This window comes from Rhinatrema bivittatum, chromosome 1, assembly GCF_901001135.1.
Source record: "Rhinatrema bivittatum chromosome 1, aRhiBiv1.1, whole genome shotgun sequence".
Taxonomy (NCBI): Eukaryota; Metazoa; Chordata; class Amphibia; order Gymnophiona; family Rhinatrematidae; genus Rhinatrema; species Rhinatrema bivittatum.
Window position 1 is genome coordinate 104,948,668 of NC_042615.1, and position 72,089 is coordinate 105,020,756.

Here is a 72,089-nt window from a genome sequence, read left to right on the forward strand (position 1 = left end):
GTGTGCCTGGCCCTAAGTACAGAAAATTATGTACAGAAGGAATCATACGTATAGAGTCAAGGGCAAGTGTTGCAGGTGTAGATAATTGGACTGAGGTGGAGGTTGATGCAACTTGAAGGGAGGAGCCCTGCAGGTCCCCACCATTGGCTGGCAGAGCTGACTGTGCAGAGGTCCATAAGAATATAAGAACATAAGATATGCCATACTGGGTCAGACTAAGGGTCCATCAAGTCCAGTATCCTGTTTCCAACAATGGCCAATCCAAGTGACAAGTATCTGGCAAAAACCCAAACAATAAATACATCTCAAACTACTATTGCTTATTAATTAATAGCAGTTTATGAATTTTTACCTCTAGGGACTTATCCAAACCTTTTATAAACCCAGTTATACTAACTGCCATAGCCACATCCTCTGGCAATGAATTCCAGAGCTTAACTCTGAGCTAAATGAAAAATAATTTTCTTTGATTTGTTTTAAATGAGCTACTTGCTAACTTTATCCTTCTATTATCTGAGAGGGTAAATAACCAATTTACATTAACCTTCTCAAGTTGTTTCATGATTTTGTAGACATCTCTCATATCCCCCCTCAGTGATCTCTTCTCCAAACTGAATGGTCCTAACTTCCTTAGCCTTTCTTCAAAGAACAGCTGTTCCATGCCCCTTAACATTTGGTTACCCTTCTCTGTACTTTCTCCAGTGCAACTATAACTTTTTTGAGATGTGGCAACCAGAATTGCACACAGTATTCAAGATGCAGTCTCACTATGGTGCAATACAAAGGCATTATGACATCCATTGTTTTATTTGCCATTCCCTTCCTAATAAGTCCTAACATTCTGTTTGCTTTGTTTAATCGCCATAGCACACTGAGCTGATGATTTCAATGTATTATCCACTATGATATCTAGATCGTTTTCCTGGGTGGTAGCTCCTAATATGGAACCTAACATCGTGTAACTACAGCAAGGGTTATTTTTCCCTATATGCATCACTTTGCACTTGTCCACGTTAAATTTCATCTGCCATTTGGAAGCCCAATCCTCTAGTTTCTCAAGATTCTCCTGCAGTTTATCACAGTCTACTCTGCATAATTTTGTGTCATCTGCAAATTTGATCACGTCACTCATCATACCCCATTCCAGATCATTTATAAATATATTAAAAAGCAACAGACCAAGTGTTGCGGTTTCCACCGCTACCCCTCTATCCGCTTTGCCCTGCGCTTACCTCCAGTTGTGGAAACGCCGCTCCTGCGGCTCTGCCGGTCTCTTGGGGCGTCCGCCATTGCCGGCCCATCTTCCTGCCGCCACACATGCGCGTGAGGACGTGCACTATGGGCGCACAGCCGCTGGAAGTCTGGCCCCGCCTGGACTAACGATGCCACGTCCCAAGCCTGATTTAACCGGCGTTCGGATACCGTCTCATTGCCTTGCAACGAGGTTCACTACTGGTTAGTAGTTCTGAGTTGCGCTACGATTGTTCCAAGTTCCTGACTTGACTTCTGCTTGTTCCTGATTCTGCTTCTGCCTGCCGCCTGCCTTTGACTTCAGCCTGTCCCTGACTCCGCTTCTGCTCGCCGCCAGCCTCCGACTTCAGCCTGTACCTGACCCCGCTTCTGCCTGCCGCCAGCCTTTGACCTGGATCCGTCCACGTTCCTGCTCACCGCCTGTTCCAGTTCTCAGCACGCTACAGACTCCGTTCCTGCTCACAGTCTGTTCCAGTTCTCAGCACGCTACAGACTCCGTTCCTGCTCACCGCCTGTTCCAGTTCTCAGCACGCTACAGACTCCTTACCTGCTCACAGTCTGTTCCAGTTCTCAGCACGCTACAGACTCCGTTCCTGCGCCCGGTCTGTTCCAGTTCACAGCACGCTACAGACTCCGTTCCTGCTCACAGCCTGCTCCAGTTCACAGCACGCTGCAGACTCCGTTCCTGCTCACAGGCTGTTCCAGTTTACAGCACGCTACAGACTCCATTCCTGCTCACAGCTTGCTCTAGGTCACAGCAGCTACAGACTCCGTTCCTGCTTACAGCTTGCTCCAGTTCACGGCTTGCTACTGACTTTGTTCCTGCTCACAGCCTGCTCCAGTACACGTCCGACCCAGCCAGTCTTAGACTATAGTGTTCCTATTGGACTATCTTATCATACTCTCTACCCAGGCCTTCTCCACCTATAGAGACTCAGACTGTCCTCCTAAGTCCCAAGGTTCCAGGACTCTACGGGCTCCTCCTGGGGGGTTCCTGGTTCCCGGGTGAATACCTCAGCCTGTGGCTCTGCCTCCCGACCTACCCTATCCTTGGGGTAGATCGGCCCAAGGGTTCACCTCTAGACTGCAGCTTCCCAGACTGCAACACCAAGTACAGATCCTGAGGCACTCCATTGTTTACCTTTTTCCACTGTGGAAACTACCCATTTAATCCTATTCTCCTGTCTTTTAGCCAGCTTGCAATCCACAAAAATATATCACCTCCTATCCCATGACTTTTTTGTTTTCTTAAAAGCCTCTCATGAGGGTCTTTGTGAAATGCCTTCTGAAAATCCAAACATACTATATCCTCTGGTGCACCTTTGTCACATGTTTATTTACCCCTTCAAAAAAATGTAGAATATTTGTAAAGGAAGCCAGCCTCACAAATCCTTGGGTAAATCCATGCTGGCTGAGTCCCATTAAACCATGGAATATGCAGGAATATGCCCCATACATCTAAATCATTCTTCATTGCCCCAAGTCACATTAATAAAGTCATATTATCTCAATGTATCTGCCATAGTTAATTCTAGATGTCTCATGGGTACTCTACCCTTACAGATGACTTGACACATAAAGCTAAGCAGACCTATCAGTGACTTACATTGCCATAAAGTAGCTTTTATGGCCTGCCTCATGCACTACAATTATTCTTTTAGAGGTAACAGCTTATCACGTGGTAGCTTTGATACCCTGGCAAGCACATCTAATTCTGTTCTTAGGAAAACAAGGGAAAAGGAAGCACCTTGAGTCTTGTATTGTACTAGTAGTTTGCTAAATTGCTCTGAAATGCCTTGAAAGACATACAGCAATGTTTTGCATTTGATATGGCTACTACCGATAAAAAGAAAACCATAAAGATAGTATATAATATTATGAGAACCCAAAGACTGCTCTATTACCCAATGCAAAAAAAAATCTGAACTTTTCAAAATAAGCACAAGATATGGAGCAACCCATGGGAATACATATCAAAGTAATAGAGAACCATCAAATGCAAAACCTAATAAGTGAAAGGAACTGGGATAGACGGGGAGGAGATGAAAGACAAATTCAATATCTGCCTTTGCCAACCATGTCTGCCTTTCAAAACTCCTGATAATGTTTATTGCCTGATTCAATGAGGCGTACTGCACTGCACATAACTGCGGATCAATGTAGTCATTCACCGATTCGACTTTGGATAGGACCAAGTTATGGACAGGCCTGAATTTTCCCATTTCTGTTTTTGGAACTATACCTACAGGGAATAAAATAATGTTTGGTAAGGGGATGTCCTGAAAAGTGCCTGTCAATCACCCATAGTATTTAAATCAGAAATAATATTACTAAATTGCATTAAAGGTATATTATTGAAAAAGAAATACATTGCAAGTATGGTATTTTTGAGTAATGTTAGAGTGATTGTATGTGCTGAGTAGCTCTTGGGAGTATGCAGGAAACCTATTGATAGAATCAAGATACAGTTTTATGTTTTAATAATGATTTAGGAAACTTGACTCTCTAAGCATTATTTTTCCAAACTATTTGACTGTAGGCAGTTTCTTATTGCCAGCTCTGATTTCTGTCTCAGGTCAATTAAATTAAATGTTAATGCTTTGTGTAATTGCATCCAAATGAAAAATGGAGTCTGTGTTAGTGTGTTAAAACTATAATTATTCTGTAATAAAAGTGGGTAATGCTGAATTTTTACAGTTCTGTAGATAAAATTTATGGTGTTTACTTTAAGAATTAATTGTTAATGCAATGCCAACTAATAATTCCAATTCACATTTATAAACTGCAAAACAGTTTAAATTCAAACTGAAGTGTGTACACTGGTTCAATAGTGCAAGAGTGTGTAGAGTAGATTTTAATTAGGGTGATCAGATAACTCTATGTCAAAACTGAAAATACTTTATGAATCTGTATTCCAGTTTTGTAAGAAATTGACACAATAGGACTAAAACCAGAACTGGTATACCTGTACTTTTTTAGATGTGGAGCTGTATGATAACCATTCTTTTGGAAAAGACACTTATTATCATTTAGTACCCTGAGCGAGCCTGAGAGAGCCTGAAACGGTGCTGATGGCCTTCAATACAGAATTAGCATTAACAGTTAATACTCTGTTTCATTATTGTTACTATAGAGGACATCATTTTTTTGACTTGCAACATATGATTTATTAATTATATTTATGTAACCATTGATGCAAAAATGTAAAATATTGCACAATATTTCCATTTTAAATTGTCAGTCAAGGAGGACTGTAAATGTATTTATATCACAAATAAAATACCTTCATTATCTGTTTGGCACATGTTGAATTTTTATCATTGACAATATTACAGCATTTTCACTATCTACAGTCATTACATCCCTCACAGTAGTTTCACTTTGCTTATGTTATTAACAGCTGAACTGTTATAATCGTAAGGCCAATATCCCAAAGGTATAAGTGCCTTTTCTTTAGGATGATTTGATAGACTATGTCACAGGATGTCACAGAAAATGAAAAGCATATCACATTAGACTGTTGGTTACCAATATAATATTATGTGCTCCCCATATTTAAAGATTTCTAACATATTTATATTGATAGGCCAAATGATGTGCGTTTAGTGAGAAGATGTTTTTCTTAAACTCTAGCACTTAACACACAATTCACAAACTAATGGTATGAATCCATAATTATGTTATGCCAGTGTATCTTCCTTTAAATTTCATTCTTGTACATTTCTAATTCTAAACTCATATATAAAGTTTTTCATATTTTTTTTAGAGTTAGGTTTATTTTTTCTTTAGTTTTTACGCCAAACTCTTCAGTCACATCCGCAATCATTTATGCTAATGAACAACTGGGTTTAGCATCATTTTTATTTGCTCTTTTTTTATTTTATTTTATTTTTAATGCATTTAAACAAACATAGACAGCAATACCCGCATGCCACAGATTAGGTACAAATAATATATACTCGTAGTAATACCCAGGCTGCACTATAATTCAAGCCATTAAAGAAAGGAAAATTTTTCATGCAATATGTTACTGAAAGTACAGCCTAACAAAAAAGCAAACCCCCGTTATAAAGTATTGGGAGATCCAACATGATATACAATGAGCAAATTGAAGCATATATAAAACTTAGGCATTAAGTAGGTTATGTAGCGCTTACAATCATAGGGCCTCATTTTCCAATATCGCATTGGTAACGCATTAGGGGGCGTTTCCAATGCAAATGAGGCTTCTTTCGTGCAGCGGGGAAACATCGCGTGCAGTGATGTTTTCGCCATTTGCGAAAACATTAGCGCCATTCGCGATGTTTTCCCGGTGCGCGAGAAAACACCAGAAGAATCATCGCAGCGCATGATAATTGTCAGTATCCGAGAGAGAGTTATTGCAGTTCAGGGGGGGGGGGAGAGGGGGAGAGAGAGAGAGAGAGCCTTACTATAGTGCCTATGCCCTAGACAGGTATTTGTAACCCTATGGGAGGGCCACCTACTAACTCGAGGTGGGGATTAGGTATGAGCGTCGGGGGTTGGGGGCCACTTTCGCATTCCACATGAGATGTACGGAAAGAACAGTGGTCCCTAGTGAAGATTTGCTGGCCGTCGGACTGAGGACGCTCACTCCAAGAAGAGGTTTGGGCAACGTTTCACCCACTGTTCTTTCCGTACGTCTCATGTGGAATGCGAAAGTGGCCCCCAACCCCCGACGCTCATACCTAATCCCCACCCCGAGTTAGTAGGTGGCCCTCCCATAGGGTTACAAATGACAAATTTGCATTCGCAAATCACGTGCGGTAACTGCTTGGAAAATGAGGCCCATAATCCCTAATCAGGTCTCAGTGATCTACAGGTAATTTTGCATCAAGAAATTTGCGCAACTCAAGCGGCTCTAAAAACACAAACCTATCGTTCTGGAATTTTACTACACATTTACTGGGGTAATAAATCATAATCTGTGCTCCGAGGTAGAAATTTTTTTCTACGTGTTTATGTAGTTTTTGTTATATCAGGGTATGTCCATATTTTTTGTCCCAAAAACAACTTGTCTCTGTTTCTAAGAGACAGTTTTAATATTTTATCTCTATCTACTGCGCGAGCAAATTTCACACATAAGGGTAGATTTTAAAAAAGAGCGCGATCGTGTACTTTTGTTCGCGCAGCAGGCGCAAACAAAAGTACGCTGGATTTTATAAGATACGAGCATAGCCTCAGCGTCATTCGGCCTCGCCCCTGACACGCCCCCTTAAAAACCCTGGGACTTACGTATAGCCGCGCGTATCTTATAAAATCCTGGATCGGCGCACGCAAGGCTGCCGATTTTGGTCAGCCTGCGCGCGCCGAGCCGCGCAGCCTGCCTCCGTTCCATCCGAGGCCGCTCCGAAATCGGAGTTGCCTCGGAGGGAACTTTCTTTCACCCTCCCCTCACCTTCCCCTCCCTTCCCCTGCCTAACCCACCCCCCCGGCCCTATCTAAACCCCCCCCTTACCTTTGTCCCTCGATTTACGCCTGCTAGAAGCAGACATAAATCTACGTGCGCCAGCGGACTGCTGGCGCGCCATCATCCAACCCGGGGGCTGGTCCGGAGGCCTCGACCATGCCCCCGGGCCAGCACCACGCCCCCGGTCCCGCCCCTGAAACGCCGCATCCCGCCCCCGAAACGCAGCGTCATTCGGCCTCGCCCCCGACACGCCCCCTTAAAAACCCTGGGACTTACGCGCATCCCGGGGCTCTGCGCGCGCTGGTGGCCTATGCAAAATAGGCGCGCTGGCGCGCGAGGGCCCTGCTCACGTAAATCCGGGCGGATTTACACGAGCAGGGCATTTAAAATCCACCCGATAAAGTTCCTCGATGTTTAATTTGTTCGGACATGCTTTGTTCAAGGAAAGCTGTAATATTATCCATCTCTTGTTGTTGAAAACCTCTTTTTTCTTGATTTTCATTCTCTGTTTTCCCTTGTACCACAAAAAAGATTTTTTCCATTATTTGTATCTCCTCTGATGTTAACATCAAAACTTCCATTAAATATTTCTTATACATCTCATAGGAAGATATTAATCCTACACTTGGGAAGTTGAGTATTCTAAGATTATTATATCTAGTTTGATTTTCTATAGTCTCAATTTTCCGAGTGTTTGCCGTTTCACCATATATCAGCCCTACCTGGGCTTTTTCCACTTGCACCACCCAATTTTCAAGATTCTGGAATTTTTCTTTGTGCACAGTCAATATCGGATCTATCTGAGAAACACAATTCTGCGTTTCTAACAGATTTTTATTTAGAGTTTCGATAGATGCTTTTAATTCCATAAGGACTCCCCATACACTTTCCAGAGTTATTATAGGCATTTGTGAATCGCTTGAGACAGCTTTATAACTCACTGTTCCCTCTGAATGAAGTCCTTGCCTCTCAATCGGGGCCTCCACTCGGTCCTTGTCCTCCTCTGGTGTTGAGGACAGGGGTTTTCCCTTCTCCTCTGGCTTTTTGGCTCGCCTCATCTCCCCTCGAATTTCCCTTGATGGGATCTGAAACGTCCGGCATCTCTGGTCGAGCTTTTGTTCCCAAATCCGGGGTTAGAGCAAGACAGGGAAGTAAAGGCTTAAAGGGAGCCCCGGGGCTCAACGAGGTGTTTAGGCCCTGCTGCGTCAATGTTTGCTCCTCATCGACGCCAGCGCCGGCCACTTCTCCCAGGGTATTTGCACTACTAGGCGAGAAGAAGTTTCTGATTAAAGGCTGCAAAGAGGTAGGAGCCAGGGCTGTCGGGGTCTCTACCCTGACTCTCCCTTTTCTCTTAGTATGCGGCATTTTTTCGAAGCAATTCCGTGCAGCTTGGGAACTCACTCTCACACAGCCTACTTCTGAGACGCCATATTGGATCTCCCCTTTATTTGCTCTTTTAAGCACATACTAACATAGTCATTTAGTAAAAAGAAAAAAAAAATCCTATTTTACATTCTAAAACTATTATGAAATGTTATGTTTTGACCATGCTCAGGACAAATAAATAAGATATATTATCTGTGCATGTGTATATACATAGATACACAAACACAAACACACACATAGAGGTAGATCTTCAAAAGATATGCGCGTGCATAGCCGCGCGTATCTTATAAAATCCGGGGTTGGCGCGCGCAAGGCTGCGCAAAATCGGCAGCCTGCGTGCGCCGAGCTGCGCCTGCTTGAAGCAGGCGTAACTTGCGCGTGCCGCCCCGGCATCCCCTGGCACAGGTCGCAGTGCCGGGAGACTCCGGACCACCCTCCCGGCCCGCCCCCGAACCATCACCACGCCCCCGGACCTGCCCTGGACCGCTCCCTGCCCCCGGACATGCCCCCAGACACGCCCACTTCCACCCCTTTTACGAAGCCCCGGGACTTACGCGCTTCCCGGGGCTTTGTGCGCGCCGGCAGCCTATGCAAAATAGGCACGCCGGTGCGCGAGTGCCCTGCGCGCGTAAATCCGGGAGGATTTACGCACACAGGGGTTTTAAAATCTACCCCATAGTTAATATGGATGAAAGAAGGACTACTGATTTCACCCTTCACAGTCTTTCCAAGCATCAACAAAGCTAACCTGGCGTAAAGGCTGATGGAAACAATAAACCAGAGCTTTCTTAATTATAAGACAGACCTAAGTAGGGATTCTGATTTTAGGTTTTATCCTATAAACTCTGTTAAAACACTTAAAAGAAAAATACTAAAATAAAATAGGTGTTTATCGGATAAACCCCAGAAACACATCACCTTCCCTAGTATACTGTAACCCCTCCTTTTTCCTATCTTGTATCCTTCTCTTTGTTTTTGTACCCTTTGCATGATAACAACTCCTCAGCAGCACGAACTTGCTTCTACTGGAAATGTACCCATCAGTAGTACCTGTGCTGCAAAAACACTAATAAAAACCAATTTTTGGGAACCTCAAGAACCCTTTATTAGATGGAAAATAAATATCATCTAAGAGGGTCATTCATCAAATCACATTGGTGCCTAATGTCCGCGATAACGCATGCATTATTTATCGCAGCACATGCAGTATGGGGTAGATTTTATAAATTTGCGCGAGCGCATACTTTTGTTCACGCACCAGGCTCGAACAAAAGTACGCTGGATTTTATAAGATACGCACGTAGCCGCGTGTATCTTATAAAATCCGGGGTCGTCGCTGAAAGCAGGTGTAAATCTGTGCGTGCCAGCGGTCTGCTGGCGTGCCATCATCCGACCCGGGGGCTGGTCCGGAGGCCTCAACCATGCCCCAGGGCCAGCACTACGCCCCCGGTCCCACCCCGAACCGCCCCTGACCCTGGACATGCCCCCAGACATGCCCCCTCCCCGCCCCTTTTACGAAGCCCTGCACGCGTAAATCCGGCTGGATTTACGCGTGCAGGGCTTTTAAAATCCTGCTTTATATGTAAATTTATTCAGATGGGAGGAGTAAATGAGATGTGATAATGTTGCATGCGATAGCACAACACATGCTATCACTACACCTTTTTTCTTTGCATTATGACTTGCAATAGCTGTGCATTATGCCCAAAATGGAATTTTTTATAAATTTCATGAGAGAGAGAAAAAGAGAAAGAGAAAGAATCTCTAGGGTGGCACACATAGCAGTCAACTAACTTGAGCTGAGGTTTTGGTGGTAGTCTAGGGTATGGGGGCCAGTTTTACATGCACAGGCAGATGTACGAACAGCACAGTACACAGCAGTGAAGATTTGATGAGATTTGGAATGAGGAAAGTTACACAAATATGAGATTTCTACGATGTTCTCTTGCCCTAGATTGATTGCACCCAGGTAGAGAATGCATCAAGATATGTGAAAGAACATTGTAGAACTCATATCTTTGTGCACCTTTCCTCATTCCAAATCACATCAAACCTTCACTGATGTGTACTGTACTATTCGTTAGGGATGTGAATCGTTTTAGGACGATTAAAATTATCGTCCGATAATTTTAATATCGTCTTAAACCGTTATGGAACACAATACAATACAGATTCTAACGATTTATCGTTATAAATCGTTAGAATCGTGAGCCGGCACACTAAAACCCCCTAAAACCCACCCCCGACCCTTTAAATTAAATCCCCCACCCTCCCGAACCCCCCCAAATAACTTAAATAACCTGCGGGTCCAGCGGCGGTCCGGAACGGCAGCGGTCCGAAACGGGCTCCTGCTCCTGCATCTTGTCGTCTTCGGCCGGCGCCATTTTCCAAAATGGCGCCGAAAAATGGCGGCGGCCATAGACGAAAAAGATTGGACGGCAGGAGGTCCTTCCGGACCCCCGCTGGACTTTTGGCAAGTCTCGTGGGGGTCAGGAGGCCCCCCACAAGCTGGCCAAAAGTTCCTGGAGGTCCAGCGGGGGTCAGGGAGCGATTTCCCGCAGCGAATCGTTTTCGTACGGAAAATGGCGCCGGCCATACGCGTATGGCCGGCGCCATTTTCCGTACGGAAAATGGCGCCGGCAGGAGATCGACTGCAGGAGGTCGTTCAGCGAGGGTTCCGGCGCCTCGCTGAACGACCTCCTGCAGTCGATCTCCTGCCGGCGCCATTTTCCGTACGAAAACGATTCGCGGCGGGAAATCGCTCCCTGACCCCCGCTGGACCTCCAGGAACTTTTGGCCAGCTTGTGGGGGGCCTCCTGACCCCCACGAGACTTGCCAAAAGTCCAGCGGGGGTCCGGAAGGACCTCCTGCCGTCCAATCTTTTTCGTCTATGGCCGCCGCCATTTTTCGGCGCCATTTTGGAAAATGGCGCCGGCCGAAGACGACAAGATGCAGGAGCAGGAGCCCGTTCCGGACCGCTGCCGTTCCGGACCGCCGCTGGACCCGCAGGTTATTTAAGTTATTTGGGGGTGGGGGATTTAATTTAAAGGGTCGGGGGTGGGTTTTAGGGGGTTTTAATGTGCCGGTTTTTCGATTTTTCGATTTTTTGATTTTTTAACGATTTTTCACGATTTTTCACGATATTTTACCCCCCCAAACGGCAACAATACGATTCCCTCCCCCTCCCAGCCGAAATCGATCGTTAAGACGATCGAGGACACGATTCACATCCCTACTATTCTTACTTCTGCCTGTGCATGTAAAACTGGCCCAAAACTTCGCCTTGAGTTTCTAGCTGGCCCTCCTATAGTGATATAAATAGTTGACTTAAATGCAAACCTTATGAAAAGTATTTTTTTCTCTCCTTCTCTCTCTCAAAAGTTATTCAATATGCATATGATATTAATAGCATTTTGATGAATCTAGTGGTAAACGGCTTTTGAATATCTACCTTGCTATGTATTATTAACATAACACACAATTAACTGGTGTTAAAAGCATCACATTTGCAATCTTTGACACTGGTTTTGTGGCATCCAAGTTTTTCACTAGTTCTTGCTCTGTTCTAAGTAAGCATCATATTCTCTAAATTATATATAGTATTGTCTGTTTTGACATTTTGAAAGGGGCATGTATTTTGAAATAGCTGATGAATTTTAAATGCCATTTTTGCTATTCTACAAATAATTTTATTTATGCATACTCATTTGAAGCATGGTTAGTATGAAGAGCATGGCATAATGCATTAATTCTCAGAGAAATAATATCCCTGATTATAGATATTAGAACAGTGGTTTGAAAAACAGGTAGCATTGTAAAAATTATGCATTGTGGACAAGTGTTTCAGTTGCAAGTGATAAAGGAAGCTGTGAATACTTTATTAAAAAAAAAAAAGTCCTATTGATGGATCTTGGATTACTTTTTAGTCTTATTCCTAAAATGGCAAGGAGAATTTTATTTATTTGCAATAAGGTTAGTGAAAAGACACAAATTTGTTGAAAGACAAGTGAATTTACAAATCTTATTTCCCCAAGACAGTCAGCATAGTGTCAGAGGTAGAATGATCCCCATGGTCAGAAATGGAAAAAAAAACAAACGTAGCCTAGCCAGATGCTACTGATGTTAAATATGTTACATAGCACACTGTCTGGGACCCACAGCTGTCAAGTATGCCCTGCAGTCACTGCTGTCAACTTTCCAATAGTTAAGAAGATGAAAGGGCAAACTTAAGCATGCCTGCAGCAGAAAGTATCTAGCTAATGCTGAAATTACATAGACCCAGTTCATATTGAATAGTGTTGTGATACCAAATGTTCTTTCTTCTGTTTGAGTGAGAAGATAGTGCTTCAAAGAATTTTCGGTAAACAATCAGATTACACAGCTAAATATTATGGCAAATAATGCAGCATTTGTCTCCTGGTTGTTTAAACCCAAAGTGAGGAGGAAGAGTATTTATATTTTAGGATTTACTACTACTACTACTACTACTATTACTACTACTTAACACCATAAAGGCTAGAGGATGGGAATGAAGAGAAGAGCCATGAGGGTGGATTCAGGAGTGGAGGCTAGTACCTGGTGATTACTACCCTTACTCAATAAGCCTTCACACGGTTAATACAACTCCGACATTGTTCTGTGCTTCAATGGCAAGGGGAAATTTGGAAAAGAGGATTTGCATTCAATAACTACCAACAAGGACCGAACTTCACAATCTGGTTAAACAAATAAGCATAGGGGTAGCTTGCTTATTACGGCGGTTACTACCCTAAACCAATTAAGCCTGATACATCACTTTGAATGCATAAATAGCATTGCTCTTTACTTCAGTGGCAGGGGGAAATGTGTAAAACAGGATTTACATTCAGACTACATCCAACAAGGCACTGATTTGTGCAGTCGGGATAAATAAGCATCATGGTAACTTGCTTGATGTGGCGGTTACCACCCTTAACCATTAAGCCTTATGCTCACCTTTGATGCAAGTCCAACAATACTCTCTGCATCAATGACAGGGGAGGGCACCATTAAGCCTTATGCTCACCTTTGATGCAACTCCAACATTACTCTCTGCATCAATGACAGGGGAGGGTAACCCTGAAGACCCGCTCCTGCGCGTGCCGAGCCTATTTTGCATAGGCCCAATGACGCGCGCAAGCCCCGGGATGCATGTATGTCCCGGGGCTTGAAAAAAGGGGCGAGGAGTGGGTGGGGTGGGCGGTCCAGGGGCAGGGCGGGGCTGAGGCCTCTGGCACAGTGGCTGTGCCTGGGGATCATGCACTGGCACTCGGATGGCGCGTGCAATCTACGCCTGCCCGGAGGCAGGCGCAACTTATTCAACAAAGGTCGGGGTGGTTTAGATAGGACTGGAGGGGCAGGTTAGGTAGAGGAAGGGAGGGGGAGGTGGGGGGGTGGAGGGAACAGGGAAAGTCATCGGGGCTCCGCTAGGGCTCGGCGCGCGCAAGGTGCACACTCCTTGCGTGCGCCAACCCCGGATTTTCTAACATGCGCACGGCTGCATGCGCATGTTATAAAATTGGGCATAGATTTGAGCACGCCGGGTTGTGCGCACAAATCTACGCCCATACGTAGCTACTAACATCTGGCCCAGGGAGTTTTCTGAGGCAAAGTTTGTAAGTATATCTGCCATATATTAAGGAATGATTTGAGCTTAATCGTACAACTCCATATCACATAGATGGAGTAAGGCTATTTTTAATTGAGTAAGGGTAGACATTTCTGGCAAAAGCCAGTTATGTAGAATGACTTTTTTGGCTAAAAGCAATGTTTTGCGAGTCCAGAGTCTAATGTTTGGGTTGTGAAATATAATCCCATGCAGATTATCAAATAACAAGACCCGCACTTCTAATGGGAGAGAGACCCCTGTAATTTCCTGAATGTGTTGTTGAACAAGGCTCCAAAATTTTCATATACTTGGACAGTTCCAAAATAAATATCACAGTGGTTTTGCATGTACGACATTGGTCTGATTATGACATTTTCATTTTTGCAGCTCGCTCTGGGGAAATATAGGTGCACATAAAAAATGTATATTGGATCTCCCGAAGGCCGACATATTAGTGGTGATCAAGTGAGTTCTGGATATAAATTTAATATAAAGGTCATTGGAAAAGACAATTCCCAGTTCCTGAGACCAACCAGACAGTATGTTATCTAAATATGTGAGCGGTGATTTCTGCAATATTTTCCGGTAGAAATAGGAAACAGTGTGCTTACTAGGATCCTCCCATTCAAAAATCTCAGAAACCTCAGAACGAAACACTCGAATGTTATGGGTTTTAAAATAGCAAATACTCATGTATATGCTATTTTACAAGTGCAAGTGCTAATTTTTATGCTCACAACTTTTGAAAATTCACCTTTATATTTCAGGCAAAGTTTTCCCATTTTGTGCTTATGGGAAAAATGCTTAGTAAAAGGGCCTTAAAAGCACTGTCATATTCATATAAGTAGAAATGAAAAATACACATTGAATCTTGATTTTCAGAGTCACCAGTGGCAGATTATTTTCAAAGATTTCCCTCAGTGTTATATGGTATACCATAAGAGGTTATATTTTATTTTAAAACTGAAAATATATTTCTCTTTATGATTCAGAATGAATACTCAAGTGTCATGTTGGCTTGGTTTTTAGCTTCCTTTGGCCAGAAAAAAAAAAAACTATATCAACTTACTTGCAAGGAATTAGAACACTATACTATGGTCTAAAAATACAAAACATTTATGATCAAAACATTTGGTGGGATTTACTGGGGAACGACCATAAATAAACTATTTAAAACTGATGATGATGAGCCTATCAGCTACCAACAAGTATGGCTAAATCAATTTAAACAATTGTGACTGCTCAGGATAATTCAATTTCAATTCAAATGTAAGGGTCAGAATGGGATCTAAAAAATGGAAAATCTATTTTTATCTGGAAGCTAGGTGTATATAAAAACCTAATTTGTATTTTTATACTTGTTAATTATTTTATTCTTAATTTGTATTGGCTTTTTAAATTGTAAATTGTCTTGATTTTCTGTTAAGAAAAACAATCAAGTAAATTCAATAAACTAAACTGAGGAGTCATTGAATAGTGCCAGGCAAAGGTAACCTTTACAAAGTGGCTAAGCCACAACACCAATGAGCATGGAGGAGCTGGAAGTCAAAGCAACTGTCGCCTAAGGTTTTGGTAGTTTGACTTTTGCAAAGTAGAAACAGTATCATTCCAAAGTTATCATTTTAAATGGCTTTGAGATGGGTGATATCCTTTATTGATGAAGAATTTTTATGCTTTGTTTGGTTATGCAAATGAATAAATCTGTGGTCAGAGTATATATGTGTAAATGTATGATTATTTTGTCATTGTGGCAGAGGAAATAATATGGGAGAATAAAAAGGCGATGGAATCAAAGCTGTAAAGGGGCAGAGTGGGTATGATTTGCCCATGTTAGACTATTTACTTAACAGGCATGTTTTGCTGATCACAATTGAAACTTACAGTATAATACCTGGAAAATGTATGCAAAATAATAAAGTCCTCCAAGCATCAATGCTAACTGAACATTTATTTTACTTTATTTATTTAAAAGCTCTTCTATACCGTCGTTAAGTTAATTCACCATCACAACGGTTTACAGAAAGGCACAATAAGGAAAAACTATAATTGGTATAGATTACAAATTATACATGTGCCAACAAAGAATGGTAACATATTTTAATAAGAAAAGACTATGTGTTAATTAAGGCTTATATGTCAGTTGAAAAACTGTCAAGCGGTTCAAATCTAGCGTTAATATGCAATTGGAGATATTAGAGGAAAAAAAACGGATTATTTGGTGCGTCCTTATCTTTCAACTGGAGAATTTCAGGTCAGATATGTGGCAGAATTTTTGAGTCCAAGATTGCTTCAGTCTATATTAATTTTTCAGATGGGGTTATAGACCCTAGGGATTTGCAATCATTTTTCCCGAATTAGGAAATTGCACAGGGAAGGCAAGAGTCCTCATAGGCCCTGACATCTCTCTGCATCTGGGGCCATCAGAAATATTGCTGGAGCAGTGAGAGACTCCAAGCCTGCCCAGGGTGACCTGCGACACAGGAGTCATGTGACCATTTCAAAATGCTCTCGGAGCTGGCATGGAATGACCTTCTTCCTTGGAGGTACTGTCACAGAGGAGGCCAAGAGGTTCTGGGCCAAATCAATAATGTACCCGAGGAGGTCAGGCGTGTCTTCTGCCTCAAAAGATCAGGAGAGGGCATCCACCCAGGCTTCTTGGATGCAGGTTGGCACCTCACTTCAAAGTCAAAATGTGTGAAGAACAGGGAACATCGGGCTTGGGGTGCATTCAGATATTGAGCATGATAAAGATGTTCCAAGTTCTTGTGGTCAGTGTATATCATAATCTGGTGTTGCGAACCCTCCAACCATTGCTGCCACTCCTCAAGTGCCATTTTGATGGCCAGCAGCTACCTGTCTCTGTTTCCATAGTTCCACTCTGTGGAGGAAATCTTTCACATGAGGAAGGAGCAGGGGCAAAGATCTCTCATACAGTGCTGGCTCAACACAGCCCCCACACTTAAGGAGAAGGCATCAACTTCCAAGATAAACGGACATGTGAGGCATGGCTTCCAGAGGAAAGCCTTTTTCAACTCTCGGAAAGCAATGACCACTTCAGGAGGCCAAACCTTGGTATTGGCTCCTTTCTGGGAGAGTGCCATGAGTGGAGCTGTAATCCGGCAATAATTTGGGATAAAGTGCAGGTAGTAGCTTGCAAAGCCCAAAAACCTTTCCAGAGCATGGAGGCTGGAAGATTCAACCAGTCCTTGATACACTTGACCTTCTCTGGATCCATATGGAAGCCCCTACTTGAAACAATGTACCCAAGGAAGGGTAGGCTCTCCCTCTCGAAGAGGCACTTTTCCAGCTTCGAACATAATTTATTTGCCCATAGCCTCTGGAGGACTTGGCAAATGTCCTGATGGTGGAACGTGAGGTCCTTTGAGAGGATAAGGATATCATCAAGGTACACCATGATGCAGATGTACAGGAGGTCTCTAAAGATTTTATTCATCATTTTTTTGGAATACCACGTGAGTGTTACACAGGCCAAAGGGCATCACCAGTTATTCATAGTAGCCGTCCCATGTATTGAATGCCATCTTTCACTCATCACATTATTTTCTTCGAATTAGACTTTAGGCCCCACTGAGGTCCAACTTTGTAAACACTCTAGCCCCTCGGAGGTAGTCAAAGAGCTTGGAAATGAGCATTCAGCTCCCAGTAATCTCTACAAGGGTGTAAAGAACCATCTTTTTTGGACACAAAGAAGAACTCTGTCCCAGCATAGGATGTGAAGGGCCTAATGAAACCGGGGACCGACAAGGGATATACCTTTCCTCATGGTGGGTCAGTACTGGTAGCAAATTAAGGGCACAGTCAAATGTATGGTGAGAAGGCAGCATCTCTGCCTTTCTCTTGGAAAACACATCAGCATATTCAGCATATTGAGAAGGCAGTCCTAACAAGATCATAGCAGGGGCACAGTGAGTGGAAGCTCAATTTGTTGAAGTCAATAATTGTGGCAGTGGGCCCCCCACCTCATCAGCTGAAGCAAATCTCAGTCTGAGGAGAGTGGTCCTGCAGCCAGGCTATCCTCAACATAATGGGTATACTGCCTTGTCAATGAGGTGAAAGATGATACTCTCCACATGTAGGATGCAGTGCAGAGGCATGGGGAGGGGGGGGGGGTCCATGGAGGTGGTAATCTGGCTTGGAAGTGGCTCTCCATGTATGGAGAAGATAACTAGTGATGTCTTTTGAGGGACTATCAGATGCTTTAAATGGTCCATGAGGGCCTTTATTATAAAGTTCCTCCCGGTGCCTATGTCAACCAGCACTAAAGTGGGGAAGTCATGACTGCCCACTGAAATAGACACTGCAAGGGTGAGTTGGGGAGCAGGAGTGGTTAAGCCTAGGATCATCTCCCCACTATATTCTAGGCTTGCCAATTTCCCAGCTTTTGGGGGCAGTGTGCCAGCCGATGCCCAGAGCTGGCACAGCAGTAATAGAGCCACGGGTTGCTGCAGTGGAGTCTCTCTTCCAGAGAGAGGTATCATTGCCAAACGTAATGGGTTCCACAGTCAGTGCAGAGGTAAGGGCCATTGCTGGCACTGTAGAGAGGGGGTATGAAAATGATGGAGCCATCACCACTTGCCTTTGAGGAGGATGCAGCTCCCGGGACCACTGCTGGAGGTGGCAGTCTATTCTCCTGGCTAAGTCGATGAATGTCTCTAAAGACTCGGGAAGTTCCCAGGTGGCTAGCTTTTCCTTCACCCATAACAACACCCTTCCAAAACATTACTTGGAAGGCTGTCCTCCCTCCAGTTCAGCTTAATGGCCATGGTCTGGAATTTGATGGTATAGTTCATCAAGGGCCGATTGCCCTACCAGAGATGTAGAAAGTCTGAACCTACTGCAGCCAGCTGGCTGGGTTCATCAATCACAAGCTTGAAGATCTTAATGAATTGTTTCAAATCCTGTAGTAATGCATCCCCATGCTTCCACAAGGGATAGCCCAGGCCAAAACCTTCCCATCCAGGAAGGAGAGTATGAAAGTTCTCTTGACAGAGTTGCTTGGAAATTGCACTGGTTGAAATGAGAAATGCAAAAAGCACTGATTCAAGAATCTGTGGCACTGTTTTGGGTCTCCCACCTATGAGGGAGGAAGTAGGAGACATACCATGAGTGCAGCCACTGGAACAGAAGGTACTTCAGGAGGTGCAGCCACTGGAACAGAAGGTACTTCAGGAGGTGGAGAGACTTTGGATGCTGCAGTTGCATCAAAGTGGGTGCTAAGCCACTTCATGGAACCTCCCAAGAGCTTGAGGTAGTGTATCTGCTGCTGGATTTTTTTCACCAGGCCGGGAATGTCCTGGAGGCCCGAGAGATCCACCTGGTCCATGGCCTAAGCAATCTGTTGTGGAAGTGTACCCTTGGGCTGAGGTGTGGTTGGCACTACCCACAGGTAGAACTGGTTGGAACAGAGGCCCAACAGGAATTTTACCAATACCAGCCCTCATTCCCCTTAAATTGAGCCCTTGGGTGCCGTGGCCATCAGGACAGTCATGGGCCTCTGTGAAGAATATAATCTGTGGCAGAGCAGGTTGTTGGCCATCAGAAAGAAAACAAAGTCAGTCCAATCAGAGGTCAGGACAGGCATTAGACAACAGAGATGACAGCTGGCCGAGGTCAGGGACAGGTAGAGTTTAGCAATACAAGAAGCAAGCAGTGGTCACAAGGCAGGCAGAATTAAAATGTCAAGAAGCAGTCCAAGGTCAAGCCAGGAATCCAAACGAAAATGAGCCGAGGATCCGAACCGAGGTCAAGCTAAGAAGTCAATTCAGGGGGGGTGGGGGGGAGGCAAAGTGGAACAGCAGGAAGACACTGAAGATGGATGAGGGACCACAAGACAGGAATGCAGGAATTCCAAAGACACAGGAAGGAACCAGGAACACAAAGACAAGGCACTGGAACAGATTCAGGAACAGGAACCAGGAACAATGAGGCAAACAGCTACTCTGAGGAATTCAACCTATTGCTGAGTAGGGATGTGCAAAGGGACGCCATATATTGCATTCGGGATTCGGATTCGTCGGGGGGCAGATACATTGTATTTGGCCATATGGCGCCCCGATATGTTGATACGTCGATTCCTATTCATTTCCCCCTAAAATTAAATTAATTACAACCCCCCACCCTCCTGACCCCCCCAAGACTTACCAAAACTCCCTGGTGGTCCAGCGGGGGGTCCGGGAACTATCCCCTGCACTCACACCCTTAGCTGCCAGTTTCAAAATGGCGCCAATAGCCTTTGACCTACTATATCACAGGGTCTACCGGTGCCATTAGTCAGCCCCTGTCACATGGCTATTGGCGCCATCTTGTGCTCCTACCATGTGACAGGGGCTGACCAATGGCACCGGTAGCCCCTGTGACATAGTAAGGGCAAAGGCTATCAGCGCCATTTTGATTAATGGCAGCCGACAGCCCGAGTGCAAGAGATCTCTCCCAGACCACCACTGGACCGCCGGGGACTTTTGGCAAGTCTTGGGGGACCCTCCTGACTCCCACAAGATTTGCCAAAAGTCCAAATGGGGTCCAGAAGTGACCTCCTGCACTCCATAGCCTTTGCTAGTATTCAAAATGGCTATCGGTAGCCTTTGCCAGTATTCAAAATGGCGCCGATAGTCTTTGCCCTCACTATGTCACAGGGGCGACAGTCGGCAAAGGCTATGGAGTGCAGGAGGTAATTTCTGGACCCCCGCTGGACTTTTGGCAAGTCTTGTGGGGGTCAGGAGGGTCCTCCAAGACTTGCCAAAAGTCCCTGGTGCAATCTCCTGCACTCAGGCCGTCAGCTGCCAGTAATCAAAATGGCGCCAATAGCTTTTGCCCTTACTATGTCACAGGGGCTACCGGTGCCATTGGTCAGCCCCTGTCACATGATAGGAGCACAAGATGGCACTGATGGCCATGTGACGGGGCTGACCAATGGCACCGGTAGACCCTGTGACATAGTAGGTCAAAGGCTATCGGCACATTTTGAAACTGGCAGCCGAGGGTGTGAGTGCAGGGGATGGCTCCCAGACCCCTCGCTAGACCACCAGGGAGTTTTGGTAAGTCTTGGGGGGGGTCAGGAGGGTGGGGGGGGTTTGTTTAAATTGGGTCCTTTAGGCGGCCAAATTATTTGTTGATATTCGTTGTATTCATGGGGAATTGCGATATATTTCACTTCCCCATGAATACAACGAATAAGGCCCTATACGTTGTGGATTCCCAATTCATAGGGAACGAATGCACACCCCTATTTCTGAGTCATCCTATGAAAGACAGAGAAGGCCTTATATAGGAGAAAGCCTCTTATCTCATCTACAGGTGTCACAATTGATTTCCCACCATGAGCCTTTTAAATGTGCCTGAGCCATGTATGTGCACGCCTAGGGATGCCGCACTTAGCTGAGCGGCATTCCTAGTGCAGCAAGTTAGGCCTGTGTGGCAGCCAACTGTGCCTTCTCCTGGAGCCCAGCCATGGTATCGGTGGCTCCCCCTCGACCTGAATCACTAGCCACTAAACGTAACAGAAGGTAAAGACAGAATTTGAAAAGAAGCCTATTGTGGAAGCTAGAACTCATAATAAAAACTTTTTCAGGTACATTTGAGCCATAAAGTCTGTGAGTGAGTCAGTTGGACAATTAGATGATCAAGGGGTAAAAGGGACACTAATACAAGACTACCCTCTATCTAGGTTTACCTGACTCCTCAATCTATTCCCTATAACTAGTTCAAAACAACGCAGCTCACATTTTATCTGGTATCTCTCTTCGAAATCACATCACACCTACTCTCCAATCCCTTCATTGGTTACCCATAAAATTCAGGATAAAATATAAAGTACTCACCATCATCTATGGTCTAATATACAACTCTTCTTCTACCTGGCTCTGTTCTATGCTTCATATCTTTAAACCCACTTGGCATTTAAGATCACTAACACAAAATCTATTAGATTTCATCTCCAGAAGGAGAGCATTCTCTGTAGCAGGACCCTCCCTCTGGAATTCTTTACCAAATCCACTCCATTTATTAACAAATCCACTTCACTTTAAAAAATCCCTGAAAACATATCTGTTCCAATTAGCATTTAATACTTCACCAAATACTTAACATCAACTACACAACTCACCCTTTTCCCCTCCTCCCTATAGTACTTCCCTCCGTGACCCATTTCAACAAAACAAATTTATTCATCCCTTTCCCCCCTCTAGAATACCCCCCTCCAGATACCTTCTACCCCCTCCCACTTTTTTCTCCTCTTATTTGTATAAGGCAAACTATGGCACAGCTCTTTTCTATTAAGACTTTCTTTTTAAAATTAGTTACTTTATTGTTTATATACCAATTTGTGTATTTTTATTCTTTTTAATTTATTTTCTAATCTCGTTTATTTTATATTTTTTGTAAACCGTTTTGATAAAACTTACATTTTAAAAAATGGTACATAAATACTTTTAAATAAATAAATAAATGATGAGGCCATTGCAGGGAAAATAGATGAATTCTTTGCTTCAGTTTGCTTTAAGGGAGATAGGCTAGAAGTGATATTTAAAGGTGATGACTCAGAGGAGCTGAAAGAAATCTCGGTGAATCTGGAAGGTGTAGTAGAGCAAGTTGACAAACTAAAGAGTAGCAAATCACATGGACCAGATGGTATACATCCCATAGAGCCAAAAGAATGAATAATGAAATTGTAGACCTAATGTTAGTAATCTATAAACTATCATTAAAATCAACTATAATACATGAAGACTGGAGGGTGGGCAATGTAACACCAGGATTTTAAAAGAGTTCCAGGTCTGATCTGAAAAACTACAGACCAGTGAGCCTGAGATCAGTGCTGGGAAAAATGGTTAAAACTATTCTAAAGAATAAAATTACTGAACATACAGCTAGGCATAGTTTAACCCATTATGTCCCACATTTTTTAAGAACCTTCGCTCTAAATAGTACACTGGGACTTAATGGATTAATGGGACAAAGTCAGTATGGATTTAGTCAAGGAAAGTCATGTCTTATCAATTTGCTACAATTTTTGAAGGCATTAATAAAAGATAATGATGAGCCAACTAATATAGTATATCTGAATTTTCAAAAAGCATTTTTACAAAGTACCTCATGAAAAACACTTCAGGAAATTAAAAAAGTCATGCAATAGAAGGAAATTTTCTATTGTGGACTGGGACTTGGTTAAAAGATAGAAAACAGAGAATTGGGCTAAATGGTCAATTTTCTCAGTAGAGAAATGTAAATACTGGAGTGCCCCTGGGATCTGTACTAGGACCACTGCTTTTTAACATATTTATAAATGACCAAGAGATGGGAACGAGTGAGATGATCAAATTTGCTTATGATGCAAAATTATTCAAAGTACTTAAATCACAAGAAGACTTTTAGAAATTGCAAGAAGACTTTGCAAGATTATGAGCCTGTGCATCCAAATGGCAGATGACATTTAATTTGGACAAGTGCAAAGTACACAAAGCAAGGTTCCATATCGGGGGTCACCACCCAGGAAAAGGATCTCGGTGTTATTGTGGATGATATGTTGAAATGCTCTACACAGCATGTGGTGGCATCCAAGAAATCAAAGAATGTTAGAAATTATTAGAAAAAGAATGGAGAATAAAATAGAGAATATCAACATGCCTCTGTTTTGCTCCATGGTGCAACTACACCTTGAGTACTGTGGCAGTTCTGGTCCCCACATCTCAAAAAAGATAGAGTATAGTGGATTTAGAAACGGTACAGAGAAGGGTGACCAAAACAATAACCTTTTCCCTATGAAGAAAGGTAAAAGTGGTTAGAGCTCATCAGACTGGAGACAAAACGGCTGAGGGTAGATATGATAGAGGTCTATAAAATAATGAATGGAGTGCAACGGTTAAATGCAAATCGGTTGTTTAAACTTTTAACAAGAACAAAGACTAGGGGATATTTAAAGAAGTTATTAAGTGATATATTTAAGACAAATAGGAGAAAATATGTTTTTTTACTTAACGCATAATTAATTTCTGGAATTCATTGCCGGAAGATATATTGAAATCTATTCGTGTAGCTGGGTTTTTAAAAGGTTTGGACAAGTTCCTGGAAGAAAAGGCCATAAACCATTATTAAGGTGGGCTTGGAGAAATTCACTACTTAACCCTGGGATAAGCAACATGAAGTCTATTGACCTTATGGGATCCCGACCGTCACTTGTGACCTGGATTGGCCATGTTTATATATGTATATAGACCTTGTAAGCAACCCTTTTAAGCCTGTATATTCAGTCCTGTAAATAGCCTGTATATTCAGTCCTGTAAATAGCCTGTTCCAGTTTTAATGCTTCTATTTCATTGCCTTCTGCTCTATGTATACTCCTCCCTGTTTCCCCTCCCTGTTAATTGTAATTTCAGCCTTTCAGTTACAATGTGAACCGGTATGATGTATGCTTACTAATGCCGGTATATAAAAAGTTTTAAATAAATAAATAAATACATGTTGGAAACAGGATATTGGGATTGAAGGACCTTTAGTTTGACCCAGTATGGCAAATCATATGTTATGTTATGTTTTGTTAGGTTGGCTTAGCAGTGGTTTGAATTTATTTTTTTGTTTAATTGGATTCAGATAGAAGGGAAAAAAACTTGCTAGTCTCCCTGATCTCTGACCTTCAGTATACCACAGGTGTCCGTGTTTTCCCCTGTCCTTTTTAGCATCTATTTGTGGCCTCTAGTTGATGTCATTAAAAGTTTTAAAGTTGAAAGGCTTTTATTTTTTTGTGTGTGGATGATATCCAGCTGTTTATTAGAGTAGAAGAGGATCAATCTCTGGCAGTTTCTAATCTGAATGTCCTTCTTATTTATTTTATTTTATTTATTATTTTTATTATACCGAGTTTCATGATCGGAATCACATCAACCCGGTTTACAATTAACAATGTGAGTAAAGACAGAGAGTAACAAAGTAAAGAACATTTCCCAATACAACAACAAATATAGTATGAAACTTAACAAATATTATAACAATATTTTGGATGTGAGAAAGTTACAAAAAACATGGAAAAATAACTTGGATATGAAAGGGAAGGAATTGTAGAACGACTATTAGCATTTTAACCAGCTGTATCAATTAATAAATATGTGTAATATTATAAAATATAAAATATAGGTGTGTAGAAAAATGATCAGATATGATATTGTTGTGAAGTATAATAAAAATTTGGTGTGACTGCGTGTGAAGTTAGTGGGATTTATTTTTTTACAGTTCCTAACTTTTGTGTTTATGCTGATGATGAGTGGGGAATTTAATCCAGATCTGGGAAAGCTTTTTTAAAAAGCCAAGTTTTTAGTCTTTTCCTAAAAGTTGGAGCGCATGGTTCTTGTCTTAAGTCCGGTGGGATGGAGTTCCAAAGGATTGGACCTGCTGATGAGAGAGCTCTTGAGCTGTAGGATTTATGATGGTAGGTTTTGGCATGTGGAACCTGTAGTGATTCTTTGTAGTGTTCCCTGATGGGTCTGTCTGATGTGTGTTTTTTAAAAGGGATTTGTAGGTCGAGTTGAGTGTGTTGATGGATGTTCTTGTAGATAATCATGATGGTTTTATACATAATTCTGAAGTGGATCGGTAACCAATGAAGGTCTTTGAGGATGGGAGAGATGTGGTCGATTTTTCTAGAGTTTGTGAGGATTCTGGCTGCTGTGTTCTGTACCATTTGTAGAGGCTTGGTGTAGGAAGCTGGGAGGCCTAGTAGAAGAGAATTGCAATAATCTAGTTTGGAGAAGATTATTGCTTGCAGGATTGATCTAAAGTCATGCGCGTGGAAAAGTGGCTTTATTCTTTTCAGGATATGTAATTTGTGGAAGCAGTCTTTGGTAGTTCTGTTAATGAATGGTTTGAGGCTAAGACGATTATCTAAGAAGGCTCCTAGATCTCTTACATGGGTGGTTTGTAGGAGTGTTGGAGGCTTTGAAAGTGTATTGTTGTTTTCAGGTGCTATAAGGAGATATTCCGTTTTCGACGCATTGAGGACTAAATTTAGGCTGTTGAGGAGGTGTTTGATTTCTAGTAGGCAATTGTCCCAGTATTCCATTGTTATCGAGATTGATTCTTTTAAAGGGATCACAATCTGTACGTCGTCAGCGAAGAGGAAGTGTTTCAGGTTTAATTTTGTGAGTAATTGACAAAGTGGTAGAAGGTATATATTAAATAGGGTGGGTGACAGGGAAGAACCTTGTGGCACCCCTCTGGTGGAGGGGTGATATTGGGATTCTGTATTATGTATTTTAACCCTGTAACCTCTGTTTTCCAGGAAGGTTTTGAACCATGTTAGTGAAGTAGCTGTCACTCCAATATTTGCCAGTTGTTTTAGCAGGAGGTAATGGTTGACGGTATCAAAGGCCGCCGAGAAGTCAAGGAGGATTAGTAAAAATGCTTTGCCTTTATCGATTCCGGAGAGGAGGAAGTCTGAGAGTGAAAGAAGTAGTGTTTCTGTGCTTGCAGCTTTTCGAAAGCCATATTGGTTTGGAGACAGAATTCCGTGGTCTTCCAAGTAGTTGGAAAGTTGAGTGTTCACCAATTTCTCCATTATTTTGGCTATGAATGGAAGGTTGGAAATAGGGCGAAAGTTGTTGGGATCATTTGGATTTAGATTCGATTTTTTTAGGAGGGGTTTGATTGAAGCTGTTTTTAGCTCATCTGGGTAGATACCCTGGGACAGGGAACAGTTTATAATTTCAGCAAGTGATTTTGATATAATATCAGGAATGAGAAGTAGCATTTTGGAGGGAATTTGATCAAACGGGTGTGATGAAGGTTTCATTTTCTTCAGCACCGATTGTATCTCTGTGGCAGTGATGGGTTCGAATGCGTTAAGTTGGATATCTTTGTTAGGGAGAATGTATGTGTTGTCTTGAGAGCTAGTGGTTGATGGCAATTGATTAAGGAGTTCAGAGATTTTTTTGCTGAAATGAAGAGCCAGTTCGTCTGCTTTGGTCTGAGAAAGATCAGGTGGTATATCAGGAGTAATGGGTTTAGTGAGATTGGAAACGAAGGCGAATAGCGCTTTCGAATCATAGATGATGTGATGAACCTGACGGGCATAGTAGTCTCTTTTTGTTTTCTGTGTACTGATTTTGTATTGGTGGAGTGTGCGTTTGTAGTCTGAAAGTGAGGCCGGAGAGGGGGCTTTACGCCATTTTCTTTCTTTCTGCCGAAGTAGTTTTTTGAGATTTCGCAGTTCATCATTGAACCAGGGTTGTCTTTTGGATGCCTTTGAAGACTGTTTTTTGGTGGTCAGTGGGCAAAGTGTGTTTGCTACTTCTTTTGTTATTTTGGACCATGATTGGATAGCGGAATTAGGTGTAGAAAGATCAATGGATGGTAGTTCTGGGGCTATAGCTTTGCTGAGGAGTTCAGAGTTACATGTTTTTCTGTAGAGGAAAGCGGGTCTTGAGTCAGGCTTAAAATCTGGTTGTGGTAGGGAAAAACTGGTGGTGATTAAGGAGTGGTCTGACCATGGGACTTGTTGACAGTCAGGTTGATTTGTTTGGGATATGCCGGCATTTGTAAAGAAGAGGTCGAGTGTGTGTCCTCCTTTGTGGGTGGGTTTGTTGATTTGTTGTTTGAAACCCATTGCGGACATTGCGGTGAGGAAGGCTTCGCAGTTCGTTGAAAGGGGAACTTTGTCAACATGTAAATTGAAGTCGCCCAAGATTATAGCTGGGGAGTCAAGGTTAAGGTGTAAAGTTATAGTTTCTAGAATGGGAGAGGTGTCTGACTCTAGCAGGCCTGGAGGGGCGTAAACTAGAAGGATTTGGAGATCTTCTGATTTGAACAATCCTAATTCTAATTTGGTATTTGTGTTGATAGGATAGGGTGTGAACCTCAAGGATTTTTTGGCAGCTAGAAAAATACCCCCTCCTCTTTTTTTTTTTTTGTCTTGGGATAGAGAAGAAGTCGTAGATCTGTGTTGGAAGTTGGTTAATGAGTGCCATGTCGGTGGGTTTGAGCCATGTTTCTGTTATGGCACAAAAATCCGGAGTTGAGTCCAGCAGTAGGTCGTTTAGTATTAAAGTTTTGTTGGTCAGTGATTGTGCGTTAAATAGGAAGATGGTAAATAAGGTGAGACCTAAAAACTGTGTGGTAGGGGAAATCATGATTGGTATAAGGGATTTGTAGGTGCGTGGGCGGTAGGGCATTTTCAGTTGAATGAAGGCTTGTTATAGGTACCAGAGGAATGGCAATATGAGTGCTGCTGTGGGTTGGATGGGTGCTGAATGAATGCTGTTGAAGGTCGGATAAGCGTTGGATGAATGCTGTAGTGGGCTGGTTTGGTGCAGGTTGTATGCTGCTGTAGTTTGACTGCGTGCTGGTTGAATGCTGCTGTGGTTTGGCTGCGTGCTGGTTGAGTGCTGCTGTATTTTAGCTGCGTGCTGGTTGAATGCTGCTGTATTTTAGCTGCGTGCTGTTTGAATGCTGCTGTATTTTAGCTGCGTGCTGTTTGAATGCTGCTGTATTTTAGCTGCGTGCTGGTTGAATGCTGCTGTATTTTAGCTGCGTGCTGGTTGAATGCTGCTGTGGTTTGGCTGCGTGCTGTTTGAATGCTGCTGTATTTTAGCTGCGTGCTGGTTGAATGCTGCTGTGGTTTGGCTGCGTGCTGTTTGAATGCTGCTGTATTTTAGCTGCGTGCTGGTTGAGTGCTGCTGTATTTTAGCTGCGTGCTGGTTGAATGCTGCTGTATTTTAGCTGCGTGCTGGTTGAATGCTGCTGTGGTTTGGCTGCGTGCTGTTTGAATGCTGCTGTATTTTAGCTGCGTGCTGGTTGAGTGCTGCTGTATTTTAGCTGCGTGCTGGTTGAATGCTGCTGTATTTTAGCTGCGTGCTGGTTGAGTGCTGCTGTATTTTAGCTGCGTGCTGGTTGAATGCTGCTGTATTTTAGCTGCGTGCTGGTTGAGTGCTGCTGTATTTTAGCTGCGTGCTGGTTGAATGCTGCTGTGGTTTGGCTGCGTGCTGTTTGAATGCTGCTGTATTTTAGCTGCGTGCTGGTTGAATGCTGCTGTGGTTTGGCTGCGTGCTGTTTGAATGCTGCTGTATTTTAGCTGCGTGCTGTTTGAGTGCTGCTGTATTTTAGCTGCGTGCTGGTTGAATGCTGCTGTATTTTAGCTGCGTGCTGGTTGAATGCTGCTGTGGTTTGGCTGCGTGCTGTTTGAATGCTGCTGTATTTTAGCTGCGTGCTGGTTGAGTGCTGCTGTATTTTAGCTGCGTGCTGGTTGAATGCTGCTGTATTTTAGCTGCGTGCTGGTTGAGTGCTGCTGTATTTTAGCTGCGTGCTGGTTGAATGCTGCTGTATTTTAGCTGCGTGCTGGTTGAATGCTGCTGTATTTTAGCTGCGTGCTGGTGAAATGCTGCTGTATTTTAGCTGCGTGCTGGTTGAATGATGCTGTGGTTTGGCTGCGTGCTGGATGAATGCTGCTGTAGTTTGGCTGCATGCTGGATGAATGCTGCTGTAGTTTGGCTGCGTGCTGGTTGAGTGCTGCTGTAAATTGATTGCGAGTTGATGAAAGCTTCTGTGAACTGCCCAAGTAGTGGCAAGTAAACTACTAGAGGGGCCTTGGATCTGGTTCCAGTGTCTCTCCAAGGGGCTCGCTAAGGGGCAGGCCCCTTAGGTCGCGCCCCTTCGGGAGCGCGACGCCCGGCGGGAGTCGCCGCGATTTAAAGGGCTTATTGGCGCCTTCTGATTGGCCTAATGCCTTTCGAGGGGCGCGGCTGACTCACCGGGTGAGCTCTGAGCAGGAGCTTCCTTCGCCTTTTTTTTTCTGTTTTCTGTTCGGCTTTTGGTTTCGGTTTCGTTTATTCGGTGGCCTCCTCTGCACGGCTCGCGGAGGGAACGAGCGGGCTCTTACCCCGATTGGGCCTCGAGAGCCCCGACAGAGGAGGAGGAGGTAAGCGGGTGCAGGAGTCCGACAAAGAGAGAAGGGCTGCTGGCGGGAGTCGCCGCGATTTAAAGGGCTTATTGGTGCCTTCTGATTGGCCTAATGCCTTTCGAGGGGCGCGGCTGACTCACCGGGTGAGCTCTGAGCAGGAGCTTCCTTCGCCTTTTTTTTTCTGTTTTCTGTTCGGCTTTTGGTTTCGGTTTCGTTTTATTCGGTGGCCTCCTCTGCACGGCTCGCGGAGGGAACGAGCGGGCTCTTACCCCGATTGGGCCTCGAGAGCCCCGACAGAGGAGGAGGAGGTAAGCGGGTGCAGGAGTCCGACAAAGAGAGAAGGGCTGCCGGCGGGAGTCGCCGCGATTTAAAGGGCTTATTGGTGCCTTCTGATTGGCCTAATGCCTTTCGAGGGGCGCGGCTGACTCACCGGGTGAGCTCTGAGCAGGAGCTTCCTTCGCCTTTTTTTTTCTGTTTTCTGTTCGGCTTTTGGTTTCGGTTTCGTTTTATTCGGTGGCCTTGCTGCAGTGTGTTCCTAATTAGATGTCCATAAGTTCAAATGGAATCCAAAATAAATCAGAAACTGTGCACTTCTGTGCACTTTCCTGGTGCCGGCATTTTTTTTTTTTTTTTGTGTGTGACTACTGACTCTAAACCTAATAATTTTGAGAGCAAGTTTGGAACTGAGTGAGACAGTTTTCAGATTGGGGTCCTTATAGATTGCTCCTTGCCTATGGAACTTCAGATGGCTTTGTTAGTACGCAACTCATATATGACATTGTGTCTTATTTGTAGTCTACACTTCTTGATAATTAAGAATGATCTTGCCTCAATCATTCATTCCCTTGTGACAAGTTGGATTGATTATTGCAACTCTCTCTATCAGGGTCTTCCCCAGAGGACAACAAAAAAATTGCAACTCATGCAAAACACAGCAGCTAGGTTGCTGAAATGGAAGAAGTAAATTGATCCCATCACCCCTATTTTGAGAGAGCTGCACTGGCTTCCAGTAAAATTCAGAGTTAAGTTTAAAGTTCTTGCATTGATTTTTAAATGCTTGCATTTGGCAGGTCCAAAATATTTGAATGACTTATTGGCCTAGTATGAGCCATTAAGCCCCCTTAAATCATCTCAACCAATTTTGCTGACTATCCTAGGTACAGCAGCTGCTAGATTTGTGATTGAATGAAGACTATTCAGGTTTTTTGCATTATATTTATGGAATGCTAATCCTTTGGAAATTAAGTTGGAGCACTGCTATCTTCCTTTTATAAAGATGCTTCAAAACATGAAACCAGTGTTTCCAATGTGTGCAGCATTTATCTCTCTGTGTGCCCAATAGTTGGGCAAAGATTTTATTTTGAGTAATTGATTATTTTAATTGTTATTTTTTTAATTATTTGTATATCTATTTATTTTTAAGGCTTAAACTTGTAAGAATTGGATATTTAAAAAAAATAAATATATTTTATTAAGGGCTTTGTCATATTACTCCAAATTTTCAATGATATTTTGTTTTCCTTCTTTCAGTTTCTGGATTGCAATTAGAAAAACTCCAGATATGGGCAAATACCTGGATTTTGGTCTGCATTTTGATCATGATTCATAATTAAATTTTTCTTCCCTGTCTCTATTGGACAGTAAATATTACATGATGAAAGAGACTTCAATGATCAACAACAATTATTTATTTATATACTTATTCAGAATAGTAATGTTCACACAGTGCTAACTTACATCTCTTCAAGACTTTACCCATGTCTTTTAACAGATGTCTTTCACATAACTGCTAGAAGAATTTTGGATCTGCTTTTTCATTCCTATACAGAATCAAATTTGCACTATCGTAAGTGTAGTTAAGTAGAAAATCCATTAAAGTACTCTTGTTATAAAGTGGAATTTAGGTAATCATTAAATCATCTGTTACTGAAGGGCCTGAATATTAAGACTGCCTATTCCATGCAACACATGAGTTCTTGAGTTTTAAATGGTTGTAAATCCACTCAAAAACATCTACAAATTAAGGATTAAGATTTGCTTAGATATTTGCAATTCTAAATTATTCATCAAGATTCTACAAGCTGTTTCTATAAAGTTGCAATTATAATTGAATATTAACTTTAAAATGGTATGAATATTACTTTAGCATAGGGGGTCAGCAAACTCCAGCAAGCATAACGCATAATGTTTCATGAAGATCTCCCTTCTGACACGATTATTCCTCTGTAATGCCAATGCATAAATCAGTTTCAAAATTTGATACTAGCTCTGCTAGTTTTGTGATGTGTGAGATTATCATATTTCTCCTGTGAGTTTTAAAAATGTGATATTGTCATTACTCAGGTAGCATTTTGCAGGGCAGTTGGTATGTCGGGTGGCCAGAGCATACAGCATTTCATTTCTAGTCTCTCTCCTCCAAAAACACAGGAACTGTAAGATTTCAACACCCCCCTCCCTTGAAAATAGAAGACTTTGTCAAGGGAAACTGTCCCTGAATCCAGAGATTGACAAATAGACATCATCTTGGGGGAGAGTGCTATTTTTGGGTGATTGTGCCCCAAAAATTGCTGGCTCTTGCTTTAGCAAAACCAAGATCTGGAGTTCACATCCTGTTGCTATCTAAACAAGTAAGATTAATATTGAAATGTACACTAGGTAAAACCTGTTGAAATTCCCTGGAGACCCCTATTCACTCTCTTCTTCCCCAGTCGGATCACTGCACTCTCTTCCATGCTCTTCAGCACTACCTTCCCTTCTCAGCCTCTCCGTAGTCTATCCCCAGCATACTCCTGATTCCTTTATCCAGCACACTCTGACATCTCTCCCTAACCTGACCTCAGCATACTCTGCACTCGACTCTGCACCCCACACCCCAGCCTGACCCCAGCCTCCCCAGCTCGACCACAGCACATTGTGATCCCCCTTCATTCTTAACTCAACCTTAGCACACTCTGACATTCCCCTTGCCCAGTCCAACCCCAGCAGTTCCTTTCTCCCTTCCCAGCCCAGCCCAGCACACTAACAACCCTCCCCGAGTTAAATCCAACACACCCTAACCTGCTGTCCCTGCTCAGTCTGTGCCCAATCCCAGCACTCCCTTCTCCCACACCCTGCGTCTAAGTGTGTGGCTGTTTGTGTGTGTATGTGTGTGTCTAACAGTGGTAGTGGATCTTTTACATTGTTCTTCCAGCCCCTCATTTATAACCTCTTTTGCGTGTACCTGTTTGTGCTGCAAGTGCAGGTGGTGATCAGCACAGCATTCTAAGAGGCAGCATTCAACAGCTCCCAATTATTGCACATGTTGGGCATATGCAGGGCCCTGGAGTGCACCCATTCACAGATAGACTATGTCCCCCGGGCCTCTGAGGTAGAGGAGGAGTGTCCTAGTCTTCAGATTGTCTCATAGCCTGCTCTGCCATGGATTAGTCAGGTGCACACCATCAGTCACCCACTTCCCTCATCTGGTATGCACATTCCGCCATAGTTGGGGCTGGGGTGATATGCATTCATAATAACGTGCATATGCACTCCTCCATCCCCAGCAGCAGACAGACAACTTCCGGCACACCAAGAACATTATATATATATATAGACACAAACCACATCCATATCCATTATTTTATGATTTTCTAGGAGTACAACCAGCTTTGTAAGTCTCTTGGTTTGCAGTTTTCTTCGCTGTGGCTGTTTTATCCAAACTGAAGCATCTCCACCTGCTCCCTGCTTTTTGTTAGAAGCTTTTGGATGCAAAATTTATAAGCATATAGTGACTGACAGGTTGCAATAGCAAGCTCTGATATACTGGGGCAATCTCAATCTTTTGATTTGCTTCATCTGTCCTTTAACCCTGTACAGTACCAAACATCATTGCATAGTTTCCTGTATTGTAATTGCTCAGGATATTTGATATTGACTAGGCTGTTAGCTTGTATAACATGGACACTTTATACCTTTGGCCCACATTCTATGGCTCACCCCCAACCCTACCCCATTAGCCTTTTCCATTTAACCCTTATCATAAAATAATAACATAAGATGACCTTAAGAAAAAGTAATGACCAAACTCTTTCTTCAGAACATAACTGTATTCATGATATATTTTGATTTTTAACCCTACCCACACAAACAAGGAGGACCTCGAAGTTTTTGTTAACTTTAATTTTAGTGAGACAATGCCCAGCATAAAGCTCTTAAAGGCAAAGAGCAGCATCTGACCCATGTAGGTTGCTGCTTTGTCTCTCTTTTCCATGGAGTTTCCCAGGCATTTTTTTTTTTTTACCATGGTCTGAGTGAACATAGTGTTTCCATTCCCTAGACTGTTAAGCTAATCATAAACAAACAACTCAGGTGCTTCCTGTCTAATGAAATGTGAGGGATCTTATTTGGATTGTATCTATTTTTTTCATGCCAGTGAGATACCACAGCTATAGAACAGAACTGCTGCCCTCCCCCAGGTTATTCTCTCTTCTTCCTTAGTCCTTGCATAATGGGTGTGTGCCCAGATCCAGGACCAGACTGACCCCTGCCATGGCTGTTTCCCATCCTTTATGCCTAGTTTATGCCTCCCCTCATTATTCTCTACCACATCTATGAGAGAACTCAACCTGCAGCCTCCCCTCCCCACTAAGTCCCTATCTTACAACCCATACAAACCCTTACAACCCATCAAACTCTTCCAACACCTCATAGCACATACCAACCCACTCTGAATTCTAGACTAGAGTCATTCGAGCCCACATCCGCCATGGAGATTGAAAATTTACTTAAAAAAATTAAACCATCTGCACATCCCTCGGACCCACTCCCTACTAATCTGCTCATCGCCATACCTAGCACCGTTGCAAAACCTATTGCAGAAATCATCAATACCTCTTTAGCCATGGGCACAGTTCCTAATCAACTAAAACTTGCAATCATCAAACCCCTACTGAAAAAACCAACTGCATCACTAACGGACCCAGCTAACTTCAGACCCATTGCAAACCTGCCCCTGATCTCCAAACTGATGGAAAAAGCCGTAAATAAACAACTTTCCGAATATCTCGAGGAGCACAACATTCTCTCCCCTGCACAATATGGTTTTCGAAAATCACTAAGCACAGAGTCACTTTTGCTTTCTCTCACTGATAATTTACTTTTGAACCTGGAGAAAAAACAGTCATTCTTACTGGTCCTACTAGACCTATCCTCAGCGTTCGACACGGTAAATCACTCACAACTCCTAGAACAACTATCAAACATAGGAATAAAAGGCACAGCTCTCAGTTGGTTCAAATCATTCCTATCAAACAGGTTTTACAAGGTCAGAATTAATAACAAGGTATCTGACCCCATCCTATCAGACCAAGGCGTACCTCAAGGTTCTTCCCTCTCTCCCACCCTGTTCAACGTCTACCTCCTCCCCCTCTGCCATCTGCTATCACAACTCAAACTTACTCATTACCTCTATGCAGACGACATCCAGATCCTCATCCCCATCACAGAATCTATTCAAAAAACCTTCGCCTACTGGGAGAACTGTCTTCAACCAATTAAACAACTACTCTCCAGCCTGAACCTGATTCTAAACTCCAGCAAAACAGAGTTGCTACTGATTTCACACAACCCGAACACCCACACACCTAGCCTGACACAAACCACATCTTTAAACATGGAGCTCTCTGCTGACATCAGGAATCTAGGAGCATGGCTTGACAACCAACTTAACCTAAAAAAATTCATAAACACAACCACCAGGGATTGCTTCTTTAAACTACAGGTCCTAAAGAAACTAAAGCCACTCCTTCACTTCAATGACTTTCGCTTCGTTCTTCAATCCATTATTTTTTCGAAACTTGATTACTGCAACTCAATCTTACTTGGCCTCCCCTCCAACAGCATCAAACCCCTACAGATAGTAAAAAATGCCGCAGCCAGAATACTAATTAACACTAAGAGAAGAGACCATATTACCCCCATCTTGAGCAACCTCCACTGGCTACCCATCAAACAGAGAATCCTATATAAAACATTAACCATCATTCATAAAGCAATTTATAACGTCGCACCTATATCTCTACAAACCCAACTTTGTCCACACTTATCTTCCAGACCCATCAGAAGCGCCTACAAAGGCACATTAGCCGCAGCTCCTGCCAAATCAACACTAAGAAAAAGAGCACTCTCCACTGCGGGACCACACCAATGGAATGCGCTCCCACCAGACCTACGACTCAAACCCAATCTACCAGAGTTCAAAAAAAGGTTAAAAACCTGGCTCTTCAGGCAAGCGTTCCAATTCCCAGAGTGTAACTAGGCACCTCCTCCTGACTTTCAGATCCAACCATTGCAGGGTGTCACTAACACCTTGACACTTAATTTCATACCGTACTTGCTTATTCGCATGTCTATTTAACAGTCATTATTCACCTTTATATAACAGTTTACTGCAGACCATATTCGCTACTAAAGTTCCTTGTAAAAAAGTGAACACACACATACTATTCAATACATGAATAAGGTTATTTGTTATTTGTTAAATTTGTTAAATTTGTTAAATATTATTGTTACTTTCAATGTTCCTTGTAATAATGTTCAATGGTTGATTGTTATTGTTCAATGTTCTATGTAAAAAAAACCCAGGTCTAACCTCCCAGACCAGGGCAACCTTGTCGTTACTTGTAAACCGGATTGATTTGTATTGCATACAGGAATTCCGGTATATAAAAATTAAAAATAAATAAATAAATAAATAAAATAAATCTTACTTACATTTCAAATCCCAGCCGTTGCTGGGGTGCTATTTTAATTTCTTTCCCCAGCTTTGCTCGGTATAATGACCATGTAATATAACCTCAGCCTCTTAAACTAAGCTGTTTTTGATTTAGCATTCAAAGATAATATATAATTTATTGTTTTCCTCCATGGGCTAACCTTATTTACTTGCAGATATGTGTTTTGCACAGTATTTGAAGAATATTTAGTCAGCCTAAAACTTCTGGCAATGTGGGAGTCAATAGTAATTTTAATAGACATATTCCTATTTAGTTTTAGAGTTCACAAGTTGAGCATCAAAATCTAAAACCTTTTAAACAGTCTAGTTCCTGCATATGTCTTATTATGCTATAGAAATAGGCACTAGTAATAGCAGGGGCAATATTCAGCCACTAAGCGACTCAGCTACTTAGCCGGATAAGTGGGGTGGTAATTCTGCTGAATATACTCAACTATCTTAAAGTTTGGTATGGGTCATTCCATATCATGTGAGCAGGGGTCCATGGTCAACCTTCTCCAAATCAAACAAAATTTTGCACAGATGTTCTCTAGGGTCTCAAACAAAACCTTACTAATTTTTTCACCTGGAACTTCATTGGTTGGAGGGCTAGAGGGAGTTGAATGGAGGTCATCTCTGAGTTCAATGCTCCGTGCAACCTAAAATGGACATTTTGTTCAGGTGCTGCATCCCAACAACACCTAGGGGCCTGAAATTTTGAGGATTAGTACAACCCTTGGTGGTAAGTCCCAGTGTAAAGTTTGGAATATAACATGAACTTGCTTCCCTTATTATGGGCCAGCAAAGAATGTGAAACATTTTACAAAAGAAATATAAGGCTTACTTTGATTTGTTATTGCTCCTGATCCATACTTTGATTCAAGCCCTTACGGGACCAGTAGTCATGGCCCATGGCATATTCGTATAAGATTTGTACTAAGAGGCTTTACAGGAACTGGAAGCAAAGTAATAATTACATAAGGACACAATGACACTTTTTTATGCAATTTCTTGCCAAATTTTCAGGTACAAATATCTCTACTGTGCAGTTTTTAAATATTTTCTTTTTTATGTCATTTGAAAGAGCATCTTTTTTTTCTACATATGTCACCCTGTTTTACTTGCCTTGGTCAGAATTAAGACCCCATGCTATGTTAAAAAGAGGTATCTTTGGCGCCCTGCTGTGTAACAAGCAAATGAGCTAGAGATGTGAAATTTTACAGTGCAGCAAGTTTGTTGTACTTATCATGCTTGTAGCTTATGACACATCATTCTTCAACATACTTTTATAAATGACCCTCAAACTGGACATTTTATTGTGCTGTGTTATTTACTGCCTGCAAGCCTGAACATGCAAAGTATCACCTTCACAAGGAATTATGGTAAAGTCATGTTAGCAGTGTGTTGTGGCAGAAATTTTGGGAAAATGTCCTGCTTTGTGACACCATTGTGCTCTTTGTGGTATAATGACAGCCTTGACAGACAAGTCCTGACCCAGCCTGATGTTTTATGTATCTTAATGAAACTATTAAAAGCTATTCTTTTATTATTCAGGATGCAGTGCAAGGATTTCATTGGCAAATAGGCAACACTCCTCTCTTTTCTGTTGTTTACTATTGCAACCCTGATGTCCAGTGTCTCTGCATGTCCAATGTCTCTGTATGTCTCTGTATACATGATCAGTGACTGCTTGCACTATGATACAATAGCTGTGCACAAGTTTTTGAGAACACTCATTGAGCATTTGAAGGGCGTTTTACCTGTTTTGGAGCATATTCACTACTTTAGCTATAGCTACATCAGGAGCAATGAGGAGTCAAAATAGGCCTTACATTTCTTTTGTAAAATTGTTCACGAACTTTTCTGGCCCATAAAAAGGGTGGCAAGCTCATGCTAGGTTCCAAACTTTGCACAGGAACTCAGCACTAGAGGTTGTAATAATCCACAAAATTTCAGGACCCTAACAGGGGTTGTTTGGCTGCAGTACCTGGACAAATTGGCCATTTTCTGTTGCATGGAGCACAGTACTCTGTGTGACCTTTATACAGCTGCCTCTAGCTCTTGAACCAATAGAGATCCAGCTTAAAAATTTTGCATGGTTTTGTTTGAGGCCCTAGCTCAATACAAAAACTTTAAAAATTACATTAATCTTTGCAATCATAGTAATGACTTTCATATTACAGCTGAATGGAACTTTTTTTGGCACCAGCCATGAAAAATCACCCTGTGATGGGATTGGAGGAACCACAAAATGTTTAGCTGTCCGTGTTAGTCTACAACGCCCCCTCAATAATCAAATTTTGACACCAAAGGATCTATTTGACTTTTGTGATAAAAGTGTCCCTGGTATCAATTTTTTTTTGTCCCAAAGGAGGAAATTGAAGGAATCGGACTTGTTCAGGATGAAAGGTTTATCAAAGGTCATGCAGTTGCTGACATAAGGGAAAAATCATCAATTCAAGCTCATTGATGCAACTAAAATTTGCATTAGCAAAATTTCAAATGACGTCACCTCATTCACTACAAGTATTCTAGAATATGAATGTGAATATTTTCCTGCCCTTTGAGTATCCAGCTTCCAACCTGGTCAGTATTTAATTTGCATTTATGATAATTGCTGGTGGATTCATCATATATGCAAAGTCTCAATTGAGGAACGTGATGTCTTGGTCAATTTTTTTCACCCCCGAGGTCCTGCCAAGTCATTTCACTGGCTGCCCTTAGAGACACCTGTTGGGTTCTAGAAGAGAACATTATTGCTTCCCTTGATGCACCCATAACAATTTCATCAAGCAGGCAATACTTTTATTCAGAAGCCACTTTGTCACTCATTGATGGGACATTCAAAATCATGTGTAAGACAGGAAAAAAGTGAATTTTTGTGAAATCTGCAGTTTAAGCAATTCTCGTATGTAGTGTCTTACCTTTTCTTGTTTTGTGCTTAAATAAAAGCTTGGAAACGTGTGGCTGGTATCTTGTCTGACTGTCTGTAGTGGCCCCTAGGCAATGGGGTTGTCAATTTTGCTGCATTGGCAGTGGCTCAGCCACCACTGACCAATGCAAGGTAACTAATCAGCATACAAAGTTTTGCACTGAATTTGATGTCTAAACAAATATGGGTCAAAAGCTAAAAGAGTGTTAAGTGCAGTAAGCATTGTAAAATTTCACATCTCTACCTCATTTGCATGTTTCACAGTTTGGTGCCAAAAATGAGTCTTTTTAACATAGTTCATTAACACATGCAAATAATGCTTGTCTTTTTGGACTGTAATTCTGACCAAAGCAAGGCTGGGTCCAAGATGAAACAGAGTGACTTTGAGGAAAAAATGTGCTCTTGCAAATGACATTAGAAACAAAAAAATTAAAAACTACACAGTAGAGATATTTGCAGCCCAAAATGGCCAAAATTTGCATAAAAAGGTGATATCATGTCCTTATGTAGCTATATCTTTGCTTCCAGTTGGTTGCAAAACCTCCTAGTGAAAATCCTAGATGTACATCATGGGCCATGACTTCTGATCCAGTTAAGGCCTGAATCAAAGTATACATCAGGAGTGATGAGGAGTCAAAATAGGCCTTAAATTTATTTTGTAAAATTCTTCATGAACTTTGCTGGCCCATAAAAAGGGTGGCAAGCTAATGTTAGGTTCCAGTCTTTGCACAGGAACTTAGCACCAGAGGTTGTAATAATCCACAAAATTTCAGGACCCTAACAGGGGTTGTTTGGCTGCAGTACCATGAAAAATTGGCCATTTTCTGTTGCATGGAGCACAGTGCTCTAAGTGTGACCTTTATTCAGTTGCCTCAAGCTCTTGAACAAATAGGGATCCACACAATTTTTTTTTTCAATTTGAAGGAGGTAGAGCGTGGATGATTTTCTAAATTGGTCTATTTGACATGGAATGTCCCATATATATATTTATCTGGCCAGCTTCAGGACAGGTCAGTGGCATGACTAGAGTTAGCTAAATAAGTTAAATGGCTAACTTGGAGTTGGCTAGTTAAGTTATCTGGTTAACTCTGCTCCTCACCAAAATGCCTCCTGCCAGTCCCCAGAATGCTCTTGACTTATCCAGCTAAATTCTAGGTGGATACCTAGTTATCTGGCTAGAATGTAGCCAGATAAGTCTCTAAATATGCCATTTATGCCATTTGGATGGATAGTTTTTCAGTTATTCAAAATTTTTTGAATATAGACCTTAGTAATAGTAATTTTATGTACCTTTCATGTAGCATACCAGCAAATACTTACAGGAGTTTATTAAAAAGAAATCACTGAATATCTGAACTAACCAGTTAAATTTTTGGCTTATTTCCAGGGAAATCTAGATGTCTAGGTATGTAACTGAAAATTAGTTTATGTCAACTTAAACTTGTGCTTATAAGTTTACATACCTCTGGCAGAATTTGTAAGATGTGTAGCATTATAAGAAAACATGAGTGATCAGATAACACATATCAGTTATTTTTAATGAGTTTTAAATTAAACTATTGTGCATCACCGTATAGCACAATCAATAGAAAAACCATGGCAATAAAAGAAATAATAAAATGCTCCTGTTCAAATGTTTGCATACCCTTGAATGTTTGTGCTGATAATATACACTCAAGTTGACACATACAGTTTGAGGTGACAATGAAGGGTAGATAACCACACTTGTTCCTTGTTTGATTGTAATGAGTGTCTGTGTATAAATAGTCAATGAGTTTCTTAGCTCTTGAGAAACCCTTGTGCATTTTATCCAGGGTTGCACTGACTTTGGTGGTTATGGAAACATGGGGAAAGCAAAAGGACTGTCAAAGGATCTGTAAGCAAAAGTAGTTCAACTTTATAAATCAGGAAAAGAATATAAAAAAAAAAATCCAATGATTTGATAATGTCAATCAGTTCTGTTCAAACTTTGCTCAAGAAAAAGAAAATTATAGGTTCTGTTAATACCAAGCCATGGTCAGGTAGACCAAGAAAAACTTCAGACACAACTGCCAGGAAAATTTATTGGGATGCAAAGAAAAACCCATAAGTAATTTCTACTGAAATACAGACTTCTCTGAAACAAAGTGGTGTGGGTGCTTCAGCATGTACAATAAGGAGATACTTGAACAAAAATGAGCTGCATGGTAAAGTTACCTGAAAAAAGCCATTGCTACACAAATGCCACAAAACAGTCTGCTTGCAATACACCAAACAGCAGCTAGAGAAGCCTCAACACTTCTGGAACAAAATAATTATGAGTGATGAGACCAAAATTGAACTTTAATGTCACAACCGTAAGCACTATGTTTGGAGAGGGGTCAACAAGGCCAATGAAGAGAAGCACACCATCCCTAGTGTGAAGCATGGAGCTGGATCTCTGCAGTTTGAGTGGGGAGGGGGGGGGGCTCTGAGCTATTGCGGCACAGGGAATTTAGTCAAAATTGATGGCAGGATGAAAGCAGAATCTTATCAGAAAATACTAGTGGAAAATTTGCATTCATCAGCAGGGAGCTGCACATGGGGTGCATCTGGACTTTCTAAAATGACTATGATCTGAAACATAAGGCCAAGTTGACTCTTCAGTGGCTGCATCAGATGAAAGTGAAGGTTCTGGAGTAGCCATCACAGTGTCCTGACCTCACCATCAGTGAGCCACTTTGAGGAGAACTCAAACATGTAGCTCATGCTAAACAACCAAATAATTTACAGGATCTGGAGGCTTTTTGCCAAGAGGAATGAACAGCTTTACCACACAAGAAAATAAAGGGCCTCATTCACAACCATCACAAAAGATTGCAAATCATAATTGATACAAAAGGGGGCAATACATAATACTAAGAACTAAGGGCCGGATTTTAAATGCCCTGCGCGCGTAAATCCGGCCGGATAAATGCGTGCAGGGCCCTCGCGCACACTGGGGCACCTATTTTGCATAGGCCGCCGGCGCGCACAGAGCCCCGGGATGCGCGTAAGTCCCGGGGCTTTGTAAAAGGGGCGTGCCGGGGGCATGTCGGGGGGTGTGTCCTAAATGGCGCCATGTTGCTGGGGCGTGACATGGCATTGCGGGGGCGGGCCCGGGGGCATGGCACCGGCCTGGGGGCGTGGTCAGGCCTCCGGACCAGCCCCTGGGTCGGGTGATGGCGCGCCAGCAGCCCGCTGGCACGCACAGATTTACGTCTTCTTTTAGCAGGCGTAAATCGTGCAACAAAGGTAAGGGGGGGTTACATAGGGCTGGGGGGGTGGGTTAGGTAGGGGAAGGGAGGGGGAAGGAAAGTTCCCTCCGAGGCCGCTCCAAAATTGGAGCGGCCTCGGAGGGAACAGGCAGCGCGAGCTGGGCTCGGCGCGCGCAAGTTGCACAAATGTGCACCCCCTTGCGCGCGCCGACCCCGGATTTTATAAGATACGCGTGGCTACGCGCGTATCTTATAAAATCCAGCGTACTTTTGTTCACGCCTGGTGCGCGAACAAAAGTACGCGCTCGTGCAAAATTATAAAATCTACCCCTAAGGGTATGCAAACTTTTGAACAGGAACATAATATTATTTCTTTCATTGCTATGGTTTGTTTAAGGGTTGTCCTGTTCTGTGATGCATAATAGTTTAATTTGAAACACATTAAACATAACAGGCATGTGTTTTGTCTGATCACTCATGCTTTCTTAAAATGCTACACATCTTACAAATTCTGTCAGGGGTATGTAAACTTAGGAGCACAATTTTGATTTTTGCTGGCCACCTGAATAGGTGAGTTGAAAATTGATTTGAAATTTGAAAGAACACCTTCCAACTCAGAGCTCTAACCCCATTATGAAAAGTTCAATAGACCTTTCCCACCCCCCACCCCCATGTCCAAATGTCCCTCCATCCTACCCAGGGAAAAGAGAAGTTTAAGTCTTCACCCTGTATCAGGCACTCCATCCCCTCTCATCCCCAACATTCAAATTGGAAGATGGCACAACCCTTTGCTCTGTCTCTCCAAGAAGGCAGTCACATGCTTTAATACTTTACTCCCCCTGTCTGGACTCCAAGCAGCAACATGGTGTCTTGATGCTTTAAACTTCCTCCAGTTGATCTGCCTCCCCCCATCTCCACCCAGACCCATCTTTTACTCTTTGAAAATGTCAGTAGAAAAACTAAAATCAGAAAATTATATCCCTCCTGCCCTAGTAGCATCAAATTCAAAATGGCACCAGAGAATTCAGAACTTGACCTGTAGTATGCCTCAACATGCAGGACTTAATGCAGGTAAGGTCAGCTGGCACCATTGATTTTTGACATAGGGTAAGGATGAATTTGGGAGGTGTTGGCAATCTAGACTAAGGGAGTGAAAGTTAAAGCATCTTACCATTATTCCATTATTTCTAAAGGGCCCATTCACTAATAATGTACATTTTTGTGTGTTAAAATTCAATATCATGGTAGCACAGGTACATGAATAGGCCTATGGATAGACAGCTAGCTTTGAAAACTGATTTCAGAATATATTAATATATAAATAATCTTATGGCAGGTGGTATGAATGTGAGCCTTTGGGCTGTGGCACAGTTGAAGCAGCCTAGCAAGTGAACCCACTAAGCCCATGTTTACATGGGCTTAGTGGGTTCGCTCTTACAAGGTGGACTCGCTCTTACAAGGACTGAGTCTGGGGCTTAGTGGGTTCGCTCTTACAAGGTGGACTCGCTACATGGGCTTAGTGGGTTTGCTACATGGGCTTAGTGGGTTCGCTCTTACAAGGTGGACTCGCTCTTACAAGGACTGAGTCTGGGGCTTCACCTATACCAGCCCCATTCCCCACAGATTGGGCCTTTGTGTTCCAAGGGCCGGCAGAGCTTAGATGAGAGTCCTGTAAAGAGCAGTCAGACAAAGTCGAGTAGCAGAGTACAGTCAGGGTGGGCAATGAGCAAGCGGAGCTGAGGACGAGGCCAAGGTCAGGGCAAATGAAGGTCAGGCAATGTCATGACCAGGGAGAAATCCAGAAGTGTAGTTAGGATCCAAGGCCAGGGTCAAAACCAAAGATCAAGCAGAGATGGACAAACAAGACAGAGACAAAGGGACCAATACAGGGCAGAAACAAATAAGGCAAGGTAGGGCAAGGCACAAGGAGGCAAGGCAAAGAGACAGTAAGGCATGGCAGGGAAACAACAAGACATCAAATAGCAATAGGTACTGCAGGAACATGAGGACCTGTTGCTGAGGCATTGACTTGTAGCACAGCTGGGGTTTAAGTACCCAGTCATGGGATATCATCAGTGAGCATCGGTTGACTTGTTTCCCCCGTGAAGCCCTTAAGAGATTCTCTACCATGCACGTGCCTAGGAGACCCTGGGATTGTTTATTTATTTGATTTGTTGTCCTAAGCAGTGTACAATAAAACACATAATCTCAAATTATCAAAAACAGCAGTAACAATATAGCCAAGCCAACATATGACTAGAAAGGTCTGACCCAAGAATCTTAAAAAATGTATCATATCTTACAATACAAGCAAAACTGCCCAACATAGTTCGGAAGTAGCTGGTTATTAGTGATCATAGCAAAAATGCCTGCCAAAAATGTCTTGGCCATGGCCTTAAAAGTATTTGTGCATTCAACCATCTGTAATTCATTTGGCAGAGAGTTCCATAGGATGGGAGTGGTGACTGAGAAGGTTTGATCCCTTGTATCAGACAGGTATCCTCATTGCAAGGAACAACAAGATCAACCATGGTTATAAACTCTTAGTAGTGCATTGGCCCAAGGTAATGCATTTAATGACAACAATTTAAGGACCAAAAATTCCTCTTTGTATTGTATCCTCCACTACCGGTGGAAGTCTCGCAGAACTGGAGTAATATAGTCCTATACTGAATGGCCAGATACTAGCGGGCGGATTTTAAAAGCCCTGCTCACGTAAATCTGCCCGGATTTACGCGAGCAGGGCCTTGCGCGCCGGCGCGCCTATTTTGCATAGGCCGCCGGCGCGCACAGAGCCCCGGGACGCGCGTAGGTCTCGGGGTTTTCTGAAGGGGGCGTGTCGGGGGCGGGGCCGAACGACGCGGCATTTTGGGGGCGGGATGCAGCGTTTAAGGGGCGGGCCCGGGGGCGTGGTTTCGGTCTGGGGCGTTCCGGGGGCGTGGCTGTGCCCTCCGGAACCGCCCCCGGGTCGGGTCCGTCCAGGATTTCCCTAAGGGAATATAAAACTGGAGGTAATCCGCATACAGTTGGAATCCTTCACAGAGGCTACTCAGCAACTTACATATAGGTGCGAGGTAAACATTAAACAGTAGCGTGGATAGCGCTGAGCCATGTGGAATGCCATTCTGTATTGGCTGAAATGGCTTATTGCTTCCTTCCACTGATATGACTGAAACCATTCAAGGATGGTACCAGAAATTCCAACTTTTTTGAGCCAGTACATTAATAAAGAATGGTCTACTGAGTCAAAAGGAGTGGAAATGACCAGCATAATGACGGCATAGCTTTGCCCAGCAAGGTTTCAGTATTTTGTGATTTCCTAAAATCAAATTGAAATTGATGTAACATCTATTTTATATAATCAGATAGCTGTTTAAATACTAAAGCCTCATGATCTTAGCTACAAATGGCATGGAGGAGATTGGGCGATATTTGGTCAGGTCCATAGGGTGCAAATGGGGATTTTTCAAAGGAGGAAAGATGGCAGCACAGCGAAGAGCTGATGGAAGGTACACTTCTGCCAGGGAAAGGTTGGCCAGGTTTGTCAGAAATGGGGCAATCAAGAATCTGACTGCTCCTATTCTGGTGACTTTACAGATATTACGATGACAATTTGAAGTATTCATAGCAGAGATTACATTTGTGACTTCCAAAGTTGATACAGATTCAAATGTGTCCCAGTGTCTAGTGATGCTTATCACTGGTGATTATAAAGACCAAGGTAGTGCCTTTCCAAAGATACAAGTAATCTTCAGCAGCTTTGCTGATAGAAAGTTCAGAAAAGTGTTCCTGTCAACCATTTCTGAGTTGCAAATCTGAGATGGTGGAGAGGATAGGGTTTTTTAAATTCCAAAACAGAATTTCAGATTTTTCCCAGCAGCCTGAATTTGTTTAGTATAAAAGTTTTTTTCTAGCAGAGAACACTGTAGTTTGATAGACACTTAGCTGAATATGAAAAGTGGCTAGTGCAGATGGAGTATGACATTTGTGCAAGGCACTTTCCATCCTAGGCATTTCAGTAATGCACCAGGGCAATGTTTCAGCTGTGTTGGTAGTGTGTGCGAGCCACGAAGCTGGTGGTGAGTGCAGCCAGTTGCAGAATATCCTGCAACCAGCCAAAACATTACAGCAAGTTTAGAAATGGATTGAAAAGTAGTGAAGCAGCAGGATGTAGAATTAGAAAATATTGATCAAAGCTGAAAGGAACTAGCTTTTGTACAAAAATTATTACCAAACATAAACTCCTCAAGAAAAAAAATGAATTTTTAATTGCAATTTTTTCATACAAATTTTAATGGCAATGGTATTTATTTAGATGTAATCCATTTTGAAGCACTGAAAAAAGTGAAATCTAAATCTAAAATAAGGCAAGAATAAAAACAATTTTAATGGCTATGGTAGACATTTATTGTACTTCCCATCTTCCAGCAGTGATAATTTGAACAGTAGAAATGGTGAAAGAGAAGAAGAGGTTACAGTACTTTCAGAAATGTGTTGTTATTAGGGTGAGAGTTTGGGAGAAACAAAATAGGAAATGAGATGAAATGTCTTATTTTGTTTTGGATCGTTTTCAAAATGGAATGAATTAAATTCCAACTATATTTCATCAGAATCTTGTTTTGTTTTCAAAACCTATAAAAAAAAAATAGTCGTCAGTTGAGCCTAAGCTCGAAGCAGGGGCCTCACATAGGAAATAGGCCGAGACCCCTGCTTTAAGCCTAGGCTTAAATGAGGCCTAGGCTTTGGGTTTAGGCCTATGCTGAGGTACCAGAGTTGTGCTTGGGCATAGGCTGAGACCCCTGTTTTAAGTCTCGGCCTATGCCCAAGCATGACTCTTGTGCCTCAGCATAGGCCTAGGCCCAAAGGCTAGGCCTCACCTAGACTTAGGCTGAGACCTGATGAAGGAGCCATGCCTATACCTAAGCATGATACCTGGGTCTCGGCCTAGACCCTGGACCAATGTTTCTGCCTAGGCCAAGACCTGAGCAAAGGCCCTGGACTGGGAAATTAACTTATGACCCTCCCTCCCACATTCTTACCAAATGCAACACTGGGGCCTTGACTCCGACACAGACTGGATGCCAGGGCTTGGCCCAGAGGCCTAGTCCCATCGCCTTTTCCTCAGCCTAGCCCAGGGCCCGGGACCAATGCTGCAGCCTGGCCCAGAAGCCAGGTTCAAAACTCTGGTCTTTAGCCTAGATCATGGCTCGAGGCTGGATCCTAACAGCTGGGCCTCTGCCCAGGTCAGGCCCCAGCCTCTAGGCCAGGCCTCGGAGCTCCTCTTTAGCATCTTCTTTCTTCAGCTCTTCTTCACCAATTGATGTCATCTGCTGGGTTCTTTGCAGAGGATGCCATTTTGATGTATTGTAGCAACTGTCAAGCTTTCCTCTGATCTCTGTATTTCCACCCATCCTACTTCTACATATCCTTCATTAACTATGAAAATAGTATTCTACTTTCATGAGCCATATTGGTGCATCTTATTGCTAGGTATCATCCTTAAACTGTGAAATCTGTGTATACCATGTATTACTACCTTTATTTATTTATTTAAAAATATTTATATACTGTTTTATAAAAAATAATTTTTGTCAAAATGGTTTACATTGAATAAAAATAAAATTTTTAAAAGAACAATCAAATCAAATGTTTAAAATGTACATAAAAATTAATTAATAGCTAGAACAAATTCTAGCTTAAAATAAAATCAATCATTTACTCAAAATAAAGGAAACGAAAAAAATTGTAGCCATGGGACTTACTATTGCAGAGGAAGGGGAAGAAGGGGAGGGGAAGGGAATGGAATGAAAAAATAATGATATAACTAACAGGGAGGGGGGAGAGAGAAAAGGAGGAAGTGTGATGAGATGAGTGGGATGTATAGGAGCTATGGAAGGGTCGATGTACTATGTTAGGTGTTGCTTTTGATCTTGGGTGGGTATATTAAATGCGAGTTGGAAGAGATAGGTTTTAAGTGATTTTTTGAAATGAGAGTAGTTTGATATTAATCGGAGGGGATTTGGGAGTGAATTCCAAAGTATTGGACCGGCTACCGAGAAAGCTCTCTTTCTGGTAGCATCTAGCCTAGCTTGTTTGGGTGAGGGAATATATAGTTTTGAATCACTCAATTCCCACTTCTTATGTCCCCCTAACCCTACCCACAGTCACCTACTGATTTTCACATCATTCTTTGTTATCCACCTTGTGCCTTACTTAGAAAAAGGTGGCATACCAAAGGTAAATAAATAAAATATATGAATGTCCATAAAAAATTGTATGTTGAGATAAGAATAAGATTAAAAAAACACTGCACTTTGTATTCTGATTCTTTAATCTAGTAAGCAGTAGCAATGCATGCAACAGTTTTTAAAACTATACTTGGACAATAGTTAAATCACTTCATTCTTTTTTAATGAGGATTTAGAATGAGAAAATGTCAAATAGTAGGGGAAACATTTACATAGATAGATAATTATTATTTAGGAGGTAACTTTAGACCTTTACACCTGAAATGTTACATTTTAAATAATTGTTCACAAGCTTTTCAGTTAAGCACTCACATTTAGTATATCTAAAAATGACAGGATCTAACATAAAATGAAATGACTTCAAAAATTCAATTGACAAGATGCTACTTCAATTTAATACTGAAAATGGGATGTTCTTGGTTATAATAATTTACATACTAGTGACTTTATATTAGAGATGTGAATCGTTTTTTGACGATTTAAAATATCGTCCGATATATTTTAAATCGTCAAAAAATCGTTAGGGCCATGATACAATACCAATTCCCCCGATTTATCATTAAAAAATCGTAAATCGGGGGAAGGGGGAGGGCAGGAAAACAGGCACACTAAAACCCCCTAAAACCCACCCCGACCCTTTAAATTAAATCCCCCACCCTCCAGAACCCCCCCCCAATGCTTTAAATTACCTGGGGATCCGGCGGTGGTCTAGAACGGCGGCGGTCCGGAATGGCCCCATCAATAGAATCGTGTTGTCTTCAGCCGGCGCCATTTTTCAAAATGGCGGCGGCCATAGACAAAATGATTCGACGGAGGAGGTCATTCCGGACCCCCGCTGGAATTTTGGCAAGTCTTGTGGGGGTCAGGAGGCCCCCCCAAGCTGGCCAAAAGTTTCCTGGGAGTCCAGCGGGGTTCCGGGAGCGATTTCTTGCCGCGAATCGTTTTCGTACGGAAAATGGCGCCGGCAGGAGATCGACTGCAGGAGGTCATTCAGCGGGGGTTCCCAGGTAATTTAAAGCATTTGGGGGGGGGGGTTCGGGAGGGTGGGGGATTTAATTTAAAGGGTCGGGGTGGGTTTTAGGGGGGTTTAGTGTGCCGGCTCACGATTTTAACGATTTTTCACGATAGTTTACACACCCAAACGGCAACAATACGATTCCCTCCCCATCCCAGCCGAAATCGATCGTTAAGACGATTGAGGACACGATTCACATCTCTACTTTATATCATACTTTGTAACTTGTTTATTTTCCTAGTTGAATCATTAGTCGTTTCTAATGGATTGAGGAGGGGGATTTATGAGGCAAAGTTTTAATAATAAATTATTTCTTTGTGGGTTAACATGAGAACCCTTGCCTATTTCTGTAACTGTATGTGGCATGGATCTAGATGTTTGGTGATCTATGTTGTTTGCTCTAGGCTAAAATGGTTGAGCGTGTAATCAAGGGTAACTGTTAGAACTTAAGAACATAAGAACATAAGATGTGCCATACTGGGTCAGACCAAGGGTCCATCAAGCCCAGTATCCTGTTTCCAACAGTGGCCAATCCTAGCATACATACCTGGCAAGTACCCAAACATTAAATATATCTCAAGCTTCTATTGCTTATTAATTAAACAGCAGTTTATGGATTTTTCCTCTAGGAACTTATCCAAACCTTTTTTTTTTTAAACCAGTTACACTAACTGCCTTAACCACATCCTCTGGTAATTAATTCCAGAGCTTAACTATATGCTGAGTGAAAAAGAATTTCTTTGATTTGTTTTAACAATATCAGCTAACCTTCCTCCCCTTTCCTCCAACAAACATACTGTGCTGAATTTCCACTGTACATTATTTCTTTGTATAAAAAGAACTCATCAGAAAATGAGATAGTATAGGCATGCAAAGGTCTCATTTGCAAACAGTAATTCCTATTACCAGAGGAAGGTTTAACTGATCATACTTCACCACTCTCTCCTACAAGCAGTGCAGTATTACATCAAGACAGTGTTTAAAAAAACCAAAAATCAAACCAGATTTAACTAGTCAAAAAACAAACAAACCATATTCCTGGTTACCTTTTCCTTTAGAAAATCATTCAAGTCCTGATGATCATTCCATCTCTTCTAACTCCATATTCCTTGGAGGGAGGCATCCACGATCTTAAACCATCAAACTCCATTGCAACGCTGGAGAATTCAGTAGCAACAGCAGCAGCACTGCAGCTGTTCATGGGCTGTGAAGAGCCAAGTCAAGGGAGCTGGCTTGATCAGGCTATCCTGCCCAGAATCCTTTGTAAACTGCAATGAGCAATAACTTGAAAAATAGCCATGATGTTCCAGGACACTTGGGGTGGATGGGCATGCTTCTTTGTCTTTCTTGCCATTTCTATTGTCCGATTTATATCCATTTATTCTTTTCCTTATGGATTGAACTATTTGTCCTATGTAGACAGCAGAGGAATGGCACATATTATATTGGCAGAACAGGTAAATGAGCCTTGGATGTTGTAGTTGAAGTTGTTGGGTTCTGCAATGGCGTTGCCTGGGTTAATATGTGGAAAGAGCTGGCATCTGGGTTTCTAACAGGATCTAGTACCTGAGCTGGTATCATTTTTGTACAGTTTGTAGTTGCTGGTGAGTATCTGTTTGAGAATGGGATCTGTTGGAAGGCCACGATAGGCTTGCGACCTATAGCCCATGAGAGGGTGGTATCATTGTCCTGGAAAATGTGTTTCAGTGTTTTCAACTGAGAGCTATAGGTAATGACTAGAGGTATTCTTTTTATTTTTTGGAGATGATCCTGTAACAGACTTCCTGGGTATTTGTTTGGCTCTGATGATCTGTTTTCTAACCTCATTGGGTGGGTACTGTAATTAAAAAAAATGTCTGTTATAATTTTTCCAGATGGGAATTTCTCTCCAATGGATCATAACAGATGCTATTGTATCATAGGGCTTGGCTGTAGACAATGGAACTGGTGGTAGAGAGATGGGTGGAAGCTGGGGGCATGTAGGTACATGTGGCAATCGGTGGGTTTCCAGTATATTATGATTTGTTCTTATGTGTCCCTCATGTAAATGAACAATGGTGCCCAGAAAGTGGACTTGCTGTGTGGATTATACCAGTCTTAGGTTGATGATGGGGTAGAGTTTGTTGAATTCTTGGTGGAATTCTTTAAGTGCTGCAAGTCCATGGGTCCAGTTAATGAATATGTCATCAATGTACCTTAGGTAGAAGAGCAACGTCTGGGTGTAGGAACTGAGGAAACTTTGTTTTAATACAGCCATGAAAATATTGGTGTATCATGGAGCCATGCATGTCCTTTTCAAATATGAAGTACTTGTTTGTGAGGACAAAATGGAAACCTTTGTTGGCTTGATCAGCTGTGGGGTCATCTGGAATGATATTCCTGATGGCCTGTAATCCATCTGTCATGATCCTACCTGCTATGCAGCCTCCCTACCAGAAGAGGTAATCAGTGAGCTTCGCCCACAGCCTTTCTAGCTGCCTCCTTACTGATCACATGACATAGCAGTTCCAGACCTCCATATCCCAAAATCTGTACCTCTTCCCTCTTCATCAAGTCACTCTGACTCTTTGCATTGGTCCTCTTTGACTTTCTCTTCCTTGCTCTGTGGCCTTTCTGGCCTTTCTGGTCTTCCTGCCTTGTCCTGTAGCCTTCTCAGCTTTCCTGCCTTCTTCTGTGGATTATCTGGCCATGCTGCTTTGCTCTCTGTACTTCCTGCCTTACTCAGTGGCCTCCTTGGGCCTTTCTGCCTTGATCTGGGGCATTCTTTTGCATTCCTGTTCCACATTGCAGGCTTCACTTTGCCCAGCCTTGCACCCTGTTTGGGTCTTCTTATTTGTTTGCTTGTTCTAGTCCTGTCTTTCTCTATTCTTTCCTAGTCTTGTCCTTGTCCTGTCTGGTCCAGCTGTGTATCTAGCCCAGGCTTTTCCTTTGGTTCCAGCCTTGTCTCCAGCCCTTTCTTTTTCAAGTTCCTGCCTGACCTCAGTACCATACATGTCTCCATCCCAGACATTTTCTTTGATTCCAGTCTTGTTTTCAGCCCTGCCTATATGCAGCTCCTGTCTGCCAGGTTGTATCTCCATTTCCTCTTCTGATACCATGATGTTCTCCAGAAGAAAAGTCCATCCGACTCCCAGAACCTGCAGGCTCAACCCAAGGAGGAAGGAGCTGGCTAGACAGAAGACCAATGCCAGTCCTGCCCTTCAGTCCTGTGTTGCTCCTATAAACGGGTGATCCATGATCCCAGCCTACCTGACCGTGACACTGTCTTTGTGTGGGATGTGGGTATAAAGGGATACACAACACAATGCAGGAGCAGGAGCCTTCACTTCAAATATTCAATCACCAGCAGAGGGAAGTGCAGGTAATTCAATAAGTCCCCTCAACTTCAGATTCTTTTCATCAAAGATTACTTTTTATTTTTACACCGGCAACTCCATTGCTTAGACATGCACAGAATTTAAAAGGGGTCCCCCATCCCCAGAGGAGTCGTCTGAAGAAGATGTGGGCAAAAGTCACTTTTCTGGGTGTGGTATGTGTAGCAGACATCCATGGATAGACAAATCCATGCGTGTCTAAGCAATGGAGTCGCCGATGTAAAAATAAAAAGTAATCTTTGATGAAAAGAATCTGAAGTTGAGGGGACTTATTGAATTACCTGCACTTCCCTCTGCTGGTGATTGAATATTTGAAGTGCAGGCTTCTGCTCCTGCATTGTGTTGTGGATTACTCTGGTTTTACTGGAGCTACTGTAAATGGATCCTTCCTCCAAAGACCTTACATTTAGTTATTCTGAAGCAGCCTTTCAGGCAGTTCTGGTGGACCCCCCAATCTTTGCAGAATCATACACCACATCTCCTAACATCTCTCTGTTTGATATTATTAATCTTCAGAAAAGGCTCACTCGATCTGAACTCCATGCATTGACATTAATTGAATATTGTTGGGTAAAAAGAATCCCACGAGGTCTGAGGATCTTGAAAGAACCTCATTTACACACTGACAATAAAGAATTTTTGACGCATTGGAATCAGATCCTTAATAAATGTTCATTCGACTTAATGCTGTTAATTATTGAAACAACAAAACAATTATCATCATCTTTGAAGGACAAAGTGACTATTCAGACTGACAGCATTAAGAACTCCACATCCGTGGATATTTTTGACCAACAACTATCTGACTTTAACACTAATTTGAATAAATTCCGTAGTGATCTCAAGGCTGCAAAATATAAAAAAATTCTATTTGACGAATCTACTATTCCAAGGGATTTGTCTATCCATGAATGTCTGCTACACGTACCGCACCCAGAAAAGTGACTTTTGCCACATCTTCTTCAGACGACTTCTCTGGGACGGGGACCCCTTTTAAACTCTGTGCATGTCTAAGCAATGGAGTTGCCGATGTAAAAATAAAAAGTAATCTTTGATGAAAAGAATCTGAAATTGAGGGGACTTATTGAATTACCTGCACTGCCCTTGGCTGGTGATGGTATAAAGGGATTCAACATCCATGGTTGCCAGAATGGGGTTGTCTGGGAGGTGGCCAATAGAATAGCGCTTTCTCAGAAAATCTGACTATAGTTACCCAAATAAATTTAGCTGTGCAGCACTGAATGCTCCATGAACGCATCTATCACCTTTTCTTTGTATCTGGCTAAATGTTTTTCAAGTAATGAGTCACCTGGACAAAATTTAGCTGGGCAGTAGGGGGAAATTTTCAAATCTGTGTTTTTGTTTGTATGATTTTAAATGTTATCTAAACAAAGCCACTATACTAATTGGCTTATTACTAATGTATTATAATGTTAAGAACATAAGAACATAAGAAATTGCCAAGCTAGGTCAGACCAAGGGTCCATCAAGCCCAGCATCCTGTTTCCAACAGAGGCCAAAACCAGGCCACAAAAACCTGGCAATTACCCAAATACTAAGAAGATCCCATGCTACTGATGTAATTAATAGCAGTGGCTATTCCCTAAGTAAACTTGATCAATAGCCTAATGAACTTCTCCTCCAAGAACTTATCCAAACCTTTTTTGAACCCAGTTACACTAACTGCACTAACCTATTCCTCTGGCAACAAATTCCAGAGCTTAATTGTGAGTTGAGTGAAAAATAATTTTTTCTGAATAGTCTTAAATGTGCTACTTGCTAACTTCATGGAATACCCCCTAGTCCTTCTATTATTTGAAAGTGTAAATAACTGAGTCACATCTACTCATTCAAGACCTCTCATGATCTTAAAGACCTCTATCATATCCCCCCTCAGCCGTCTCTTCTCCAAGCTGAACAGCCCTAACCTCTTCAGCCTTTCCTCATAGGGGAGCTGTTCCATCCCCTTTATCATTTTGGTTGCCCTTCTTTGTACCTTCTCCATCGCAACTATATGTTTTTTGAGATGTGGTGACCAGAATTGTACACTGTATTCAAGGTGCGGTCTCACCATGGAGTGATACAGAGGCATTATGAAATTTTCTGTTTTATTAACCATTCCCTTCCTAATAATTCCTAACATTCTGTTTGCTTTTTTGACTGCTGCAACACACTGAGCCGACGATTTTAAAGTATTATCCACTATGATGCCTAGGTCTTTTTCCTGTGTGGTAGCTCCTAATATGGAACCTAACATCGTGTAACTACAGCAAGGGTTATTTTTCCCTATATACAACACCTTGCACTTGTCCACATTAAATTTCATCTGCCATTTGGATGCCCAATCTTCCCGTCTTGCAAGGTCCTCCTATAATGTATCACAGTCTACTTGTGATTTAACTACTCTGAATAATTTTGTATCATCCACAAATTTGATAACCTCACTCATCGTATTCCTTTCCAGATCATTTATATATATATATATTGAAAAGCATCGGTCCAAGTACAGATCCCTGAGGCACTCCACTGTTTACCCTTTTCCACTGAGAAAATTGACCATTTAATCCTACTCTCTGTTTCCTGTCTTTTAACCAGTTTGTAATCCATGAAAGGACATCGCCTCCTATCCCATGACCTTTTAATTTTCGAAGAAGCCTCTAATGAAGGACTTTGTCAGACGCCTTCTGAAAATCCAAATACACTACATCTAGCAGTTCACCTTTATCCACATGTTTATTAACCCCTTCAAAAAAATGAAGCAGATTTGTTAGGCAAGACTTCCCTTGGGTAAATCCATGTTGACTGTGTTCCATTAAATCATGTCTTTCTATATGCTCTACGATTTTGATCTTGAGAATAGTTTCCACTATTTTTCTCAGCACTGAAGTCAAGCTCACTGGTCTATAGTTACCCGGATTGCCCCTGGAGCCTTTTTTAAATATTGGGGTTACACTGGCCACCCTCCAGTCTTCAGGTACAATGGATGATTTTAATGATAGGTTACAAATTTTAACTAATAGATCAGAAATTTCATTTTTTTAGTTCCTTCAGTACCCTAGGATGCATACCATCCGGTCTAGGTGATTTGTTACTCTTTATTTTGTCAATCTGGCCTACTACATACCACAGTGATTTCGTTCAGTTTGTCTGACTCATCACCGCTGAAAACCATCTACGGAACTGGTATCTCCCCAACATCCTCATTAGTAAACACAGAAGCAAAGAATTCATTTAGTCTTTCTGCAATGGCCTTATCTTCCCTAAGAGACCTTTTAACCCCTCGGTCATCTAATAGTCTAACCGACTCCCCCACAGGTTTCTTGCTTTGGATATATTTTAAAAAGTTTTTATTATGAGTTTTTGCCTCTATGGCATTCTATGGCATTCAGTTTTACTTTGTATAAATTACTTTTTAACCCTTTGCTGTAAACTATTAAAAGCAGGCACTTATTGAATATTTACAGAGTGATATCTATTTAAGCTCACTAGCATTGTAAATGAAATTACAGCTAATTTACAATACATATACACTTCTCTAGTACAATTATGACAAACATGATGAATGGAAAATTATAATTACTGAATAAAAATTCTCAAAAAGTTTGCTGGAGTTTATGAGTATTAGAAAGGCAGGAGTTTTCTGCTTGTTCATATTTATATGATGACTTAGCTGAAGATTTTGTTGGGATAACATACTTTACACAGATCCTGAAGACAGGATTAGATTTTAATGGCTTTATTAAAAAATGACATTTCACTATCTGTGCCTATGAAATGCATCTTTATTGATTAAAGCCCTAAGATTCAGATTGTGTTTTCTAAAATAAAAGATGAAGAAAGTTTAGATGAATGAATACCAGGGATGTACTTTCATTTGAAACAGTTAAAAAATAATTAAACCACATGGTATGTGAAAAAAATCATATATTTATATGAATAAATATTTTTGCCTAAGGCAACCCTCATATGTGAGCCAACATGCACGTATTTAAAATGTGTTTCGCGTAGCCTTCACTGTTAAGAATCAGTTTTGCAAAAACAAGTGAAAGGGTCACTGACATATAATCATAGGGTTTGTCTTGTTAGAGTTCTTACTGGGAACTCAATTCATATAAACTTTTTTGTGCTCCTTTTTCAATTTTTCAATTTTGTAGAGAACTTCTGCTCTCTCACTCGCAGCCAACACTATCAGGTCATGCTCGAGCCATTGCTGCCCCACTTCCACAGACACGGAAGAAAGCCACTTATCTGAATTATGCAGCATTTGTAGGCAGCGATGGATTAAACGTCCTGCCTGCGACACAGTGTGTTTTTCGTTATTGCAACTTTGTCAGGGGCTAGCTGCAATGGTGTCTGTCTGTAAATTTGAGCTCCTTTCAGCAAGTCCTTCACTCTCGGCGTTTTTTCACAAAATGGACATACACAATGTCAGTTACACTGTCTATATTTAGCATATTGTTTTATGTCATTTTCAAACAGAAACAACAGAAAAAGCATGAGATTTTGTTTTCTATTTTCTTTCATTTTTAGTGAGCACTATTTCTGAATATCGTGCACTATTTGCAAATAGCATGCAACAAAATGACATTTGGATTAGAACACCCCCCTCCCCTCCCCAGAAACAAATGGAAACACAAAAACATTTTATGCCTGCACACCCCTAAAGGAAGCCCGAGGATAGACAGGGTTGGATAACATAGCCAAGCCCCTGCCCATCTCATCAGCCTCCCCACTTGAACTGCTTATGCTTTCCTGAAAGATAAGTGAGGCTTGTACCAGCAGAAAAGAGAACTGGGGATGAGGGGCAATGGTAGTGGCTAGGGGCTTACCTGGAATATCCCTCACCCTCATTTGGCATACTCGGCCTTGGCAGGTTCCATAGATGTCAGTTTCTTGTGGAGACCTCTCAGTGTTGGATGAATTTGGCTTCTCACCTTTCCATCTTGTTCTAATGGGTTTATGAGTAGGAGTCATTAGAAGGAGTTGAGAGTCATTAGAGGGAAGGAGTAGGTTTGTGTGCTACAGCTTAGGCTGGTGGAACATATGGATTCTCAGCTATTTACATTTACATTTAAAATGTATTTATAACCCGCATATATCCGACAGTTTGTAGCAGTTTACAACATACATATATAGTTAAAATCAAAGACATCAACAATATAATAATTCATACATAAATACATCTGGATTTGTATGTACTTTTGTAAATTGGCCTAGAGAAGGTAAATGCAAGGCCTTGGCCTATAGAAGCCCTAAATGCAAGTCCCTCATTTTTACAGAGCGGGGCTCTTTTGGAATCAGGTCTCTACGAGCGATATTGCCATGGAGTCTTGGGCTTTCACAGTTTAACCCTGCTCTGTATGGGTTGTATGTACAGCTGGTAGAGATCCACAGGGTACAGTTACCACATTATGAACAGAATGACACCAACTGGCCGGGTAGCTGAGTCAGCAGCAGACCCTAAAATTGGGGCTAGTAGCCCTAAAGTGGTATATTTCAGTGAGTTGCCTTTAATGCATTTGAAAATCTTAAGAGGGATTCTGGCTGATCTGGGAAATTGGAGAGGAATCTTAGACCCTGACCATTTTGCAGTATATAAAAACTTTTAAAATAAATAAATACATGAGATGGTTGTTCCATATATGTGATTTATATTAACCTTTATTTGATATAATACTGCATATCAGTATTTGCAATTCATTTAATTATCATCTGATTGAGATGGGTGTGCCAAGAGAGGAGGGTATGAGTGCATATGTTATGAATACTGATATCTGAGGGAGGTTGGGGAGGAGAGTGAGCATAGATTCTTAATTTTCTCAAAAAAAACAACCCACAACCTTAATCTCTATGAATATGTGATTGCCTTGGCAGAGTCTTCTTTAGATATTTTAATGCAGAAATTTCAGAAAAAATAGAAGCAAAATATACAAAGAGAGAGTCACTTAGAACTGCTATAAGTATGTATTGAACAGACCTCTGGGTACCAGTAATGTAGTTCTTTGCAGAAAGACATTAAGACAAAAAAGTGACTGAGAGCTAATCCCTAACATACTTTTAGATGAAATGTTTGCTTATACATAAGACTATGCATGCACAGGTATACCAGATGTAGAATATTCATAGCATCTGACTGAGCACAGTTTTATTCCACAGAGTGTAAGTACATTCAAGATTTCTAGTAAATCTACAGACCTCCAGATGGCCCCAACAGATTTTATTAAATCATATGGAAAATGCAGTATTTAAAATATTACTTTAACTTATATATTTTAATGACTGCTTTACATTTTGCATGAGCTGTTTATAGATAAAATTCAAATACTGCATAAATTTAGCTATGAAACTAATTAAATTCCTTCTGTATGCTAAAAATTAATTTGAAAAAGGCATCCATATAATAACGTAGCATATTAATTTTTGGTCTTTCTTGATTGCTGGCATTGCCTTGCTTACTCATCTTTATGTATCCTGTTTGCCTTTTCCATGCCATTTTTAATCTAAATAAACTTTTTCTTTCACTGTCTTGGTTGGTAGACAATGCTATGTATACAACACTGCCTTTTTTGTTTGAATAAATGTTTCTACATACTGTAACTCCTGAATTGATCTATCTCAAGCCTAATACTACTACTTGTTCTGAAATGTATTAGAGGAACTTTAAAAAAATAACTTTGAGCACTAATGGCACCTCAGGAATTTAATTACATTAAAAAACACAGGAAATATCAGTACTATATTTATCTGCAATTTAACTGGATCATTCATCAAATTGCTTTAGGGACGTATAGCATGAAAATAGGCTCTAAAACACATTATATCATATATATCATGTGATATACACAATATTTGGCATATTATCGCCCAGATATCCTCCCCTATTTCAAATACCTTAATTGCATGCAATTTGAATGCATGCATAATGGAAATGCTGCAAAGAAGGTCATTACTAGGCAATTCAATGCAACTATTTTATCTTGGCCAGCAGAGAAAGTGATCTGATGAAATAAAATAACAATATCTCCCTCGCATGCATTAGATGTGCAGCAGGAGACCTGGGAACCAAATGCAGGTCCTGAGGCTTCTGCCGCAGATTTAACATAGGAGAGAAACAAAAGAAAGAAAATGTGGCCAAGTGGAGAGGTTAAGCAGGTGTCATTCCTTACCCCCTTTTCAACCCAGAAGTAAAAAAAACTTGACAGCATGCGGCGGTGGCAGCGGCACCCCTCCCCTGGCTTCCCCAATAGCCATATACAAAGCCCCCTCCCCCTGAACTGATAGACTCAGCCTCCTATCCTCACCCCCTGACACCCTGATTGACACCTTCAAATCTCTCTCCCCCTGACCTCCCCAATTAACATATCACCCTCCCCTTCACCATGACCCCCTGAATGACATATCCAAAGCCCTGACTCCCTCGATTGATATATCAAAGCCCCCTCCACCTGATCCTCAGTAGATTCATCCTCCTGATGTAATTTGTTGCCAAGTGATGTGGTTAGTGCAGTTAGTGTAGCTGGGTTTAAAAAAGGTGTGGATAAGTTCTTGGAGGAGAAGTCCATTTCCTGCTATTAATCAAGCTGACTTAGAAAATAGCCACTGCTATTACTAGCATCTGTAACATGGGATATACTTAGTTTTTTAGTATTTGCCAGATACTTGTAGCCTGGATTGGCCACTGTTGGGAACAGGATGCTGGGCTTGATGGACCCTTGGTCTGATCCAGAATGTTCTTATGTTCTTATCCCCCAATTGACATATCCCTATTTCTCCTTTACCTTGACCCCCTAAATGACATATCCAAAGCCCCCCTCCTCTGAGTACCCAATAGTCTCAGTCCCCTCCCCTTGCCCCCTGACACCCAATTGACTTATCCAAAGCCCCCTTTCCCCAATAGCCTCAAGCCCTTCTACCCTCTGGCCCTCAGGAAGGCCATAGACCTCCTCCCCCAACCCACCTGACCCACTCCAGAGACTCCCTTCCTTATCCTCAAACCTGCAGTTGGGATGGATGCACCCTTGCACCTATAACAGTTGACTCCATTTTACAAAATGGCACTGACCTCACCTTGCTTCAGTCATGTGATTAGGGTAAGGTCCATTGATTGGACTCAGGCCTTGCCTCAGTCACATGGAGGAGGCAAGGTGAGGTTGGTGCCATTTTGGAAAATGTCACCAGCCCAGATGGATGTGAGGGTGCACTTGTCCTTGCTGCAGGATCGAGGATAAATTAAGGGGTTCTCTGGAGGGGGGCAGGGGTAGGGGTATATGGCTATCAGAGGAGGGGGCTCAGACTATCGGGGGAGTCAGAAAGAAGGGGGCTTATGATATGTCAAACAGGCTCAGAGGCTTTGGTTATGTCAATTGGGGGTTCAGGGGGTGAGGGAAGGGGAGCTGAGGCTATTCAGGGGAGTCAAGGGAAAAGGGAGCTTTGGATATGTCAATAGGGATGTCAGGGAGGAGGTAAAGGGGTCTGAGAATATCAGGGTGGTCTGGTGGGAGGGGAGCTTTGGATATGTCAATCAGAGAGTCAAGGGTGGGGGTAAAGTTGATTGGGAAGGTCAGGGAGGATGGAGAGGGGAGGTGGCTGAGACTAATGGGGTGTTGGGGGAGGGGGCTTTGGATATGTCAATTGGGATGTCAGGGGGAAAGGGAGAGCAGGCTGAGGCTATCATGGGTCAGGGGGAGGAGTGCTTTGGATATGTCAATCTGGGGGTGAGGGGAAGGGGAAAAGGGAGCTGAGGCTTTCTGAGGGTCAGGAGTTATATTTTTTTATTCTTTTGACTTATATTATATGTTTTAACAGTTGTTTTAAAATTCTGTATTGCTTTGTCTTTGTCCATGACTAAGTATGTTATTTTTGTTCACCACCTAGGCCGCTTGTGTTAGGAGATTCATCAATTTAAATAAATGTAAATGTAAATGTGGTATCAGGGTGAGGGGGGTTTGGATATATTAATCGGGGGGAGGGGGGGCTGAGGCAATCAGGGAGATCATGGAGAGAGGGGCTGCGACTGCCGTGTGCTTACTATCAACTTTATTTTTCTTTTCGTGAAATCGGTTCCACCTCGACCATTGTCTCTGTGTTGAAACGGGGATCAGTGGCCCTTTGGCTGTGTTTGCTTTTTGGAGGCCAGCAGCCATTTAAAATGATGGCAGTCCCTTGAGGTTGGGGCCATCATCATGTTAAAGGGCCACCTGCTGCGGTTTTTTGTGTCATGGTGTTTGGCCATAACACAAAAGAACGCTCCATGGAGCTGCGATGTGTTTTTGGGGGAGAGGATCCACTATTGCAGCAACACCCCTCAGTGATAATAAGACCTGTTATGTAAGAACAAATCATGTTTTGATGAATTTAGGTCTAAATTATCTAGTCCTTTGCTAAATTACAATGTGGCTCTTCAAGCTAAATTTGCATTATTTGAATGCACTACTATGTTTCTTGTGCACTCTTTTTTTTCAAATGTGAATTAATCCCATTGAAAAGTAGTGTGCATAGTTCACCTTTGTGTGAATAGTTAATGCTCCGCATTGCACAATTTTTATTACTGCAACTCACTGACCAATAGTTGAATAATATTTTCTCCCAGAAAACTATGTGCAGAATTGTATTACTTGTGAAGGGTGACCAAAATGATAAATGGGATGGAACAGCTCCCCTATGAGGAAAGACTAAAGAGGTTAGGACTGTTCAGCTTGGAGAAGAGATGGCTGAGGGGGGATATTATAGAGGTGTTTGAAATCATGAGAGGTCTAGAATGTGTAAATGTGAATCAGTTATTTACTCTTTCAGATAATAGAAGGACTAGAGAGCACTCCATGAAGTTAGCATGTGGTACATTTAAAACTAATCGGAGAAAGTTCTTTTTCACTCAATGCACAATTAAACTCTGGAATTTGATGCCAAGGGATGTGGTTAGTGCAGTTAGTGTAGCTGGGTTTAAAAAAGGATTGGATAAGTTCTTGGAGGAGAAGTCCATTACCCGCTATTAATTATGTTGACTTAGAAAATAGCCACTGCTATTACTAGCAACAGTAACATGGGATAGACTTAGTTTTAGGGTACTTGCCAGGTTCTTATGGCCTGGATTGGCCACTGTTGGAGACAGATTGCTGGGCTTGATGGACCCTAGATCTGACCCAGTTTGGCATGAAGTCAAATTTACAAAGTTTTACTTGGCTTAGGGGCGGATTTTAAAACAATACGCGCGCCGGTACTTTTGTTCACGCCACCGGCGCGAACAAAAGTACACCAGATTTTATAAGATACGCGCGTAGCCGTATCTTATAAAATTTGAGAACGGCCCACCGGGGAAAGCCCGATTCCCCCGATAGGTCAATCCGCCCCTGTATATATATATATTGAAAAGCACCGGTCCAAGTACAGATCCCTGTGGCACTCCATTTTTTACCCTTTTCCACTAAGAAAATTGACCATTTAATCCTACTCTCTGTTTCCTGTCTTTTAACCAGTATGTAATCCACGAAAGGACATCGCCTCCTATCCCATGACTTTTTTAGTTTTCGTAGAAGCCTCTCATGAGAGACTTTGTCAAACGCCTTCTGAATATCCAAATACACTACATCTACCAGTTCACCTTTATCCACATGTTTATTAACCCCTTCAAAAAAATGAAGCAGATTGTTAGGCAAGACTTCCCTTGGGTAAATCCATGTTGACTGTGTCCCATTAATTCATGTCTTTCTATATGCTCTACGATTTTGATCTTGAGAATAGTTTCCACTATTTTCCCCGGCACTGAAGTCAGGCTCACTGGTCTACAGTTACCCGGATCGCCCCTGGAGCCTTTTTTAAATATTGGGGTTACATTGGCCACCCTCAGGTCTTCAGGTAATAGGGTTAATTATATTCCTTACAGAGGTGTAGAGTTCTCTGGGATTGTTTTGTGAGACTGATAATCTCTTGTAGATATAAGATTTCTTTGCAGAGTTTACTGCATCTTGATACAAGGTTAGTTTATCATTATATAGAGTTTTATTCATGGGGGAAGGATCTTTCCTTCATTTTATCTCTTGTCTCCTCAGCTCTTGCTTTAGGGATTGGAGCATAGAGCTGTACCATTGTGCTGATTTTGTTCTTTTGGTTGAGAATGGTTTCAGAGGAGCTAGTTTGTCAAGGGTTGATGTAAGGGAGGAGTTCCTGTGTTCCAAGAGATCTTTGAGTGAGTTTGTTATCTAGAATCAGAATGAAGATGGATGCAAGAAACTCAGGGTACATATGGCCTTGGATCTTGGAGGTAGTATTATTTATTGGGAGATTTGTTCACAGGATTTGGGTTTGTGGGCAAAGTTGATAAGGAAGTGGTCACTCCAAGGAATTTCAGTAATAGTTGTGTTTAGATCTTCCACATGGAAGCTCTCGGGGTTGATGATTATTAGGTCAAAACAATTGCCTTTTTTGTGAGTGGGGGATGAGATAATTTGTTTCCAACCACAAGAGAGAAGGGTGTCAAACAGAATGTTGGTAGGGGATGAAGTGTGTGGGGGTGGCAGGTGGAGGTTGAAATCACCTAGAATTATGGTTGTGGACAGATTCAGGTTGAAATAAAGGATAGCTTCGCACAAGAGGAGTGCTTTTTTGGCAAGCAGCCCAGGTGGGCAAAGGTTATTGTGTTGAGATTGCAGGCATAGCATCTCATAAGGATCAAGAGTGGAGATATCTAAAATAGTAAATTTCAGGTGAGATTTAAAGAATACAACCAAGCCCCCTCCTCTCTGCCCTAGCATGAGAAGTTGAGTGGGCAGCTGTGATAGAGGATTAGAATGTCATATTCTTTCAGCCAGGTTTCGGTAATACATAAACAATCATAAGATCCAGCGGCAAGGGGGTCATAGATGGCAGCGGAATTTTTAGAAATTGATTGAGCATTAATAAGTGTGAAGAATAGGGTAGTAGTAACAAAAAAAGGGTGCAGGTTGGTGAGTTTAATGTTAGTTAGGGTTCTAGCTTAAAGAGTGAGGAGCGGCTATTGGAGGGCTTTTGGATATGATAGGTGTGACATTACAACCATACACACTGCAGAGAACACTAAGATCCCAAAATAAAGGACTGCTGACTGTTACAACAATATGGGGCATGCACCTGATGCATATAAGAGATTGTGTGTTTTCTATTGTGGGCCCAAACGTTGGAATTCCTTACCTGAAATGCTACGTATGATAACAGACAGAAAGAGACTTTAAAGTGAACTAAAGACATGGTTATTTAAAAATGCACACAACCTAACTTAAAACATCAAAATGTAGAGAACTAAAATAACAAGAAGGACAATAGATACTAATTGATACAAGATAAAAAAAATTAATGAGAGATTGTACCACGTACAGAATTTATTTATTTTATTTTTGTACTTTATGTCTCTTGTCCTGATCTTTAATTAATATGTATTTAATTCAGTTGATTGATGTTAAGGTCTGTTTATGAATACTTCCTAGGTAATCCATCATTCTCTGCTTTTTTATCCCTACGAATGTCATTATTGTAAACCATTGTGATTTTTACATGAAACGATGGTATATAAAACGTCTAAACAAATAACTAACTAAATAAATAAATAAAATAAATATGGCCAGCTCATTTTTTGCTGAAATTTCAAATGCCGGCGTGCACAAAAACTGGGAGATGTGCATGTGGCCAGGTCGAGCGCATGCTGAGTGCATTTTAAAAATGGCCAGGGCACATGCGTACTTCCTGGTCCGTGCGGAAGTGCCAGGTTATTAAAAAGGGATGGGCCAGGTATGAGGTATGGGTGAGTGAGGGCTGGACAGGGGCATGGCAGGAACCAGCCGGTACAGCAGATATTAGGCCCTGTCCCAGGTAAGTGTGCGCCAGATATTAGGCCCTGTCCCAACTTCCCTGGGACAGGGCCTAATTCAGATGAAGTAAGTTCCAAAATAAAAAGAGGGGTTTTAGGGTCAGGGTAGAGGAGGGAAAAGGGAGGCAAAGTAGGAAGGGGGTTAGGGAAGTTCCCTCCTAGTCCGCTTCTTTATTTGAGTGGACTGGGAGGGAACTGGGAATGGGGCGTTCATGTCGCCCCACTTTTATTAAAAAATCACCCCCCTTGTGCATGCAAGTCGCGACCCTCCCGCACATGCACGTGCCAATATACAATCGTGCGTGTGTGTGCACATCGGTATAGAATTTTATAACATGTGCACAGTGATGCTCGCATGTTATAAAATCAGTGTGTCCATATGCACACGCTGGGAACTGCACGCACATGGATGCGCACACTTGTCTATTAAAATCCATATTTTTCTGCCTCCCCCTTTGTAGTTCAAAGCAAAATAATGATCTGTGCGATCTTTGTGAACATGGTCTAACTTGTTAGATTAATGGTAATCTGCAAAGTGATGGATCTAGGATGCCCCAGTTACTGAATAATGCACTCTTTTTTTAAATAGTGTATGTTAATTACAAATAGCTCACACCTTTTGGATATAGTATGCACTTTTTCTGGAAATAAAATTAAACCTACACAAAAATTAAAAAAAAAACCCCTCATCCCAACAAAATGAAATTTGGCTGGAACCCCTTCCCTAATGAAAGAAAATGAATTTAACCTATTTTTTTTTGTCTGCCCACCCCTACAATAAATAATTATATATTATAAAGAAAAAAATGAATTTTTCAAATTCTCTTGACATATAGAAGGAAATGGATATACAGCTTATGTGTGATGCTCCAGGAAACTGCCCCTCTACCACTCCCTGCTGAGTGCACTGTTTAACCCGCAGTTGGACATGCATTTTAGAGGTGTATCCACAGCCCCTTATGCTTTAAGGGGATTAGCACATCCACAACGAGCATCCAATGCACCATAAAACTTATAGCTCTCATCACATGCAAATGCATGTTGATGAGGCTATTAGTTATTCATCCCACATGCAAAAAAAAAAGTGTGTTCAATCCGCATATTTTTACACTCAGAAATTAATGCCTGCCCGGAGGAATAATTTCTGTGCAGCCCAAAAAATACTGCTTTTCTGTATGTCCTCTGACTTAATTTTGTGGCAATATTAAGTTGGAGGAACAAAAAGTTTAAAAGATTAAAAAACAAAAATTTAAAAAACAAAAAAAGAGAGTGCTGGCGATCAAGTTAGGGAAACGGATGCTCAGTTACCTGAGGCGTCCGAGATCCATCCCCTCATAGATTACCATTAACCTAACATGTTAGACCATGTTCACAAAGTACACACAGATCATTATATTGCTTTGGACTACAAACGGCTTGAGCTTTATTAACAACTAACAAGGTTATCAACACCAGGTGCTAAACCTGTGCATTACATGACCCACCCCTTCACCTTGCCCTCTGTGGAAAAATGTTGTGCCTGCTTCAGGGCCGTCAAGTTGATCTGCCCTTCCTGGCCACTTCTGCGCCCATACTCTGCTCCTCCACCCGTTCCCTTCCCATGAGCAATTTATCTATTCCAAAGCTTGCCTCTTGACTGCCTAGGCTCACTACACTGAAGAAAGATTTTAATGTACTGGCCACAATGACACCCCCCCCCCCACCTCCTTATTTTCTCAACCCGCTGACAGACAACCTCTCCTGGACACTCACTGCCAAGGAGGTGCTAAGGGCATGCAATTGACCCTAGCGCTTCCTTGGCAGTGCGACCTAAGGTGCATTAGGAAAGCAGACACTGAGCACTCAGCACTTGCTTTTGGCACACTTTTATTGCATTGGCCCAAGTGTGTGCTGGGTATTGGGAAGGGGGTAGGAGCAAAAGAGCAGGCTGGCCATGCAAAATGGAAAAGGGTGTTGAATTAGCAGTCAGAGGACAAATTCTAGCATGGCTTGGAGATTGCTCCAAAATAGTGAGATAAGAGCCCCTGGCATCTATTGCCCAGGACACACTGAAGGACTTTTAGTTCCAAGTCACTTGCTTTGCCTGCCTTAGTAATGTGCCCTATACATAGTCAGCAACCAACATTACCAGACATTCCTGTGATAAGTCTTGGGGGGGATTCAAATGTGAAATGAGACAATAAGGCAGCCAAGTATGTAATCAAAGGAAGTCAAAGTTTTCTTTTTCATTGCTCTTATTAGGATGATTTTTATAACAGACCTTTTATGGCTGAAGCCCATATGTAGAAAGTAGATGTTGATGTTAATCCTAATTTTCAAGGCAGATTTATGGACATAAGACTGCTTTGAAAATTGAGTATGCATGTACCCTGGGTATGCATAATTGTGTGCATTTGCATACATACATTTGAAAATTCAATGTATGTGCATACATGGTTTCCCTGCCCCAGCTCTGCCCTTGAGAATGCCTCTTACATGTACACATTAAAGGATTTGCAAAATCACTTACGTAACTTTCAAAAAGCCCATTTAGACATATAAATGCTTTTGAAAGTTATTCCCTTGAAAGGCATTATTCTTTTAATAGGAATCATTTAGTTTCCTTTGACTGGTGAGTGATTTAGTACACTGGATAATGGTTGATAGTAATATCTACACTGGAACAAGTTCAATTCACTGCATTTCAACAGAAGCTTAAGTTGTTTTAATGAAGCATTGTTTTCATATATTTAGAAAATTATATAGTTATGGACAAGACAGTATAGTGCTATGAAAAAACTTTTGAGAAAAAAATTGAATATTGAAAAAAAGCTTTTTTCACAAAATGCAAGCCAACGGCATTCATGAAGATTAGAACAACTATTTTTCAGATAGCTGGAAATAAACTGAAAAAAGTCATGTTTTCTAACTACTCTGATGAAAAGCAAAACAAAAGTTTATAAGGAGTTTTTTTTAGTGCATCTGATGTATTTTTGCCTGGACAAGCCGAAGGAATTCATTTAACAGAAAGCTCATTTTAAATTATTTCGATTTTCCATTATTTTGGATTTGACTTTTCTTTGGATGATATATGTTTAATTAATCCTTTTTTATTGATACAGAAAACAAGAATGTTTCTTCAGTCATCAGTGTTGCAATTAGATGGTAAATTTTTAGCAGGTACACGGGCACAGAATTCTGCACTTTTGTCGACCCATGCTGCAGCCATTTTACAACATACTTGCATATATGCACACATGATATAAAATAGCCTGATTGTGCACACATGTGCATGCAATTTTAAGTGGCTGCATGTCTTTGCATGCAAATGCCACTTCTACCGCATAAGTTGGGGGATTTTAAAAATATATGCGTGCAGATGCCAGTTCCCAGTTTCATTCCCAGTTCATTCAGATAAGGAATAGGACTTCCAAATCCTCCTAGTTTAATGGCCTCCCTTCTTCCTTGTTAACCCCAACCCTTAAAACCCTGCCAATCAATATATTTGTCTTTATTTTATAACTTGCGTGCCATCTATAGCAGAAATAAAGTTAAGTGGCAAGGGATCCTGGCATGCGTTTCTGTGCTTAAGAATGAGTGCATGGGGGAAACTTGCTGGTGTGGTGGTTACTATACTTAACAAATAAGCTACAGCTCCATCATTGCTCTATGCTTCAACTGCAGGGAGAAAGGAGGAAAAGGGAATTAAATATAGACAGCAAATAACTAGGACATTGAATTTTGCAGTCTGGGAAAAATAAGCATAGGGGTAACTTGTTGGTGTGACTGTTGTTACCCTTAACCAATAAGCCTGAAACTCTTTATGCAACTCCCATTCACTGGAATGCCCTCCCCATGGACCTTCATCTAGAAACTTGTAGTAGAACGTTCAAAAAGAAGCTTAAAACTTGGCTTTTCTCAAAAGCCTTTACTTAAAGGTCTCTCTCCAGAATATGGATCCAGGGTTAAAGTCTCTCATTTCTATCTCAACTCGTCTTATTGTTCAATGCTGTAACTTTATAATTTTAGGAATATATTTTTACCTTATTAGATGTGCTTTATTCTCCACTCATGTCTCTAAACCTGATTCTATTACTAACTTTAGTTGACTATTACTTATAATAGTTGTAAAACATCTTCTTTGCTTTATCTATAATCCCTTACGAGGTTTGCCCTATTTTCCCACATGTTTGATTTAATTTTAATGTATAATTTATTATCGATTATTTTATTATTTACTTCTATCTTTATAGTTATGAAGTTTGCCTTGTTAATTGTATCAACATGTTTATCTTTATGGTTATGAAGTTCGCCTTGTTAATTGTATCAACATGTTCTATGTAATTTCCAACTTTTTGTTATCTGTAAACCGACGTGATATGTACTAGTACATGAACATCAGTATATAAAAGCCTTTAAATAAATAAATAAATAAACTCCAACATTACTCTCAACGCTAACATTAATCTCTCTCTGCTTCTACGGCAGAAGGGCGCTGAATTTGATGGCCTGGAAAACTGATAAGAATGGGGGCTTGTATGACTCAACAGAAACTACCATAAACTTGCTGGGCTGACTGGAGGGACCATTGGTCCTTTTCTGCCTTCATTTCTATGCTTCTATATTTAAGTATTTCCATAGTAATTTCAATGTGAAATCCAGAAAAAAGCAATGTCTCACCCAGACCACACCCACACTCCTCCCCTTTTTTGAAGCTTTTCATTTGGGCACATAGCGGCAGATACGTGTGTACTCAGGCAGCCTTTAAAATCTGCTCGGCACATGCCAGCCCCAATTTGTACACATGTCTCCCAATTTTGGGGCACGCCGTGCTTTTAAAAATCACTTGGTAGTGTATTTGTTTACAAGATTGCAAAAGCAAACAGGGATCTGCATTATGGGTCCTATTTTCATACTCCCTGTGGAGTTTCACAGCCTGGAAATACTTTGTACCCATAAGCCTGCAAGTTTGTTTTCAAAGGGAAACTTCCTGTATGTTTTCTCTTTCAAAATGCAGGCCAGTACGCACACAAATTTTGCAAAGTAACCGCAGGAATTGAAGTCACCATGTGTGCTTTGTCTTCTGTAACCTAACCCTGCATCCTTTTTTGTAATGTGTAAAAGTGTGCATGCTATAAAACACCAATAAAGCAGGAGGGTAGGCTATCTAAGAAAGCCGTTGAGGCAACAAGGCAGGTTAGACGCCAAAAGTAGTCCAAGTTTGATCTTTATTTGAATGGAGACATAAATTGATGTTTGTGCCCGACTCAGGCCGAGTTTCGACCCGCATGGGGCTGCCTCAAGGGCTGTATATAGATGAACACCTTGGGCTAGATTTTAAAAGCCATGCACGCATAAATCCTCCCGAATTTACGTGCGCAGGGCACTCGCGTGCCGGCACGCCTATTTTGCATAGGCCGCCGGTGCGCGCAAAGCCCCAGGATGCGCTTACGTCCCGGGGCTCCGTAAAAGTGGAGGGAGGGGGCATGTCTGGGGTCAGGGGGCGTGTCGGGGTGGGTCTGTGGGCGTGGTGACAGTTCAGGGGCGGGCCGGGAGGGCAGTCCTGAGTCCCCGGCACTGCGGCCTGTGCCGGGGGATGCAAGGCGGTGCACGCAAGTTGCGCCTGCTTCAAGCAGGCGTAACTTGCCCAGAAAGGTAGGAGGGGGATTTAGGTAGGGCCGGGGGTGGGTTAGGTAGGGGAAGGGAGGGGAAGGTGGGGGGACGTGGAAGGAAAGTTCCCTCTGCGGCCGCTCCGATTTCAGAGCGGCCTCGGAGGCAACGGCGGCAGGCTGCGCGGCACGGCGCGCGCAGTCTGCCAATTTTGCGCAGCCTTGTGCGCGCCGACCCCGGATTTTATAAGACACGCGCGGCTACACGCGTATCTTATAAAATCCAGCATACTTTTAAAGATCTACCTCTATGTGTGCCAAAATGTTCACTCAACCTCAGTGCATCAAAAACTTATTAGACTGGTATTTTGAATTATGTCGCGGTCTAGTGTGGTCTCCACTCAGATACAACAGGGACACGGGCAGCCCCATGCAGGGCGAAACTCGGCCTGAGTCGGGCACAAACATCAATTTATGTTTCCATTCAAATAAAGATCAAACTTGGACTGCTATAAAACACCATCCATACTCTTACTTGCACC